Source organism: Barbus barbus, assembly GCF_936440315.1.
Source record: "Barbus barbus genome assembly, chromosome: 14".
NCBI classification, from domain to species: domain Eukaryota; kingdom Metazoa; phylum Chordata; class Actinopteri; order Cypriniformes; family Cyprinidae; genus Barbus; species Barbus barbus.
Window position 1 is genome coordinate 23,052,606 of NC_136742.1, and position 71,942 is coordinate 23,124,547.

The 71,942-nt window shown below is 35.6% G+C and overlaps 6 protein-coding genes across 10 annotated transcripts; 2 read left to right on the forward strand and 4 right to left on the reverse strand.

Annotated features, from left to right (window-relative positions):
• Positions 1–595: 595 nt before the first annotated feature.
• Positions 596–2,166, forward strand: LOC306880198 (splicing factor 3B subunit 6). Its single transcript, XM_079433556.1, has 4 exons — positions 596–777; positions 1,313–1,431; positions 1,553–1,691; positions 1,961–2,166. Exons 1-4 carry the CDS (start codon positions 748–750, stop codon positions 2,048–2,050), a joined length of 378 nt encoding a protein of 125 aa, XP_079289682.1. The 5' UTR covers positions 596–747; the 3' UTR covers positions 2,051–2,166.
• A 561-nt stretch (positions 2,167–2,727) lies between these two features.
• Positions 2,728–14,381, forward strand: LOC306880192 (tudor domain-containing 6-like). 2 transcript variants are annotated; one of them, XM_079433544.1, is made up of 16 exons: positions 2,728–3,009; positions 4,025–9,465; positions 9,559–9,680; positions 9,828–9,908; positions 9,982–10,012; positions 10,195–10,244; positions 10,335–10,389; positions 10,549–10,601; positions 10,700–10,748; positions 11,732–11,781; positions 11,863–11,926; positions 12,005–12,075; positions 12,169–12,220; positions 12,313–12,380; positions 12,468–12,522; positions 12,635–13,354. In XM_079433544.1, exons 2-16 carry the CDS (start codon positions 4,071–4,073, stop codon positions 12,808–12,810), a joined length of 6,372 nt encoding a protein of 2,123 aa, XP_079289670.1. In that variant the 5' UTR covers positions 2,728–3,009; positions 4,025–4,070; the 3' UTR covers positions 12,811–13,354. The 2 variants fall into 2 exon arrangements, with proteins under 2 accessions (XP_079289670.1, XP_079289671.1); XM_079433545.1 differs by having other exon boundaries at positions 2,749–3,009; positions 12,008–12,075; positions 12,635–14,381.
• LOC306880195 (platelet-activating factor acetylhydrolase-like) lies at positions 13,309–18,494 on the reverse strand. Of its 4 annotated transcripts, none has more exons than XM_079433549.1 (11): positions 18,187–18,494; positions 17,604–17,749; positions 17,370–17,520; positions 17,123–17,216; positions 16,959–17,027; positions 15,874–16,045; positions 15,593–15,706; positions 15,396–15,487; positions 14,789–14,959; positions 14,556–14,704; positions 13,309–14,126 (listed from the first exon to the last, which is right to left on the reverse strand). In XM_079433549.1, exons 1-11 carry the CDS (start codon positions 18,257–18,259, stop codon positions 14,026–14,028), a joined length of 1,332 nt encoding a protein of 443 aa, XP_079289675.1. In that variant the 5' UTR covers positions 18,260–18,494; the 3' UTR covers positions 13,309–14,025. The 4 variants fall into 4 exon arrangements, with proteins under 4 accessions (XP_079289675.1, XP_079289677.1, XP_079289674.1 ...); XM_079433551.1 differs by having other exon boundaries at positions 18,283–18,477; XM_079433548.1 differs by having other exon boundaries at positions 15,396–15,706.
• Positions 18,495–23,716: 5,222 nt separating this feature from the next.
• On the reverse strand, positions 23,717–32,007 carry LOC306880381 (adhesion G-protein coupled receptor F2-like; the record flags this gene model as incomplete). The annotated part of the gene is made up of 17 exons (XM_079433874.1): positions 23,717–24,358; positions 24,837–24,905; positions 25,020–25,052; positions 25,149–25,190; positions 25,283–26,599; positions 26,845–27,024; positions 27,141–27,340; positions 27,452–27,598; positions 27,921–28,151; positions 28,243–28,461; positions 28,566–28,702; positions 28,863–28,921; positions 30,094–30,143; positions 30,240–30,395; positions 30,593–30,733; positions 30,849–30,861; positions 31,993–32,007. 16 exons carry the CDS (start codon positions 32,005–32,007, stop codon positions 24,864–24,866), a joined length of 2,982 nt encoding a protein of 993 aa, XP_079290000.1. The 3' UTR covers positions 23,717–24,358; positions 24,837–24,863.
• A 3,242-nt stretch (positions 32,008–35,249) lies between these two features.
• On the reverse strand, positions 35,250–39,360 carry LOC306880382 (adhesion G-protein coupled receptor F1-like; the record flags this gene model as incomplete). Its single annotated transcript, XM_079433875.1, has 7 exons — positions 35,250–35,273; positions 35,370–35,432; positions 35,530–35,571; positions 35,880–37,238; positions 37,387–37,542; positions 37,637–37,812; positions 39,210–39,360. The coding sequence occupies 7 exons, from the start codon at positions 39,358–39,360 to the stop codon at positions 35,250–35,252; spliced, it is 1,971 nt and encodes a 656-aa protein (XP_079290001.1).
• Positions 39,361–46,777: 7,417 nt separating this feature from the next.
• Positions 46,778–56,915, reverse strand: LOC306880193 (adhesion G-protein coupled receptor F1-like). The gene is made up of 9 exons (XM_079433546.1): positions 56,716–56,915; positions 56,472–56,612; positions 56,189–56,364; positions 55,912–56,082; positions 48,360–49,682; positions 48,166–48,207; positions 47,974–48,036; positions 47,820–47,877; positions 46,778–47,702 (listed from the first exon to the last, which is right to left on the reverse strand). Exons 1-9 carry the CDS (start codon positions 56,891–56,893, stop codon positions 47,617–47,619), a joined length of 2,238 nt encoding a protein of 745 aa, XP_079289672.1. The 5' UTR covers positions 56,894–56,915; the 3' UTR covers positions 46,778–47,616.
• Positions 56,916–71,942: the final 15,027 nt, after the last annotated feature.

Consider the following 71,942-nt stretch of genomic DNA (forward strand, 5'->3'; position numbering starts at 1 on the left):
ACTGAATTTACTGCGATTAATATGAGATTTGGCAAGGAGCAATAAAACATTAATAATAAAGTATCCCTATTCATTTCATGTTTTATTCACGTTGTAGAAACCAAATAACATTAAAAAAAAAAAAAAAAAAAAAATCTATCTAGAATAATTGCTTATACGGACTAAAAAATATATATTGCGTAAATAGTATGCCCCGTTTTACTAGGGGCACCAAAAAAGAGCAACTTTTTTTTATTTTGTCTTAAACTTTTTTTATTTTTTTTTATTGCATAACAGGAACAGTAACACAACATACACATATAGAGGATCACATTGTTTTCAACTATTATCACTTACATTCATGATAGCATCAAAAGAACAAAAAGAAAAGAAAAAACTACCACAGGAGATAACTTACAAAACATTTCCATAGGAAAATTATTCAATAATTCTATATATCCTTTTTTAATTTTTAGATCTTTTAAATCTTCAATGTAATGTTTTAGTTCAATTTTAAATAATGCAATGTTAGGTTTATTGTTAGACCATTTTTGTTTGTGTATGTGGTAAAAAGAAAAAAAAGAGCAACTTTCGTTTAATGAAACGAGTACCGCTTGACGTCATCTCAAAGTAACCTTCCCGGAAGGACGTCATCGCACTGCGCCATCAAACATTGTGAAGTGCGCAGCTACTTAGCTTGTGCTAGCTGCTACTTATTTTTTGTTGTTGTTGTAAAGTTTGAGTTGTTACCTTTAAAAAGATCCAGCCATGGCGATGCAAGCAGCTAAACGAGCGAATGTAAGTCTAGATTTGTTTCAAACGTTCAAATGATCGTGATGTTGGGCTCGAAATGGCTAATCGGTACATTGAAGATCGATATTTATTGTTGTTCTGGTATAAACGTGATCAATTACATCTAAGACAGACAAGTAGCTGTATGTTAAAAATATACATCTCCTGCTTTTGTATTTATATAAATTTAGGACTCGAATGAATTCTCGAATCCTCTTTCATAATCATTCGAAGCGCTCGAGAACGTGGCTTGTGTTTTAATAATCTGAATCTATAACTTTAATTTAATGTAATGAGTTCATGTAATTTTCATCTAATTTTATTTTATCTATGTCTTTTTATTAAAAAATAAATAAATAAAAAGTGAATAATAATAATATTTATCTGTACTGCGTTAAGGCTAACTGAGACTTGTAATAGCACTTGCACGTTGTCGCTCTTTTGTTGGTTTTGATTGCTTCTTATGTCCTCATTTGTAAGTCGCTTTGGATAAAAGCGTCTGCTGAATGACTAAATAAATAAATGTATGTGTATGTTTCAGATTCGTTTACCTCCAGAGGTGAACAGGATATTGTATATTCGTAACCTTCCATACAAGATCACCGCAGAGGAGATGTATGACATCTTTGGGAAGTATGGGCCAATTCGTCAAATCAGAGTGTGAGTATCAGTGTATTTCTCATATTTACATACTACGATCCATAACGGACTGAAGTACTGATTATGTGCTATTAATCACGTTTCTTATTGTAAGCTGACTGCGAGTAATTGATTGTTTTAGTGGGAACACACCAGAAACAAGAGGAACAGCCTATGTTATATATGAAGACATCTTTGATGCCAAAAATGCCTGTGATCACCTTTCTGGATTCAACGTCTGCAACAGATACTTAGTTGTATTGTACTATAATCCAAACAGGGTGAGTATAACTGTTTTTGCCTTTGATTCAGACATGGAATGTGAAATTAAAATGTTTCATTGTATGTTTAAGGAGTAGTTAACAAAATTAAGATTCTGTCATTTACTGCATTTCTGTTTCAAACACATGCAATTTGATTTCTTCTGGGGAGGACAAAAGGAGATATTACGCAGAATGTCCAAAACATTCTTTTTAATACAAGGAAAACAGTGACTATTGAGTGAGATACAAAACTCTGTTAACTCCAATTTATTAATTTTTTTTCCAAGGCTTTCCAAAAAATGGACACAAAGAAAAAGGAGGAGCAGCTGAAACTTCTCAAAGAGAAGTACGGGATAAACACAGACCCACCAAAATAGTCAATTTTTCAAAAATTATTTCTGTTCTATTATTCCGTCTTGCACCCATTGTTCTTCTCACTTTACCCCATTAAGTAATGATTGTTTTAGAAAAATAAAATAACTCTTGAACAGTGTTTATTACTTGGCCTGATGTCTTATGTTTTTTTCAATGAGTTTTCTGTTAATGAATAAAATGGCATTTGTTCATCAGCATTTGTTTTATTAAATCAGTGATTTTCTTTTTTTAATATAACTGCCTGGTGTCTTATTTGCACATTTTATTATACATGCAAACTAGTTATAATCAGATAGGTTTTATAAATTAAAATACATGATGAACAATGATTTGACTGGAAACATTTTATTTTGGATTCACATTTCATTGGTAATTAATATTATATTGCATGTAAGTTCATATATTGTATGTTACTTTTTTTTTTTTTAAAGATAGACCTTTCGCAATTTTTTTCAGTAACTGCATTTATATGATTTTGGTTGTTCAAGTGCATAGAAGTTGTTTTAGAGATTAGTAAAAAAAAACAGCCTGATTAATGCAGCCCCATATTTTTCACCTGAAATTAATTTGATTACAGCATCTCCATTTTATAGTAATGCACTACTTTAATAGTTAATAATTAAATATCTTGAATTGAACTTAGTCTTTTAATGAACTTCCGTGACGTCTGACCATAAATGAGCCAATCAGCTGAACGCGCGAGAACGAGGCGCGAAATAACATATGAGTGGCATCTTGACTGATCTCTTAATTTCTTCGTTTAATTATTGGATACAGAAGTTGGTCGTTTTCTCGATTTTTTTTGTATAACAGTAACTTAGTTGTTCTCTAAAATTACTTTAAGTATCACGGGGTGAAAATCCATTTTCGGTTCTTCGCCATTGATCCTCCTCGACGGCTGACAAGAAGCCAAGATGTCGTTGGTCCTCACTGAAATAAAAGCGGAATATACCCTGAAGTGGTGAGTGCTTGTCATAAATGTTTGTTTCATGCAGGCTTTCTCTATTAAATGTGTGCTGTGGAAAATGAAGTGGTGGCGTTTTAGGCGTTTGCAAATTGCTAAAAGAAAGCTACAACTTTGAAACCATTAACGTAACGTTAATGGTTTACTGTTGAGTTTATTAAATCCAATGGTCTTTTTGAGGAAGTAAGCTGTATCATGTATAAATCCAGTTACTTACTGCGTTTTATTCTCTCTGTGCTGGCATCATGACTGATCTGACGCTAACATTAAGTTACTTTATCTGAAGTGATTTTCGGGAATTGTCTAAGGTCTGTTCAAATTGACAGCTGACGCAAAATGCGAAGTTAAAAGTTACTGTACTAATTTAATTTGATGTGAAGTGTACTTGAATTATAAGACCGTACATAAATAGGGTAAGTATATAATGCACTCAGAGGCTGCAGCTGTTGCCTGTAAACTCCCAGATCTCACATGTGAGAAGTCGATTGAAGGACTCTCCAACACATCTTCTAATTTCTATTTAACTTACACTTGGGTAGATTTATACTGTTAACTTTTTATACTGTAGATGGTACCTTGAGGTAAACTACAGGGTTAGGCTAATGTTCATACTGTATTGTCTCATGTTAAATGCTCCATAAATAAAAATTGTACAGTATAAAGTGTATTTCCAGAGTGCATTGTCCTGTCCCTTAGTGTTATGTTTAATGCATCCTTGAAAAACCTAGAACATAGGCCTACTTTCTTTTGTACATTTAAATTGTAGCCTAAAATCTTGACATTGGTTGTATAGCACTTGGATGTTTCCTGTCTACTTCTGTACAATTTACAGGTAAAAAAAAAAAAAAAGTAACATTTGGTTGGAGAATTTGTGTACTGAGTACGTAGCTATAGGGTAATGTGAAACTGTCTGGTTTTCACTTCTGATTGGATATATATGTGGACTGAGGGTTTTTTTTTAGACATTGATTATGGACCAGTATTAATTTTCACTCCTCTCCTTTATTTCTAGATACACCTGGACACTGGAGTGAGTGAGTCACGGAAAAAAAATCACAATGTGTTCTATTCCGGGACTCCCATCTACGGGTTCAGATATACCCGTCCTCATTACTAGAGTAAACCTGAACCCGGCTTGTGTTCTGGTAGAGTTTTGGGGGAATTTTGATCAAGACCGAAAATTAGCTTATCAGCAACTGAAAAAGGAGATTCAATACCCCAGAGAGGGATTTTGTGAATCGGATGGAAACCCTGGTGACTTGTGCCTCGTACAAGTGTATGAAACATGGTACAGAGCCCGTATAGTGTCCAGAGATACTGATGACTACAGCGTGTTTTTAATCGATGAAGGCAGAACGCTGCGTGCCACTGTAAACACTTTAGCATGGGGCAAAAGTGACTTTTTCTATCTTCCCCCTGAAGTTGAATTCTGTGTTCTTGCCAATGTCCTGCCACTGTCTCCTGGAAACAAATGGTCAGCAATGGCCTTAGAGTTCATGAAGACTTTCTGTGGTCGAAGAGTCAATGCCACTGTTCAAGATGTTCTTGTGCCCCATCGAACATTCCTGCTGGACATTGCTTGCCTGTCCAGACAGATGTTTGAAATGGGCTTTGCCAAGAAGTTGTACAGTGATCGGTTCAAGGAGTTTGTTGCCAGATCTTTGCAGGCCAACACTGGAACTGGAGAACCTCAGAGAGTTTCTTCAATTAGGACCAAACCAATTGAGGTCATTGAACAAATAGAGAAGCAGCAGGCCTACATGTACCCCGAGCTGCAAACTGATACTGTTGAGACTGTTGTGGTCACAGAAGTAACAAGTCCATTCCGAATATTCTGTCAACTTAAGGTTTTCTCTCAGGAGCTGAAAAAGTTAACTGAACAGATAACTCAGCATTACGAGGGAAAAGTTGGATGTAATTTTGCAAGACCTGAGAATTTAGGCAGCCCGTGTGCATCAAGAGGAAGTGACAGCAAGTGGTATCGTTCTGTGCTGCAGCAGGTCATGTCTGCCAACAATGTGGTTGAAATTTTGCAGGTGGATTATGGGAAGAAACAGTTTGTTCAAGTTGAGAACGTCCGACCACTAGCCCCAGAATTCTTCAGGATGCCTGTCGTAACGTACGTGTGCTCCCTTCATGGAATAGCCGACACAGGTATTGGTTGGACCGCTTCACAGATTGATTACCTGAAATCGCTCCTGCTCAACCGCACAGTGATAGCCAAGTTTCAATATCAAAGCCTTTCTGAAGGTTTCCACTATGTCACGCTTTATGGAGAGGAGAACACAAACATCAACAAACTGTTTGAACTGAAACAGAAATGTTCACTGGATTCTGATATGACCCTTACAGACTTTGCTGTTCAGAAGAGCCCATCGTCTCAAAAGAGCAAGATGTTGGAGACAACCTTGGCTACACACATTGATGAAACCTACTCTGACCTTAAAGGGAACAAACCGGTCTTTTTCACAGAAAGTCTCACACTTAACACGTCACATGTGGCCGTTGTACAGCATGTTGAGAGCCCTGGAAAGTTTTGGATTCAAGCACAGCAATACGCTGATGAATTCAATCAGCTAATGAATGGCCTCGGAAATCTGTACAGTGATCCAACAAGCACTGACGGATTGATAAGAAAGCCTGTTGTTGGTCTCCTCTGTGCAGCTAAATCCCAAGATGGTGCGTTCTATAGAGCAGCTATCTATAAGGTAGTTGACAAGAAAGCAGAAGTTTACTTCCTCGACTATGGCAACACAGAACTTGTAGATTGTTTCGATCTCCGACAGTTGCCTCTGAGATTTCAGCAGCTGCCTGCTGTGGCAGTAAAGTGCTCCCTCTATGGCATTAAATCCAGACTGAAGCATTGGGATGAGAGGGCTACATTGTTCTTTTCGAAACTCATCGAAGACCGAGTACTTGATTTGCATGTTAAAGAAAAGCATCAAGACACTCACATGGTTCAGTTAGTGGATCCGAGTTTAGGTGGAGAAAATGATGTGAGCAAGTTGTTGTGCAATGCAGATTTTGCAGACAGTGAAAAGAGCTTTGTGGATAATTCTGCCACAAGATCCTGTGGTTTAAAAACCACACACACCTCTGGTGTGTTCTTGACAGGAGCTTGGCCTCAAACGCCTTCCAGTTCTTCTGCCATAACAGAAAGTGCATCATCTTTCAAGGAATACTTGTTTCCCATTGGAAGCTCACTGGAGGTAACCGTATCGTACATTGAGAGTCCAAATGACTTCTGGTGTCAAAAAGCCAGAAATGCAGCGTGTTTAGAAGTGCTAATGCAAGACATTCAGCGTTTCTATGCTCATAGTGAATTTCAGCCACCTTTGGAAGCCGCTTGTGTCGCCCGTCATCCTGAAACTGGGATATGGTACAGAGCCTTGGTCATTCAAAAGCACCAAACGCCTCATGCTGATGTCTTGTTCATTGACTACGGACAGACAAAGAAGGTTGCTGTTGAAGATCTTCGAAAGATCACTCCAGCATTCTTGAAGATGAAAGGACAAGCCTTTCGATGCAGTTTGTATAACCTGATCCACCCAGTATCTCAGTCAGCTTTAGACTGGAGCCCTGAAGCTACATTGCAGTTTCAAGAGTTTGTTGACACAGCAGCGTCCATGAATGTGCCCCTAAAATGCACCATATTTGCTGTAATGTATGACTCCCAGAAAGTTGTGTTCAATGTGGTAGACTTGGAGACCCCATTCCAAAGCGTTTGCAATCTCCTTGTCCAAAGACGTCTAGCTGATCGTGCACCCTCTAAGAAAGCTCCTCTTCCACCCTTTCGCCTGGACACCTACTATTACTCCACACATGGAGTCAAGACTGGATGTGAAGAGGAAGCAAGTATCACCTGTGTGAAAAGTGTCACTCAGTTCTTTTGCCATCTTGCCAGGAATTCAAAGGAGATTGAGAAACTTTCAAACAAGGTCAACACCCTATGCCGTCAGCTAGAGGTAACCAAATGTCCTCAGACTTTTGGAACCGTTTGCTTTGCAAAATACACGGATGGACTTTGGTACAGAGGCCAAATAAAGTCTACAAAACCATCAGTTGTGGTCAATTTTGTGGATTATGGCGACACATTGGAAGTTGACAAGTCAGACTTGCTTCCAGTTCCAATTGAAGCAGGAGAGATTATGTCCGTCCCAGTGCAGGCAATTGAATGTGGGCTCTCAGATATGCCTGAAGATGTGCCATGTGAAGTGGGAAATTGGTTTCGGAATTTTGCAGACAGTCATTGTTTCACTGCTTTGATTGTGGCAAAAGACCCAGGAGGAAAGCTTTTGGTGGAACTATATGAGGGAAAAACTCAAGTGAATGCACTGATCAGACAGAAGTTTCACAATGAAATCCATAGAAATGAACCAAGTACATTCAAAGGGTATGGTTCAAAGAACAGAAGTGCACAAATTGGGGCAACCCATATGAAGGAAAGTTCCAGTGGTCTAAAGCGAGATTTCGTGGATCAAGTTCCACAGTCCCGTGAAAGTTATGCAGCACAACAAGGTAATGTTGAATCAAAACAGCCACGGAGCAAGTGGGGATTCCATACAAATGGAAGACTAGAACCAACAAGAGATTCTGGGACATTGCATAATTCCCAGAAACCGCTTGAACCACAAAGAAAGTCTAGTGATGGAGCTGATGTGCATCACCCTTGTACATCTGACAAAACTGATGGTGTTAAGCCCAAGTCCCAGGCTCTTCTTAACGAATCGTCACTCCCAGTGAAAGTAATAAAAGCCGGTCTAGAAGCTGAGGTATTCATCTCTCATTGCAATAGCCCTTGTAGCTTCTTTGTTCAGGTTGCAACTGATGAAGATGAAATTTATTCCCTTGTGGAGAAATTGAATGCTGACCAGTTAAGGTGTGCCAACATTGATCCCAGTGATATTCATGAGGGAGACGTGGTTTGTGCAGTGTTTCCTGAAGATAACTCCTGGTACCGTGCAGCAGTAAGAAAAAACCTTGGTGACACAATTGACGTAGAATTTGTTGACTTTGGAAACACGGCTACAATTTCTGCTTCAAAAATATGTCATCTTGACCAATCATTTGCTTCATGTCCTAGGTACAGCATCCACTGCTCTGTACATAAACTGAATGTTGAGAGTGAAGACCAAGAACTTGCACCCAACTTCAAACGGGTAATTGAACAAAACATGGAAAAGGTCATGTGCACATTTGTGAAAATGTCAGGCGCCGTTTGGGAAGTGAAACTTGATGTTAATGGTGTAGTGTTGGGATCTACCTGCAGGGATGATGCTACGACAGCAGCTGAGCTTATGAGCCCAGGTGTCAAGCAGACATCTGAAATCAAGGTCTGTACCCATTATAAGAACCCTGACACATCAGCTGGTCAAATAATCACTGGATACACCTCATTCATCAAGGGTCCTCAGCTCTTCTGGTGCCAGTGTGCGGCAGCGGACAAACTTGAAGAGATTTCAGACGTGTTACAGAATGCTGGTAATGCATCAGAAGAATCTTTGACTGAGGAATCTCTGCCAGTCGGAAGTGCTTGCATTGCTCTTTTCACTGAAGATAATTTGTGGTATCGAGCTAAAGTTACATCTAGGGACCTTGACACACTTTCCATAACCTTTGTAGACTATGGAAATGAAGCAAAAGTCAATATCGGTGATGCTAAAGCACTTCCACCCGAGCTATCAGACGTGCCTCCTCAGGCATTCGACTGCCAGCTTGAAGGTTTTGATCTTTCCAAGGGTTTCTGGGCTGAAGAGGCAGAAGATGTGTTCTTTGAGCTAGTTAATGACAAGCTTTTAAATATCACTGTTGAGAAAATGGGGAACTCTGAAATGCCACACTTCATCAAGCTGGATTGTGATGGTGTTGTCATCAATGATACCATGAGAAGCTATTGGAAAAGTCCAAGTCTTGAAACTCCATCTGTTGAACTTTTTAGTGGAGCAAATGTGGTGTCCACCGATGCTTCTGTGGCTGCTGAAGGTAATATTGAATTGGTAGTTATCCATGATTCGGACACTTACCATGCTGACAATGAAACCTGCACCTCACTTCTCGAAATGCAGCACTCTGAACAAGAGCAGCTTGATTCACTGACAAGTACAAAAGTTGGAAATGAAACTCAGGATGAGCCACTCGAGATGATTACTGAAGATGTTGCCTCACCTGAGGCAGTGAGTATAGTACCCTCTGATGCACAAGAGGACCTTGAAACCATATGCGTCACGGAAGGTGCTTCAGCTTTCACAAGTCCATCAGACACAACAAACCAGCATGCTTCTGCTAAAGAGACAGACCCAACGCCTTTTCCTGTACTTTTGCCACAGCATTCTGAGGGAGCTACAGCTAGTAATTCCTCAGAGAACATGGATACCTTCTTGATGAATAACACCGATTCTCAATTATGCATTATTGAAGGACCAGAGTCACCATCATTGGAGATCATTCAATCAGGTAAGCCTGAATGTGACGTACAGCTTTCAGATTTTTTTTCCTCTATACAAGAGGTCTCCTTTTATTTTTAATTATTCATTTTTTTTTTTTTAGACTTGGGCTATTTAAGGCGAGCAACAGAGAAGCCTGCTGGGTCAGATTGTGTGATATGGTCTCAAGTAAGAAGAAATTGGTGCAGAGCACGAATTTTAAAAAGCTCTGAAGATGCTGCATTGGTGAGTATTTATTTATCTTCTCATTGACACATTTTAAGAGCTGCCTTTGTTGTTTTATGGTAAAGAAACTTTTTGTTTTGTCTAAATTCATATTCATCTTCAAACTTATGCTTTTTTTTTATTATTATAAATTTTTTGATTCTTCAGGTGTTGCTTGTGGAACATGATTCTGAGGTGGTAGTAGATCCTCTCAACATCTTTGAAATTCTGCCTGACAAGCCATTGCAGGTGTGGAATGCTGAAATCAATTTGTGTTTATAATCAGAAAGCATTTTTTACTAATCCAGTGTTTTAATTGCAGACTTCATGCACGGAAGCTGTAGTTCAAATTGGTAAGTATTATATTTTGTTATATTTTAAAGAAAAATGTCAGTGATGCAGTCCTACTTGTTGTTATTTTACCCCACCAGTGCCTTGGAATGTAACGGCTTTTTTCACAATTTTTTTTGTTTCTGATCACCTTTTCACCTGAAATAACCATTTAAGATCCTTAAACCTATAAAATGTTTTGTAGATGAAGTAACCGAGGAGAAACACACTGCATTGAAGAATAGTCCTTCAAAGGTAAATGGATGTTTAACTGTGGTACGCAGAATGTTTTCAGCAGTTGAGAATATAGCATGTAACAATCAAATCTACCTCTGATTGCATCAGGCGGAAGACACAGAATATGGAACTGTTGTCACCTCAGAGTCAGAAGAATCAAATGGTAAGTGTTTGTATACATTTACAAAATTACTGCATCACGTACTGCCAATGTAGAGGACATAATGTATACACTTTATACACATTAAAATATACTATGGTGTTATTAATTGGTGGCATAGTATAAATCATAAGTTAAAAATTGCATTTTTAATATGTTAAGGTGAAGAGAAACAAATTGACCAAATGGATCCAGGTGATGAACATGCAGACCAGGTACAGTTTGATGCTGTACCAATCAAAAGCAAATACAAATACAGTTGACCGATAGCAATCGCATAGCCCACAGTGTCTCAACATGTGCTTACTTGCAGCCTCAAGTCACAGGGTTTGTGTCCTGCTCCACTGTTGAAGACTCTGAGGGTAAGCGAGCTTAGTTGATTGACCTACTTTTTAAAAATGTATTGGGGAGGGGGGGTTCACGGCCTTAATGGAGATATTGAAAATATCTGAAGACCGTTATGAAAATGAACACATGATTAGATTTTAGATTATGATGCAACAATTCTATTAAAAAAGCATCTAAAAAAGAATAGCTGCCCGAGGTGAAGCTGACTTTATGCCAATAAACTGTAACCCGTTCTATGACACTTCCTATGATATTAATCAGATAACATAAACGTAACATTACAACTTGTATCTACACAAAAGGATGCATATGCCAGTGAACTTTTAAGTTACGCGCTATAGCGAGAGAGAGAGCTCCCGCCGTGATGCGCTTTAAACAACGCGCTGAAACACGGGCAAAGACAGAATTCACTACAGATTTCACATTCTATAAAGTTCTCATTATAATACTTGTCATTTATGTTTATGGCAGATTTGTGCTATATTTTCATCTAGTTATCAAGTGATTCCTAAAATTGCCTGCATGTTTTCGAAGCCGTACGAAAACAATTTTAATTGAAGTATACTGTTGAACAAATGTGACGAAAAACGTCACTGTTGCATTATAGGATCGGTATTTTTTTTTTTTAAAAGAAACCTCTAAAAGCAATATGACCATCTCAAATAACTCAGTCAATATCAGGCATTGCATTTGAGCATGAAACTAATGTGCAGCGCATTCAGCTGCATGTAAATACATGTTAACATCCCAACGCATCCTATATTAGATTAATCAGATATGTATGTAGCTAACCCAGACATCACTGTGACTTCAAAGCCAAGCTTCTCTCTCTTCTCACGTCTATACTTTGAACACACATGCTGTTGCAAGCTAAACAATCAGAGCTCAGGGTGCTGTCCAAAGTGCTGCTATAACCAATCAGAATTTTTAAATAAAAAAACTAATATTGTCCTGCTTGACCTCAATGCAAATGACGGCTGTATTTTTTTTGTTGTAGATGCGCTTGGGGAAGGTGCGCAAGTGCAAGATCTTGTTCAAGTACTGAGTGTAAGTACACGAGACTGTTGAGATGAGATTTACAACTATTTAATCTCATTAACACACTCCTTCAATTTATTTGTACTTCAGCCTGAACAGGTGGAAAGCAAGGAGCCACAAGAGAATTTAAATACTTCAGCTGGAGAGCAAAAAGGTTATACTTCATGGAGATAAAAACTCCAATAAACTTGAACTAGTTGACTGTTGTAATTTGTAAAATGTGACTGTTTAGAAGATCCTGCCAACATGAGCACTGGAGTGGATTTACTGATGGATTTCCTCGATGTGACTCCCACTGATAAGGTGTTTTGTGATTTCTCTCATTTATCTTGTTAAAGACCTACACCACCTAGTGGCTAAAAATATTCCTTTCATATCATGTTTTTGAAAACACAGGGGGGTGGCGAGACTGAGCTTGAAACCGATGACTTGCTTGAGGAGTTTAATAGTATGTTATGTTTGCATTCCATATTCAAATGAAAGTCTTTAAATATTAACAAATATAGTGTAGATGTTTAGCATCTGTTTTATTTTTTATAGATTTTACTGAAGATCTTATTGTCCTTACCAGTGATGGAACAGAGTCTGACACTGCATCTGATGGCACGGTATTATAAGCTTGCTGTTAAATTACTTTATTCATTAACCACAAATGTGAGGTGTTTATTGATATTCCTTACTTTTGAAAACTTCAGCTTCTGGGAGATCCATTTACTCCAGAAATCCATGCTGATGCTGAAGAATCTTCGTGTAAGTCATTTGAGTGCAAATAGAACTGGGAAAGTCATTAACAGTTCCACTGTTTTTATTTGAAATCTTAATTTCTGGTTGAAGTGAGAACTGATGGCAGTGTACTTCACAGGTTTACAAGAAAAGTCGGATGCATCTGATTGCACCAGTGCCGAGGATTCACATGTTACTCATCTGACCCTGAAGGTCGAGGACGCATCTGATGATGTCATTTTTGTTGGTGTTTTGCAAGAATCCCAGGCAGTATATGAGCCAGAGAGAGAAAATGAAAAACAGAAAATTGACTAATGTAAACAGTAAAAACCCCTCAGATGTATCCTAGGCAGCAAGTTACTTATGTAATGTGTTTTTTTGTTTGTTTTGGTTAATCACATTTAAATTGCCAACAGCTTGATGTATTAAGTGTTTTTGTCTAATACCATAAACCGCATAGCAACAATAAGCACTTCTGCTTGTTCATAGAGTAGAGCTGTAGTTTTTTTCTCTCCTTCCATTACCGTTTAGTGATTTGTCTTTGCAGATGAAGGCGTTTTTTTTTTTTTATTACACCGCCTTTCATTGTTTCAAAATGCAATAAGGAATACAATGTTTCTAAATTGTACTTTATCCAGGGATTTTGTTGCTTGTTCAAATGCTCTTAAATGTTTACATTTGTGGTGAAAAAGCAATTTGCTGCATTTAGTGGGAATTTGTTGAAATTCTTTAATAAATATGCAACTTGTGTGTAGCGCTTATGTTCCTTAAGTGTTATTCAGATTTTTATACGGGGGAAAAAATGTCAAGTACCAAAGTTCAGATATTCTGTTTAATAAACAAAATTCCATATACATATAAACAACTTAGCATTTTTGTGGCTTTACTGGTAACCATAGAAATACTGAAATTTCAGTAAGTTTTTCATTTTCACTGACCAGAAATTAGTGTAAAACTGATTCTATTGACTTATAAGTCAGGAAGTTACAGTTTAGGTTTTAGTTACAGATTCAGTGAAAACGGGTTACTTTCCAGCTGTTAAAATTGTTAGGGTGAAACAAGCAGGCTGTGATGAATATTTCACAGCATGGCATTTCATATTTCCAAATGGTTGTCTGCTTACTGTCCCCTTGTAAAATCAGTCACCAATTTATTGAAAACATTTCATTGATATAAAAACCCACTGGACAACAATGGCACAACAATGGACGGTGAATTGTAAAAAAAAAAAAGTTAAAGTCTATTGCACTGTTTTGCAAATATGTGGCTCTTGTAAAGATTGTGTAGTTTTATCCGGTTTAAAAAAAATACTAAATGTAATTTACATCAGCACCGTCTAGTCCATAGTGCATATTCAATCATACTCATACACAGCAGTCAAAAATGGTCTCTTATGAAATTTCAAAAACAAATTTTGCATAATGATAGATTGGCCCTTTCTCAAACATGTAACCTTCTGACTATGTTTGTTACATGTGCATTTTCAAGATTACAAAATCATTTTACTAATACACATTTCATAATACTTGATTAAAGAGATGACTGTGGTATAGTAATGTTGGTTCCTGGAATCAAGTTGTCATCTTTTCCATCAATCAAAGGATCCCACTGATTAAAGTCTCTGTCCATATCTAGAAAATAAAGAGATATATTAGATATTGCAAAAAACAAGTTTACAGTATTATGTAAATTACTGATGTCATTTTTGGGGGGAAAAAGGTCTGAAGTTTAACAAGGCTGCATTGATTTGATAAAAATATAAAATTCTAATATGCTGATTTGGTGCTCAAGAAACACATTGTCAATGTTGAAAATGTTCAATTCAATGTTGTGCTGCCTAATATTTTTGTGGAAACGGATACATTTTTTTTTTTTCAGGATTCTTTAATAAAAATTTAAAAGAACAGCATTTGCTTTGAAATGGAACTTTCTGTAACATTACTGTCTTTAATGTTTGATTAATTAGATTCATCCTCGCTGAACAAACGTATTAAAAAACAAAACAAAATTCCATAGAAAGTGATCTGGGGCACACAAACCCAAAAAGGTAAATAACTCACTTAAATGGCGTTGGAGAAAAGCCAAAGTTGCTTTGTTGGAAAGATCCAAGGCTATGTGTGGATCAATCTCTCCTTTTAGCTTCATGAGCCTTCCAATCCAGTTCCCAGTAAGAAATGTGAAATCTGGGAAGCTCTGATGGACCGTCCCTCTGCCAAAAATAGTACAGCACAATTAAATAAAGCACATTTTTCAGACCGAATTATAACTTGACTTGGGGAAAAAAAAAACTGACTTGATGGTTATCATTTTTCTAGGAAAGATAGCAGAGTCCAGCTTCTTCATACGGATGATATTACCAATCCATTGGAATTTTTCAGAGTTTATGAAAAAGATTGGCTGCTTCACTCCTGGGAAGATCTCCTCGTCCAGAGGAAACATCCAGGCATCCAATGCCACACCACACCTAGGAAGCAACATTGATGCCAGGATGATTATTTTGCTTCTTATTTTTACTTCTTGCAAACTACATGGTGCTACCAACATGCTACTGTAATTAGTTTACCAAGTGAATGTGTCTTTCTTGGATAGTTTAATTTATTCCTGAAAAATCATGCTAAAAATATAATGCTAAGGTTTTTCTTAAATAACTCTCCCTATGTGTGAGAGTGCATGACAAGATTTCAAGTAGCATGCCAGTATGTATGAAAATGCATCTAAAAAAAACAGGAAACTTGCAGAGGTTTTCACAGACACCAGTGTGAAGGATAAAGTAAAGGCCAACCGCACTGAGAACATTGTTTCTCAGACAGCTTGATAAATGTTTATTATCTACCCACAAGATCTCGCAACTCATAGTTGTCATGATATGTTTGAGACAGCCTTATCAGCTCAAAACGTACTTGAATTTGACATCCTTGCACAAACATTCGATCACCGTCGCACCTCCGAAGGAATGTCCCATAATCGCTATTCTACACAAGTCCATGGAGTTCTGAAATGCAGAGAGGGTCATTGTCATCAGCACTCCACAGAATAGGATTGACCAGTTCTCAATTTTAACTAAACTAATCGAGTTTAAACTTAATGTAATATTCACATCCATTGTTGACAAATCAAAGTCACACTGCAAGACGTTCTCCACAGCCTTTCCTGAATTGATGTCAAAGAGAATATCTAAGGCTCTGATGCATTCATCTGCTCTTTGCTTTACCTGAAACATAAAGGAAATTTGATTCATTTGCATGGAGCACAGATAGACAGTTCCCTCAATGGTGCATTAGCCAGGAAGCAAATATCAGAAAAGGTCCTGGGAGTGACTAGCATAGGAAGACTATGCTTTGGATATCAGATGAGTAACAAGTAAGGTGATTTTCTCACTTGCTTGTTTCTTAGAGGAAACTCATTCTCGCCTGGTTTCAATGGCCTGTAGTACATCCAGACCTCCTCCAGATTATCAGCCACAGGCTTGGCTGTGTCATATGACGGTTGCTTTTTTGTTCCTGGCTCAGTATGCTCTCTGAAGTAAAAAGTTGCAGAAGAAGATTCATCCCTGAAATTAAAAAGACATTTTAATGAAAGAAGAATACACCAGACAAGTGATCTTGAGATTTTTAACAAGAGTGAGGATGTATAATGTTTTACAGATGAAAAATCTAATTTCTAGTTAATGGACACTTTCCACAGACCGTGATAGCACATTTCCAAAGTTTTTTTTTATATTTTCATGTACATTTATAACACTATACTCTGTTTTCTTGCCTTGGCATTACATTACATAAAACTACTTGAAGTTAACACTGCAAGAGTGTTTTAAATACAAAGACTGAGGGAGTAACTGCAAATTTGAAATTTTTCTCTATATTTTTTTTCCTTTTTTGGGAAATAATGAAAACGCTACTGTTTCGTTTTGGGGTTTTTTGTCATTGGGACAAATGAGATAACAAAAAATATATTTGTAGTTTCCGTTCACCACTACTCAAGTTTACTCAACTATGACAACTTCTGAGAACCCCGGAAATAAGAAATAGTTCCATAGTAATTACTGCAGTTATAAAAAAATGAGTTACCTTATTACTTAGAAACTTCTAAAAAAACACAATGAATTAAGTATTTCCAATGTTCCATTTTGAATTAATTTTAACGCCAGTTGAATTGAGATCCTAGTTTTATAATCTGAAAAGCTGTATTTCACCAATCCTGCTGTCCTGTGTTATGTGTCAGTCCACCAGTAAACACTGTTAAGAATGTGATGACCCAGTTCATACTATTGTTTGCATTCTTCTCACACACTTCGACTATTACAACATACAAAACCATTCACTGGCGTGGGGGCAAGGAGAGTTACTCAGCAGTTGTAATTGTGTCAGTTTGCGGTTAGTGGCTATCTCTTATCTGAATGTACTAGTCCAGTTGCAAAGAAAAAAAGTTTTTACAGGTAATAAGTTCCAACTGAAAGCAAGCACCTGTGCTCCACGGCTGCAACAATGAAGCCCTGTGACGCCAATTCAACACATATGGCCGAATACAATGTCCTGAAAATACAACATACAAAAACACAGTGGCATTGTAAAACACTGAATCAAGGATTGATATCACGTTTACTCCTATAACTTCAAATCAACCACACCTGAAAGCTCCCAGTCCATGAGAGAAAATAATAACAGGATATTTCCCATCCGGTTTAAACGACGCATTCCAGGCTGCTGGGATTTTACAAGACCCTAATGCAAACAAACATACAGAAATGTCCATAGCATGACAACAACGGCAACCAATGTTTTAACCACATCTCAAAGTGACAGATGTTCTGAGGAAGTGGCATGGTTGGGTGACATTTTCAAAGAGCTCAGCGCTCAATAACCAAAAATGCTTACCAAAGAGGTAGTTAAAAATTCTTTCACCGAGTGCTCTATTTATCTTCACAAAGTCTGCGAGGCCATTAAAATACTCCCTGCACGGGACCCAGTCTGGCAGCTGAGGATTCTCGGATGCTTGGCACGGATAGTAGAGTCTCAAGAACGTACCCTTGAAGAAATATAAATACATTTTTTAAATCTGCTGATAACACACAGACAATTTGAGTACACACAATTCAAGTGCACACTTACATGGTCTGTGTGGCCCACCATCAGGTCTGTGCATCCCACCTGGTGGGGTCCTTTTCCTGGCGGGATACTCATAGTGTTGTTGTGCCCGCTTGAATTACCCATTGTGAAAACAGCCAACCAGTTCCACTTAGGAATAAACTTTAAACCTGAAAAACAAGATAGCCACGTTATCATATCTGAGCATGACATGACATGACTTTTTCAAACAAGTTTGCTGACGCTCTCAGCTGCCACGGTTCGTCCTTTTAGTTAACTCAGTGTTTGTTAATAGCCACATTTTGGTTATTAGTCATATGAATACAGCTTATTAGAGAAGTAGCTCATGTTAGCACATAGTGCTTGTCTGTGTAATAATAACTGCCCACACTGTTATGGTTCACATAAATACAACACAAAGGCAGGTAAAGCAATGGTCTGACACAGAAAAACATGCTAAATCTGTATGAAAATCAGTGACGAGATAAGAAATGATTGTCAATAGAGAAACCAGTGACAACGATCAACTTGTTTACAACTAGCAGACTAGCCACTGCTATGGCAAGGTGTCGAACAACTTTTTAAAAACTCATTTCTCATGACTTACCCGACGTTGACTTAGACCATTCATTTATCTTCTTGACCAGAGTCAGCTGAACGAGTCTGCCGACATAATACATCGACGGTAGCAGGACTAACTTACATAAAGTATCAGCTGAAGACCCCGCTGAGCCTCATCCTGACCGCGACTCCATATGTGTCACTCTCACAGATCCTGCTCAATTGTCGCCAAAAATGTGTTGACTTTCCTTGTGAAAGTCTTTTGGTGAAACCAATCTCCTAAATGAATGATTCGTCGAAAGAACGATTCTTATTGAAAAAACACCCCTGCTTTCGTGCCTTTAATGACGGACTGTAGCGCGAGCCAATAGCATTCGAGAGCGGGCTGTGAAGCAGCATCTCATTTGTTGGATTTCTGAACGAACACGCCCCCTTCACTGAACAAATTACTTCGGTTCAGTTATGAATCTTCATTCGATGAATTACCAAAACAAACGTGATCTAGTGAGATCCAAGGCCAGGCAGAAGAGTAATGACAGAGAGATCAATTTTTAAACAAGGAATAATAAATGTATTACATAAAACAATAAAGTAAATATGAAAATTATAGTAGGAAGTAAGTTTAAACAAAATTAAGATCTTATTCAATCGTTTGTACTAAAGCAGTACAATTTGCACTACTCCAAATGATCTAAGGGACGAAGTAGTGAATATCAGATGAAAAGCTCAAAAGTAGCTATACGCAGAATGCGAGGAGAGGGGAGAAGCAGAAGAAAGAGTAAAAGAGTAAAGAATCAGAGTAAGCACAAGTGCAGGAAACCTACATCCTCCAAAACTGCTGTTTATGGTCAAATCCATTATGTCACTCAACCATTGTGTCACATGTTGTCCTAATGACTATAGGTCAGCTTAGGCTAAGTCATTTTGACCAGTCAAATGTTGTGGTTAAAAATAGACATGGTTTTCACATCTTTAGAACAAATAGGCTACAGCAAAACAACAGTTTCTGGAAAAGATCATCTAGTAGGTACTGTTAATGACTAATTCTGAGAAACATTATTATTCAGGCAGTAGGCCTATAGTTGAAAGATGTCCAGTATCTAACAAAACACCAGTAAAAAAAAAAAAAAGATATATCTTTCATACATATAAAATGAGTATAACATATTTTTGGATGCTACAAATATTACATATGAACACAAACAAAATATAGACATAAGTAACAGTAATGAGTAAATACTTGAATATGAATATATGATGATTAAGAAGCATACTCAAGTAGTAATAAATCCTAAATTAAATGAATACATGGATATGAAAATCAAGGAAAAATATAGCAACACTGATTATTTGGATACACCAAAACGAGAAGATTTTCGCAAACAATTAAAATATTTTATGACTCTCTGAATTCAATTAGGCTACTATAAGAAGTGTATAAAAACATTTATTTTAATGAAAGAAATAATTCATAGAATTGAACATGTTTTTCATGTAGTAAGATCTGACGTCTATGCATATGTTCTTTGAAAGTTTAATAATAATAATAAAGGACTTGAATTAATATAAAGGACTTAGGCTATGAACGACTCTTTGTTTTGTATTGATTCAGTTGAGTCAATCAGGGCAAGTTAACAAATCTGAATGAATCTCGTCTTACCTGAATTTGAACAAAACTGATTCAAAAGATTTGAGTCGCTTTTGATTAATCAAAAGACATACAACTCCATTTATGAAACTACTGTATACATCATGTGTTAATTTAAATACACCCATTTTGCTTTTAACAATGTTGTCTTCACAAAGTTTTGCTGCAATTTTAGAATTGGCTTTCATCTTGATTTATATAACATGATTTCTGTTTTCTGCACTTTCTAAATAGCCCAATTTTCTTTGTTTTCATTCAGTACATCCTAATTGGAAACATTTACTAGAATATGGATTGCTTGAGCTGTTATTTAACATGTCGGGCTGCATTGGGTTGCATAAGTGCTGTGAACCGCACATCATTTACTAACAATGCATTATGGGAGGCATGTGTTCCTTGGGTTATAACAATGCTGTCAGTAGTGAGACACGTCAAAGCCATTCCTCCAATAAACATGGTCAAAGGTTAAAGTTCTCTTTATATCATTTAAGCGATGACAATTTCTTATACCCCACATATTGACAGGATGCTTTTACCGAGGCTACTCATTTTTACAGTGCTGACTGCAGCACTTCATGCTGTGAGTGAATGATTTGCTGTATTTATAATTTAGTCTTGATAATATGATACTTACACAGGCTTTGGTACCTACTGACTGATATCTTTAAATGAATTTAACCCTATTCTGAAAAAAGTACTGTTTACTATTGTCCTTTTGCATTATCAGCAGTGTTGGGGGTAACGCATTACAAGTAACGTGATTTATGTAATAATATTACTTTTTTCAAGTAACTAGTAAAGTAACGCATTACTTTTTAATTTACAAGAAAATATCTGAGTTACTTTTTCAAAAAAGTAATGCCAGTTACTTTTTTCCCATTTATTGACTGACAGTGCGCTGTCATTCTGTTACTTTTAGACTAAATGTGAATGTGCATTAATTCATCCCACTCACAAAAAAATTATTTAGTATTCATCAGAATTAATTAAAACAGTGAAATGCAAACTCAGAATATGAGGCAAAAAGAATATGCATCAGAATATGATCCAGTTCAACCATACTAAGCAGCAAAAATGACTTTAGATAAACTAACAATTGTACTTCGTTGTTTTTTTATTGCTGAAGAGTGTTGAACCTTCTCCTGCGTTCTACTGCACAGACGTGAATTTACTCTTCCTTCAGCCTGAGGTCTATTCATTACACTTTTTGGTGTGAAAGGGCTTTTACATTTGCTATGATTAGAACTTTCTTGTATTAAAAACAAGCCCTGTTCATATTTAAAAAGTAATGCAAAAGTAACGTAACGCATTACTTTCCATAAAAAGTAATTAAGTAACGTAATTAGTTACTTTTTTAGGGAGTAACGCAATATTGTAATGCATTACTTTTAAAAGTAACTTTCCCCAACACTGATTATCAGTACATGTTTTTCCTGTTTAACACAGTAAAGCTGCTTTGACACAGTCTGTATTGTATAAAGCGCTAAATAAAAGTGACTTGACTTTACTATTCCTTCCATGACTTTCAGATTCCAGTTTCAACTTGCATTCATGGTAAGATTTACGATTTTAATGAATTACGGTAAATAATACATTTTTATTAAATTTATCTAAATAGATAACACTGTTTCTTCTACAGAGGTTGAAGATGAACCCAATTTCAACCCTTTCATCAATCTTGGTAATCTAAAGCAAATTTTATGCTTTACATTACAAAACATAGGCAACAAAATTCATTTTAACAATAAGAATTACGGGAGGACATTCTTGAAATCAATTTAGGTCAGTAATAATGTATTTTTATACTAAAATTAGCAAAGCTAACAGTTTACAGTATGAGTATACTGTATGCATTAAAATCCATATTATACATTGTATTTGTCAGTTCAGTAAGATAAGATGTAAGTTTCATTTATACATTCAGATTCCCAGAGAGATTTGTTTGAAGGAGATATTGCTGGAGATGTAAGTCTTTCCTTTTAAAGCAAAAATCTATTGTTCATATCTCTACTGTATTTTGTTTTAATTTGATCGTATTTACTAAGCAATCTCATCATCACTTTTTTGTTCATTCCTTGAATAAATTCTTATCTGCCATCTACGAAGAAATGCAATATTAGATGAAAAAGCAAGATGGGAGTTTCCCATTCCATACATCCTCACAGATACTTTGGGTGAGATTATTTTCTATTTCAGCAAATGTAAAATCAACAAACTTATTTCCAAGATGGGAAAATTCATTAACTGTCACTTGTTTAGATCTTAACGCCAAAGGAGTGATCCTTCAAGCATTTGAAATGTATCGTCTTAAGTCTTGTGTAGACTTCAAGCCCTATGAAGGAGAAAGCACCTTTATTTCTTTCACAAAGCTGGATGGGTAAGCAACATTTAGCCTGTCTGATATGTCAGGAAAGTTAGAATGTCACATTTTTAATATTACATATATCTTTGTTTTGTCATGGTTGATTATTTACTCACTCCCATGCCATCCAAGATGTTCATGTCTTTCTTTCTTCAGTCTAAAAGAAATTAAAGTTTTTGAGGAAATAATTCCAGGATTTCTTCTCCATATAATGGACTTCATCAGGGACCAACGGGTTGAAGGTCCAAATTGCAGTTTTAATGCTGCTTTAAAGGGGCCGAACTCCATTGGACTTTCCACTCCACCTTCAAAACTGTCAGACATCGTTGTGTTACCTTTTTTGTAAAGGGAGTTTGATTTAATCTTTGAACATTCACTTTGAAAACATTGGGCCAGTACTTCTGCCTATGTCACATATGACCTTGCCAACATGACTACGTAATGTGTGAAGTTGTGGAAGGGCATCGCAGGGCTAGTTGGACCTTCAAACCGTTGGTCCCTGTTGAAGTCCACTATATGGAGAAAAATCCTGGATTGTTTTCCTCAAAACCCTTAATTTATTTTTGACTGAAAAAGAAAGACACAAACATCCTGGATGGCATGAGGGTGAGTAAATTATCAGGAAAATTTTATTCTGACTGAATTAACGGGACCTATTGAATCATTCACCTAGATGCTGACTCGCGGTGGAATAAACCATCTACATTTGAAGAATGGGACGAAAGTTGCTTTTGCTTCAGAGGTCCAGAGATTGGTTGGGGCACATTCATCTCACACGAGCAGCTCCGCAGGAAGGACTTCCTCAAGAACGATGACCTGATCATCACTGTTAATTTTAATGGTGAGAATCTTTTTGAAAGGAGATGCCAGAAAATCTGAATATCATGTGAAACTGTTTCACCCATCCCCATAATTAGCAATGTATACAGCTATTGCAATAAATGTATTTGTTAATTGTTAAAAGTGTGTTCTTTTACAACCAGATTTGGCACATCTTTTAAAATCAGAAGTTCCAATCAAAGATGACTTCTCAAGAGACCCTCAAACTGAAGAAAGCTATTACAGACCAAAAGTCCGGCAGCCACGAGCGATCAGCGACCCATGTCAGCCAAACCCCTGTCGTAATGGAGGAGCGTGTGTTGTACATCAGGGGAGAGCAACTTGCAGGTTAGTGCACCTAAATTTGACCATTATCTGAGCTTATTTCAAAATAAAACCACAGTTCGTTGTTTGAGAAGTGTGTCCGAATTGTGTCAAACAATTCCACTGTGGCAACAGGAGCAGCTGAAGGGAAAAGCCAGAGCTTGTTGTTTTAGAATTAAAATTGCTTGTGTTTGTGTGGTTTATATGGTGACAGTTATATGCCTTCTGCATGTGTATCTCTGGACAGGCAATTGTGTACACAGGAGACACCTGTGAGAAACAGCACATTGATGGAGGAATTTTAGGAGTTCTGATCGGTGGTGCTGCAGGAACTATAGCTCTCACTGTGGCCATTATTGCTGTGATCTACAGGCAGAACTAAACCTAGTTCATCATATTTGACATCTGAATAACATCACTCTTCGATAAGCAAAGTATTTTATTAATGAATAATCTTACAATAAACATCTTTATTAACAAATCTCATCTTTCTATTTTCCATATCCCTTTAAAAGAAACAAGGAAATATGTCTAATAAGAGAAAAAAACTAAAAAATGATTTGTCAGGCTCAAGAAGAGTGCTTAAGATGTGTTAAATAAACTTTGGTTCTTTAGATATTTTGTCAGAATTACTAAACAGTACATAGAAATTGATGTCATAGTTCCTTATGTTTTGCAAAATAGAAGCAGAGCTAAAACTAATCAGCTTACAACCAAGGTAGGTGACCACTTTTTACATTTCATGTAGAGACAACAATCAGGGTAGAAAACTACAGATAACTGCTACATATATACAGCCGCACTTATATTGTTCTTTTAAAAACAAAACATGAACATCTATTATATTTTTTTTTGTATCTGTTTCTCACTGTTTGTTCCTAATTTTATGCAGTAAATAAAAAGGGATGACCACAGCCTATACTTTGTTCCAAAGATGTTAAGTCTTTTAAAGTACAAGAAGTACTTTTAGATCTTCATCAAACAGTTGCGCTCCCGCTCCTATTTTTGTTGCTGCTGTGGGTTCAGAGGTGGATCAATGTTCTGTATTTTTTTTACATGTTCCTTCTGCAATACAAATTGAAAGCAGAAAAAATTATTAAAGAAATTCGAATTTTTTTTATTGTCTTCTGTAGTTGTATAAGTTTAATAACTGATGAACTCTTATGGAAGTGAATTGAATAAACATTGACTGACACTATGTTGAATAATGACACTATTCTCTTCTGCAGAGCTGCTTTACAGCTAAACTGAATTTGTTTAATAATTGATTAACTTTTCATCATGGACATTGTTATTGAACTGAACTGAATCAAAATGTGAACTAAACTGGGCTAAATAACAACACTGTTGTCTTTTTTACAGCTGCTTTGCAGTTGGAATGGAAGTGCTATTTTTCTGTTTATTACTATGAAGCTGCTTTGAAACAACCTGCATCGTATCAAGCACTATATAAATAAATGTGGCTTGACTTGAATTTTTCCCTGACATAAACACTTATGGTTATAAATCAATCAAGGAAATGAAGGTATATCCAAATACTTACCTTGTGTGCATTTATTTATATGGATTTTTATTTTGTGGTTGTTACTGTTCCTTGCTCTTTTCCTGATTTCTGATGGAAGGAAACCATAATTTTCTATTTTAAACATGTTTTTTTAGCTTAATTTTTTCAAATTATTTTAACATATTTTGAAATCAAGAATTTTGTGCGTTTCCCAGAACTTACCCCCAGAACTATTTTCAATATTTCATCTCGGACCTGAAAAAAGAAAAAGAAGAAACATGTCAGTGTTCCACAAAACAAAAAAAACAAACAACACCCCGCCCCCCCCCCAGTGACAATATCAGTACATACCCTTTTTTCTGCAAAACATCCTGTCAACAAGATGAAGAAGCCCTGGAAGTATAGATAATACAGATGAATCACGTATACATTATTAAATATATCTATTGTACTATTTAAAGTGTTATAATTAGCATGGTTAATACCTGCAGGGAGTTGACAATGGTGAATGCGTAATGCACTACATATGTAATAAACTGTGTAAAGTCATCCATCAGAAACACAAAAATCCCAAGAATCCAAGTCCCACCAAAAACTGGCGTGAGAAAGAGAACCACTTTGATGATGCTTTTCACAGCATCGCTGTCTCCCTTTTTATTGCTCTCAGCTCCAGATGGCTTTAAAACGGTTGCAATGACCACCACCATGGAAAATATGTTCACCAGAATGATGGTCCCGACTGGGAAGAGAAATGCGTGGATGGACCCCTGCAAGGCTGACTGATAGGTAAGCCAGCACGTTTTAGAGCTGTAGTATGGGATGTCACTTGCTTGGTCGTAGTACACGTATGTAACAGCCACAGTCACTGTAGGACAAACGTAGCCAATGGTGAATCCGAGGATCATGTACACCTTTTTTCCAGTGCGGCTGAAGACGAAAATAAGCTGGTGGACCAACATGATGCTCAGACACAGCATCCAAAAGAACATCGCAAGGAAGAAGTAATGCTTTGCCACCACCAAAACAAGGCACAAGGTTTCATTTAGGATTGATGGGAAGGAGGAAGCTAAGAAGCTGCAATCGGCCAAAAGCAGACACAGAGAGATGTTGATGAGAGCAGTGTGCCGGAAGTGGGAGAGGTTGGATTTGACTACGGCGCTCCAGACCAAACACTCAATGATGATGTAGATGATGAGAGAGCATATGGAGACTCCCAGTCCAACGTACGTGAGCTGATCTAGAAAAGGCATGCTTACTGCATGCTTAGACATGAGCATGGAGAAGGAGGTGAGATGGTTGCATTCACAGTAGGCGAGGTTTCCAGGGCCTTTAACGAACTCGCAGCCCTCATCTGACCATCTTAGCTCAGTGACGTTCCAGAACACGCAGGTCATCGTGGTCTTGCTGTCCGCTTCATTTGGAAAAGCCAGTCTGATGTTCACCGACGACTGAGTGCTGTTCTCAACTGTGCTGGATACGACTATGCTTGGAAACGATGCCTTCTCGTAGCCCAGTTTTGGCAGGCGGTTGGCCAAGCTCTGCAATCCTACTGTTTTCACCATATCTGCTGTGGCATTCAGCTCAACGTCCACGTTGAAAACGGTTTTGTTGCAAGTGCTGCCACTTCGGCAGATCTGAAGCTGAATGTTTGAGGAGTTGTAGCCCTCACTAGCATTTATTCGGATACTTTTCACGAGGCCTTCTACGGATGACAGATATTGTGTAGCCAGTGAACTGCTCTCTTCCACGTCTCCCACTTCCCAGGTTGCGTTCAACATGCTGCTAGCTGAGTCGATGAAATCCTATAATAGAACAGATTTTTTCCTGTAACTGATAACTGCAAATATGATAAGTATACGACCATTTTTGATAATGTTGGATCCTGAGTTGTATTTTCAGATGGTAACATGGTGAAATTATATTGCTGTAAAATACTGTGTGCATATAAACTTATATTAAAAAAAATATTTGAACAAAATGTGTGTGTGTGTATGTGTGTGTGTATATATATATATATATAAGCGAGTGAAGTAGTTGAAATGCTTACTGGAAGAAGGTTCTCGCCTAGTGCCATGTTTACTGATGCCTTGTTCATTGTTTCGAAAACAGAAACTGCAATCTTGACGTCACCAAAACTGTTATCACTCTCGTCAGATGTGTTATTTTTCAAGCTCTGAAAGATAAACATAGCAACTTCTTGTGTTGCTCCAAGTCCTTTTTCAAAATCCTGGAGAGAGATAAAAATTAGACATTTCCACATTGAAGGCACAGTTCAGATGCCATAGTTATATCTTCAAGTTTTTAAGTCACTCAGCATCAGTCACCTCTTCTACATTTGCATACCTTTGCTTGCAAAGCTACACTATTCAGGACTACTTTAACACACAGAGAGATTTCTTCCCCCCAGGTTTTTCCAATGCATTTGCGTTTCATTAAGCCCTGTCTCCCTTCTGCAGTGCAATCTATAATGGCTGTTTCATTATTCTTTGTTTTTGGCCATTTTCCCCCTACAGTTTCATCCTCTGCACAAAACAGGTCACTGGCTATAAAAACAAACAAACAAACAAATGAATCATCCAAACATTAGTTTTTAACAAGGGGTTTTGTACAATGGTATCCTTTTGCATTAGTAGAGCGTGATTTTCAGTACTTACGGTAAATGATTGGTACTCTTATTGTGCGATTTCGCAGCTGATTCAAAGAGTTCTCTAAAGTGCAGCTGGCCTCAAGTGAACTTGGTTTGCCTTCTGCCAGACAATCAACAGAGAATTCTGCTGTGTACTTGATTATTCCATTAATCTCTGCAAAAAAAAGGATTTTTAACATTTTTTATCGGTTTTAACTTCCAGTTATGAATAAGAGCAATGCCCAGGTAACATACTCTAAGTAACACAAGTATTTTCTTTAGTGCCAAAACATACTTTAATAATGCTTGACTTGGAACATGTTTACATTTGCAATACTTGGTAAATTGCTTGATTACAAAAACTGTCAATTATACATGTTAATATAACAATAGTATAATGTTGCGTGACTTGCAGACTCAATGGATTATTTGCTCTATAAAGATAATAAAGCATCAGCTTCACGTTCCATCGACTGAGACATTTATAATCTAATTACCTTCTTTAATGGGTGCAAATTCAACAGTTCCGAGTTTTAGCATGACTTTGTAGGTTTCAGTGCTGTTTTCGATGGAACATAAGATGCTAACTTTGGTGGGTGATGATGCAGAACAATCTGCAGTTTGTGGATTGCTTGTCACATTAATAACCTCTGGCAGAAGTGCAATTTGTATAGGTGCCATGGCCATGTGAGCTATGTTTCCAGTGACAAAAAGGCAGCTGTACATTCCTGGCATAACAAGAAAATGAGAATTGAGAACAAAAGGTCACAGTGTCATAAATGGCATCTTGCTTCACTCATATGATTGCATTCAACACACCTGACCAGAATCCATTTGTCTTTAGAAGTGTGACTGCTGAGAGTTCTGTACAAGTATCTGACAGCTGTACTTCACTCCCTGGTCCCAGAGTCAGTGTCGCTTCCTTATCTCTGGACATCTGCCACACGCACTTGCTCATAACCTCGATACTGGTACAGTTCAGCTGTTGTTTTGAATTGTAACACAGTTTTCCTGTAGGTGCCTCCATGTATACCATGCCTGCAAATGAAAATACATTACTTTATTAATAAAAAAGATGGGTAGGAATGGCTGGATAGATCGAACAAGTGACCAAAAATATCGATATGGTTGCAGTGTTTTACCTAGTGACTTAACACTGAGACTGTAAATGGTTGGATCTGTCAACAGCGTAGCAATTATGTTTTGAACTTTGGGGGTTGCAAACACAGAACTAAGAGAGACTGTGAAATTGTGTGCATACGTATTTAACCCTGTGTAACTGTGTGACAAAAGAGAAGAAACAAGTTACAAATTATTGTAGATGTTATCAAATGAGTAAACAATGAAAAAGTATTTCAAGTCTTTATTATTACTTTATTTATGTTCAGATAATCAAATAAAAATGTAAGATGAAAATGATGAGAAGAAGAATATCTTACAGGCTGCCTTGTATAGTCAATGAGTTGAAGGCATTTAGCACATTAAAAGCACTCAGTAGCTGAAAAGAAAATGTGTTAAGATGATGAGTGAGAGTTTTGTTATAACTGAATACATAACTGCTCTGTAATTTTAGTTACACATTTTTTTCAGCTCTCAATTCAATTCAATTCAAGTTTATTTGTATAGCGCTTTTTACGATAGCTCTCTCGAATAAGTTATTCTGCTTAGTTAATAGCGCCACCTAGCAGTCTGCTCATCACTTAAGACACGTCTTTCATATCACACAGCGAACTTACTCTTAGTTACTCTTACTACTTTTTTTTTAACTTACTTTTTTTTCTTTCAAATGCTGCTAGTGCCACCTTGCGTCTCAGTCATCGATTGTATTGAAAATGGCCTCCAAAAAAGTTAGCTACTACTGTTATATTTAAGCAATATGAGAAACAAAGCTTTACGAATCTTCGAAATTGATCCAATCGCTTCGCAAAGTAAATCAACATCAAACAACGCAGACTGGCGCCACCTTCTGGTCAACAGTGTAAATACAATGAAAACTCAGCTCAAACATGTGTAACGACTTCTTTTACAAACCAATTGCAAATGTTTTCACGAAAGAGTATCTTTTAAATATTATCAGTTAGAATAGAATTGAAATGTTATTGTCATTATAATAATACAATGAAATTTGTATACAAATAATGAAACACTATTAAAAATAAAATGTGTTATTCTATTTTCACGCGCTTATGTAGTACTAGTTTGTGTTGTTGAGCAGAGCTAGGCAGGGGCGCAGTAAGTGGGGGGGTTAGAAGAATGATTCCAAGGGCCCAACGAGAGAGGGGGGCCCCTAACGCAATGTCTCCATTCAAAACTGTATGACATAACCAAGCCTTTTTTGCTGAAATCACATAATGCTACAAACTCAGAGCCACTGATTCAAAATAAAATATTTGTAGAATTATAAACTAATTTAATCACAAATTAATATTTAATGCATATGTCTTTATTTATTTGGTGAGTGGCTGTGCAATAAGCGTTATAACACAGTCAGTGTGTCGGTCATTATCGCAAAATGTTTTTTTGTTGTTGTTTTTTTTGGCTATAATCACCGAATGACTGTACATGATCCCTTATAGTTAATATTATACTATGCATTTAGATAGGCTTACAGATAGGCTACTGCATTTCAGAACAAGTAATCATTTATCAAATAAGGAGATGCAAACCTACCACGCTTTGGACTGCTGGGGAGCTCCCAGTGAGTACACCAATAAGTGAAACTATAAGGTTCACAGAGGGAAACAATCATAAATGTTGTCCAGATTTGCACAGGTGATGTCTGACTTTTACTTCAATTTGATATTTTGACAACTTACCGTTCACTTTTGGCAGACACAGAGGTGTGTAGTCTGATATATTTGCCACACATTTTTCCACATTGCAGCATTTATTTACATTGTCACATACAAAATTGCTCCAAACATAGTCTGGTCCACACCAGCATGTTGAATTTTGGCCAATTATCTCACACTCTATAACAACATACATAATCAATTACTTAACATCATATTTATGCTGTTTTAAAATGAAATCTGGCATTATTTTTTTATGTTTATTAATGTCAAAACTATTTTTTTTTAATATATATGAATAGAACTGTGAATTAAAACAATTAAATCAACATTAGAAAGAATAACCTATTACTCGAATGATGGTAGGTTTAACTCACCTGCTGCTATTTCAGCGTTTGTGATAGTTACCCCTGCTGTATCCAGAACAGTCCCTATAAGTCCAGGCAGATGGACTGCAACATTTAATGTTTTATTCCCCTCAATCATGATCTCTGCCCAGTGGGTCACCTCTGTGGACCCTGAAAACATATGCATTGAAAAATTACAAATTTGCTGCATGTTTTATTTGTGTGTGATATAACTCTATATAGTGGATTTTTGGAAAGGACTCTGTCTAGTCAAATGAAAACTTACCCACATATGAAGTCTGTTAGATAACAGAAGAAAACAGTCAGTACTTTTGCTTTCTAGTTATAAACAAATGATTTTGTCTAACAAAGAGAATGGGATTCTTACAGTATGGATTAGAAAGCATACATAAAATACTGTAAATATTAACATTTAAATGAATTTGAAGCATATAGGTGATGACGAAAAATTAATTTAATGGCATGATCATCAGTCAGAGCAGTATGTAGTATAGTATGTGGCAGTCATGATTCATATTATTCAGGATAATCTTTTTTGTATATATATTGTATATTTGTATACTGTATATTTGTTATGAACTTACGTGGCTAAAAATGAACAGCGCAGCAAAAAGCAGCATTCCTGCACCAGACAGTGTCTTGATCCTAAGGAGATTGCATTGAATTTTTAAAAAGACAGTCACAAACGTAGACCTCTAAGTGAAACCTTTTCTCAAGTGAACTTGTTTGCCAAATTTCTATTGACAGAAAATTGAACTATTTTTATATTATAATACTATAAACTGGGGTACGCATCTCTCACTTATTAAACCTCGTCAAACCACAAAACTACAAAAAACTTTGCCAAAGCTAGATACTGCCTTTCAAAACACCGACTAAATAAATTCATATGGAAACATGTTTGTCATAAAGAGATCACATATTAAGAAACAAAATTATGATACATTGTTTGAAGATCAAATATAAAACTACTAAATTCATAAAAAATGATTTGTTGAATTTGAATGACACAAGGATTAAAATGGTTTGGTGAACATATTCTGTGAACACCAAAATTATATATATATATATATATATATATATATATATATATAGTAAGATAAGAATAGCCTATATATGTATTGTAAGATGAAACTTTTAAGATTTCTTTTAAATAAGAACCTTAATAATCTTATTTAACCCCTTTTCTACAAAAATATAAACCAAAGATAAAAATACTGACCTTACAATCTGCATTTTAAAAGAGAGGATCAGCAAGTTTTAGGCAATGTTATCTGTCATAACATGTTCCCTGTAAACCAGTTTCCAGAGTGAAAGGTGCTGCTGAATGAAAATTAAGGAAAGTTGACGAATGCAGTGGGTCAGGCAAAAGCTAATTTACAAAGCTCTCTCTCACATTTGCATTTTACCTTCCCCAAGTCCATAGGCCACCTGGATAAGTTAGCGCACAATAGTCATGGCTTCAGACTTTCCATTGAGATTTGGCTAACAAATTTAGCTCAGAGCTGCATGCTTTGTCCAACTAGGTTTGGTTAGATTGTCATTTGTTGATTTAGATAAATAATTTTCATGTTTAATCCTGGCTGTACTTTTAGAAATAACACTTTTAGACTTACAAATTAATGACGAATACCAGGTGGCCTGTGTACGAATTTCATTTCGAGCTTCTAAATTGTGTTAAAGATAAAGCTAGACACAATTCAAATTAACTTTCAGTTTACTGACAATAAATTCAAATTTCCCATTTCAGCCCACTGAAGTAAAATCCTACTTCCGATTTGAAAGATTATATTTGCTCTCAGATCAATGGGAAATAACATTCTCATATATTAACCTTATTATATCTTGTTTCATTTGTTGTTTTAAACCTCGAGTGATGTGGTTATGTTTCCCCGTATGGTGACCACTACCGCATCCAGCTCATCTAACTCACATACAACAATGGAAATATGTGGTAACACACAGGATCTCCACTGACCATGTTTATTCAGCATGAGGTGAAATCACTGAGCCTCATTATTTGGCTGTTGTGGAGAACATGAATATGGACAGTTGGTAATGTTATGAAAAAAAACAGAATAAAAGTGTGTAATGATTATAACGCACCACTGAGTGTATGGTTTTTATTACACACAATACAAATTTCAATCTAACTGCGGTATTATTTACGTCATACATTCTGAGTCAAAGTACAACTATACAGATTCAAAAAACAATTCTCATCAGAAAATGACTGTACTGTTTACACTACTGTATACATACATTTAGCAGAACATTTAATCACAGTAAAGGTTTTAAAAGAAGATTTATTGTTAGGGAACACACATGCAAATTAGTGTCTTGTTTTCTTCAAATGTATTTGTTTGTTAAATAAGCATCCATGGAAATATATCTGTTTTGCATGCTCATTCAAAATGACAAAACATGCCCATGAAGGTTAATAATTTCATTCAAGAAACCAAGTAAAATGTAAGATGGTATTTTGTTCTGTCATTTGTTTATTTCCTATTATTTTATCCTATTCTATTTATAATATTCAAAGGTGAGGTAGCATTCCATTCAAAGCGGCAACATGAGATGAAGCTTTATTTATTAATTTTAATATGGGCCATTTTTCTGTTTTTATTTTCAGTGTTTAACATAGCAATAGCTTGAATGTTACAGAAAAAGATTAGAAACAGTGCTCATACAGAAATAGTTGATTCTTGTTTCTAATCTAATCTCAGTACTCCGATCATGAGGGAGAGTGTTTAGAAAAGTAGTTTTTTCTGAACTTTTTCATGAAGCGCACCAGAGCAACAATATAAACAAACCCGCAGAACCACAATTTACATCCTTAGCAGTATATTCATAAATTGACGTTAAACCAGTGACTAATCCAATGATGATCATCTAAATGTGTTCTCACCAAAATGAAAGGCACACAGCAGACATATGCAAAATTCAGACATTCAAAAAATTCTAAATAAAGTCTGCCGTGGATTAGGAGTTAATGTAAAGGAAGTAATTAATAGTACCAATAGTAATAAAAAAATACCAGTAGTGCTTAATAGCAATTAATATTAACAATAATAATTAATTCAGTTAAAATAATTATATAATACTTTAAAAGACTTGCACATTTTGTCCTTCAACATAAATTATACACAGTTGTATTAATAATATAGAAATTTGTCTTTACTTCCAGGAATGTGTAATTGTCTATTATGTTAGTGAGGTTGACGTTTAGCAGTGGGAACTAGTGACATTATGACATCATGACATTATGACTCATACTGAGGGAGAAGTAAAATAAAATAAATTATTTTAAAACATTTATTTTACCATTATGGTCTATAATTCTGCAGCTATGAAAATTAATAAAACACTAGAGAGCAATTAATTTAATTATTCATTAAAAAAAAAACAACAACAACAAAAAACAAAAAACAGAAGCATTTCATTATTGGTTAAACAGTTAAATATTATTTTTTATTTGTTTATTTTTTAAACAAATCAGACAGAACAGAACAGTCTATATAATGATACCAACTGGACAGCAAATCATTGCTGTCTAGACCCATCCAATTATGCCATTGTAATAATTATAAATAGTATTCTTTATTAAATATCAAATCTGTACATTTTTTTCCCCAGTGAGGTTTACATAGTTGTAGTTTAGGAAGTACTTTTGGAAAAGCTGTTTAACATTTGTGACCCTGGACCACAAAACCAGTCATAAGGGTCAATTTGAAATTGAGATTTATACATCATCATCAGCTTTTCACTGATGTATGGTTTGTTAGGATAGCACAATATTTGGCCGAGATACAACTATTTGAAAATCTGGAATCTGAGGGTGCAAAAAAATCTAAATATTGAGAAAATCACCTTTAAAGTTGTCCAAATGAAGTTCTTAGCAATGCATATTACTCAGTGTTGGCTATTGCTACAAATATAACCATGCTACTTATGACTGGTTTTGTGGTCCAGGGTCACATTAACAAAGTAGATAGTTAATGAAGCTGATCATGCATAAATAAAAGTATCTGGGCTATGGGAGCTGTTCCAAGATGCAATTGAGAAAACGCTAGCTCGAGATAAGTTGTACTCATCTGCAAAGAGATATTTGTATGTTACTTAAACTATATTAGCACACACACAAACACACACACACACACACACGTTTGTTTTTGTGAATTGTGGGGACATGCCATAGGCGTAATGGTTTTTATACTGTACAAATGGTATGTGCTATTGCTCTACACCAACCCTACACCTAAACTTAGCCCTCACAGGAGACATGCATTTCTACTTTCCCCCTAAAAAACTCACTCTGTATGATTTATAAGCATTTTGAAAAGTGGGGACATGGGATTATATCCACATAAATCATCTTCTCCTTGTAATACCTATGTCATACCCATGTCATTATACAAATCTGTGTCCTCGTGTCACAAACACACACACACACACACACACACACACACATACATACATATATATATATATATATATATATATATATATATATATATATATACACACATATATATATATATATATATATATATATATATATGTATATATATATATATATATATATATATATATATATATATATATATATATATATATATATATAATTTATCAACTTACTTCTACTTAGGAGGAAATCCTGTCTGCTCTAAGTTGATGGTGCATTAGTACTCTGTAATTTAGAGATTTAAGATATGAAATGTAAACTGAGTACATCTATCACAAGGAAGATCTCATGGCTCAGATGCATTGTTTTGCTGTCATTTACCCTGGTACGGTTAGAGCTGGTAAGGTTTCTTAGTGACAGTCTTCCTGCCAGAGCCTCGCGGATCTGCAACCATATATGACAAAATGAGTTAAAGCACTGAAGAAGTACTGAATGACTTGAAAATTGTTTCAATAAAATGATTATGAAAATCAACTCATACCTTGCTGTCTAGAAGCGTTCCAAACACCAAAATAAAGAATCCCTGCACAAATTATAAAAATATATGATGAAAATGTTATGAGTGAATAATACTAATGCTGTTGAATTTCAACATATAGGAAGAAACTTATTTTGCATTACAATATGTTGTTTTGAGGCTTTTTAATGGATTGTTAGAATTATGGAACATAATAATTATTGTATTATTTGCATTACAATTACAGTTTTCATTTTAATCAAGCACACAAAATATAACCTTAATATAAAGTTAAATACAAAGACAGAAAGTTCAATTCAAATCAAGCACACAAATGATAAACAAAGTCAAAATTGAAAAACAGGAAGTAGTACCTGCAGTGAATTGAGGAGTGCAAACACCACATGAATGCCTAAATCTTGTGACACCATAGTTCCAATTCCAAATCCCCACGTTAGACAAAAGATAGGAGCCAAAATGACCGCACATCTGGCAATGACCACCAGGGTATGTTTCTCATCTGGTTGAATTGCAGAACCAACTCCTCTCCTCAACATCTTGTACAGAACAACAATCAAAACCACAAGATTTATGGCTAAAATAGTGAGAACTGGAATCACAAATGCTAACAGGGCCTTTGACTCATCCCAGTTCAGCCAGCATGCGTTTCTTTTGGAAATATAATTTTGAGGTCCAGCTGTTGATGCAACAGTAATGACTACTATGAGCAAAGGTGCACCATAACTGACTATGAAGGCAATGGCCATCATTTTGGCCCTTGACATTTGAGAAAAGACCATGACTGTACGATAAAAGAGTAACAATGCTGACAGTAACATCCAGAAGAAAAGAGCCAGGTAAAAAAAGTGCATGAAGAAAACCGCCGGACTGCAGCGATCCACTGAGGTTGGCTGCTCACTATCTGCGATTGCAGCTCCAATGATAAAACAGATGTTTGCGATCAGCAAGGACACAGCAATGTTGACTATGGAGACATGTCGCATGTAGGATGTGTCATTTCTTGTCATTGACTTCCACACGATGATCTCAATAATGAGGCACAAAATCAAGCTGGCCATCGAAATAGCTAAGCCAGTGTAAGTTATATAGGCTAAGGCTATGTGATCGATAGAAAACGGTGACATTAGGATTGAAAAAGAGTGTGTGTGGTTGCATTCACATGTAATCTTGCTAGTTTCGTTCCCTTTACTTATATAGGGCTTTACTTCACATCCAGTGGAATCCCAAGTGTCAAGATTAAAGTTCCAAAAGACACACTGAGGATTTCCCAAAGACTGATTAGTAATGTCAAATGCAAAAGATATGTTGTTAATCGTTTTGTTGTCAACCTTTACTACAACCACATCTCCATTGATGTGCACATTGCTTCTGCCGTTATTACTAGTATCTCGTGTAGGTAGGATACTGTCAAGAGTTGTGAAGACTATGATGGTTATAGGAGTGGATACAGGAATCTCTGGTATCTGAATCTCAGTAGTTGAGTTTGACAGGCTTGATATTGCACTATATGAGGAGCTGGTTGTTATAAATCTATTCAACTCAATAGATGTTTCAATAATCCTAAAATCGGAATTTGTGAGACGGATACTCATATTCTCAATAGCGCTCAGAAGTACTGTGCTGGTGTTATCTGTCCTGTTGTCATTGTTCAAATTTTCCCATGTATCAATGGCAGATGTTGAAATAAGGATATCCACTGTTTTAAGGAAATTCTGGAAATGACAGAAAATAATGTTAAGCAGAAACAGTTTCACCAGAAGGGAAAACGAAGATAATGTACAAGTATTTTTAAAAGTTTTGATTAGCCACAATTTGACTGATGTCTTTTGTGCACACAGACACACACTGTAATGTACATACCTCCATCACAGGCTGATTGATGATAATGTTTTGTGAAACATCAGCAACTTTTACAAGTATTCCAACAATGGTTTGGACAGTCACAGGAGACTGTACTATTTCTTCATCATTCTTCTCTGTAGCAGTACTAAGATTAGCCACAAATACTGGTATGTCCTGCACATCCAAGACCTTAATTCCAAGTTAAATAAGAAATGTAATTGCCAGAAATATTTTAAAAGGTCAGTTGATTTTTTTTTTTTTTCATTACCTGAACTTTCTTTTCAAGGTCTTTGATAACTTGAAGTACACAGTTTGACTCTTCAGGCTCCCATTCACCTGATCTACATCTATAGTTTATGGTGCCTTCCTTGCTTTTTTCACAGGGTCCTGTCAAAGTATAACCCTCCTTTCCATCTCCAAGCGTTCCATCTTTACAGGTAAACTCTAGAGTAAATATTTGATTGAGTTTCAGTAAAATAGAAAAATATTTTTCTCTTTTAGACAGCTGAAACAGAAAACATGTGGGTACGTCAAAGTTTAACAACTGAAGATTCACCTTCGTTGACTTTGCTAACAGTAACACTTTTATTGCTGTAGGTGAAACCTTGAAGCACCGGGTTCGTGAGTCGACATGTAAAGGGTTTACTCCCACAATTTCCATTTTCGATTGTATGTTTTAATGTGATGCATCCATCCTCTGATCGTAAGTAAATACAACAATTGAAAACATATTAAAACATGGTAAACTGAACAAAGCAATTCACTGCAACTGAAAACTCCAGTCAGTAATTTTTGTCTGTCTGTTTGTACAACCTGAAGTCACTTCATCATCAGAAGTTATCTGGGTCCACTCCACACTGTTCTTTTCTTCACAGCATTTCAGTGAAACAGTCTGGGGTACACACTGGAACGTTCTTTCACTTTCACCCACTATGATATTAGGAAGTGGTTCAATAACTATATCTTGCCATTGGATGTAAGGTATTGTCCTGTCTATGATACATGTGTATCGACCTGCAAATTAAAAAAGAAAAAAGAAAAAAAGAAAAGAATATATATACACAAGTTTATTTATGCAATTATTATTTTCTAAAGAAAAATAAAAGACTGGTTTACCGAACAGTAGCATATTTAAGGAAAGTTATTAAATAAGCAAAGTCAAAAGCAATGTATATAATGTTCAGGCGGCTATAGCATCATTACTAATGGAACACAAAAGGAGAATTTTTTAAGAATGTATTGGTCATGCCACTCTTTTGCATAAAATGAGAGTGAATGAGGGACCAAAATGAAATGAGTAAATCACAAAATAATGAAATTAACTATTCAACCATTACTTGACAAAAAAATGTCTGTTGGGCTTGATACAATTAACACACATTGACAGCTACATAATTTCTATAAATCAAGTAAAAATGACAGAATCCTAATGACTTTACTATCCTCCGGGGATTGAATGCCCTGTCGATGTTTTTGCCTAGCATCAGTAACATTCCTGCTTGGCCAGAGAGGGGGAAAAAAACGAATAATAGCCTACAAACAAATATTCTTTTACTGTACAGTACATTTGAAGGCAGATACCAATAGCTTAAAGAGTAGGGTGACTGGCAAAAAGCTTAGATTTTTTATAATCCAATAAATCTGTGCACACTGGTAATTGCTTTTTTTATAAATAGAGATGAAGTAATGCTAATTCTACACAACAAGCATCAATATTAATATTATATTGCAGCCAGCTGGATACACAGACTGTTCCAGCTTTCCCAAACAGCTTTAATCTTGGCCTTACATGGACAGTCAATATGTAAGATGTTGATAGGACAAAGATATGTGTGACTCACCTTTGTCACGCTCATTGACGTTGTTCACAGTGAGAGTGCTTCTGTCATCTGAAATGACGTATTTAACCGGGTTTAGTGTAGGATCTTGGTCATTCACTGTCCATCTCATTTCACCCGCAACAGACGCTGGGCGTTCGCATTCCAGCACCATATTTTTCTCAGGATACCATTTTTCTGCAGTAGACAGGTTCTTTTGTTCTGAAAGTAAAGTCCACAAACCATATTTTACCCTTTAAATTTTTTACATGCAATATTCATGCTTATAACAAACCAGCATTTTGCAAGCAACAGATTGTAATCGAATAAAAATGAATATAAATATTTGTAAGATTAGATATTGACTACTCTTACCACTTTGAGCAAAAGGATTTGGAGCTACACTGATTCCTTTATCTTTGAGAGCGCTGATGAGCTATGTGTTTGCGTATGCAAATGCAGGGCTGTTGGGGTTGCTGGTTGTTGATTCAAACTGATAGTCTGCTATAATGCTACCAGGCCTATGAAGCAACACACACACCACAACGTCAATACACTTTTTTGTAAAAACCCAAGATAAAAACCAAAATGGACCTTTGCATTGAAAGCCTAGATTGTAGACCTTACCTAAATCGAATGACTCTTACTGAACCTTTTATGTAGACATTTTTGTAACTTTCTTCAACCTGTACAAAGAGTAACATCATCTGTACATTAGGAAGTGAACCTTACCTATGATAACTGAAATATTACTGAAGTATGTTGTTTTCAAGATTCAATTATTCAATGGCAAGAACCAGTAATATCTGAGGATACAGAAAATGATGTTTCTCTGAGCTGCTTTACTCTATATCTTTATTGATGGTTAATTATTTATCTAATGTGATTTAGAATGACAATAAGTCAAATATCATCAAGAAAAGGCTCTATTCTGGCCAACACTCGGTACAGTTTTATTAATGAGAAATGGAAGAAAGTTTAGGTAAAATAACTCAACATATTTGCCAAAAAAGTACTGAAAAGGTACAATCTGTATTACAAACCTTGTATCATTTGCACAGTATTTTTTCTTTCAAATTAAGCATAAACAATCAGTATATTTTATTTACAAAATATGAAACTACTCACTGCTGACTCAATTTTACTGGCATAGAGTATGAACTTCTCATTATCTGGGTCGCCGAGACTGGTATCAAATGTGTCTTCTATTCTCATTGACATTTGAAGAACTGTAAGAAACAAACAAATGAAGAAAACAAAGCAAACAAGAACATTTGTTAATCTGTTTCAGTCAAATGTTTTTTGTTTTTTTATTCATCTGCCATATTTATGACCATCAGTGGGGCAAAGTAGATACCAAGAATAATTCTTTGCATCTATGTATATATGTTTTTGTATTTACTGGCATTGTTTTGTTTATAAATATGTCAGCTGAACAGAAAAAAGAAAATTAATACAAGTGTTGTACCAACAACTGTTATAGAACAATTAATAATAACACAGCAATAATAATAATAAAATTAAAACATATATTTTTTAACAGTGTGTTAATAGAATGAGCAGAAACACAATCTCTCCCTATCACACACATTATTTGTATGATCCGTTAAATCTCCACAGCTTACATTAACTTCAGTCATGAACTCCAATTACTCCAATAAATTATACATTTTAACAATCATGCAGCCATCAGGAGGTCAAGGACAAAACCAATGAGAGACAAAATCACACGCCCACACACACACACACACACAAATATATAAATAAATAAATACAAATAAAATATAAATAACAAAACATATTAGTTTTTTCAACTGCTTACAAAATCTTACTTGTCACACAATTTCTGAAACCTGACACTCAAACACCAGAACCACACTATAAACCTGCAAAACCGTACACTAATTCCCAGTCTTTCACTCAGTTTTCAATTTCATAAAACACTTTTTGCAAAACACAACACACAATTCTCTATGATACACACACAAATCAAACAAGAAGAAATATTATGGCAAATGTGTTTGCAAATGTTTGCTTTTGCTTGACATGTTTTATGATATTTTAAATGCAGTGCTTCATTTTGCAAGAGATGTGAGGCATTTTGCATTTTTGGCTGAAGTTTTGAAAAAAAGAAGCAAAGTTTTGAAATTGTGTGTAAGCAGTTGAAAAAAAAACTAAGTTAATGTATCAAACTATTATTAGGACATTGTGCATGAATAGTTGGAGAACAAAACTGTGACTCATACCCGTGCTTCTTGGTCTTCTATGATGCAGGTGCACATTTATGTTGCTAAACTGAAATAAATTAACACAAAAATGCATTCATTTATTTTTGTTAGTTGTTTATGTGATCAAGGCTACATACTATAACATTGTTTTATTACTATAAACTTAAAGCCTGTTAAATATGCTATTTAAACATGCTTTTACCTATTCAATTCTTAAAAATAAAAATATTGGAACTTAAATAAAAAAAGACAGGAATTATGGGTTGTTATATGCTCCTGCAGTATAAATAAACCTTCAACTACCTTTAAATCGATATTTGTTTCTGGGGAATCAAGTGTTTCCAAAACACATGCATGGGTCAGCAGGACAATCATGATGATTCCAATGTAGTAATTTAATATTTGTTCCGTATCTAAGAAAATGAGAAATTAAAGATAGGCCTATACATATAAACATATAATATAAACAGATATCAGGAAAGTCACACATTTATTAGCAATAAATTAAAGGTCTCAGAAAAAAGAAACAAATTTATTGTTTAAATATAGGTATATAGGTAGACTATTGTAAACAAAGGCAGAAAATATTTGTCACTGTTTTGGAACTAAAACCTTTTTCAGGGCTTAAGTGGTTTGAAATGAATGAGTACAATGTCTTGCATTTTTGTGATAAAAGTAGTTATAGTGAATCAATAATCATTTAGTTTATTTTACCTTGACCAGCCATGTTTCTCACTGGTTTATGTCAATCAAAATCACTTCAACAAATTTCTTCAGAACAAAAGGCAACTATATGGCTTCTCCAAACCTTACATTTAGAAAAACAGTAAATTCTGTTACAACAATGATAAAGGAAAAAAAGCATTACAATAAATCGCGCTAACAATGGTGATTATACCTAAAGATCAGTTAGCTCATATCACATCAAACTGTGCAAAGTATTATCACTAATATCTAATCGTCATACCATTCAAATTTCATATTAAGAAATTATTTTAATCCAAAAAGCAAATTAATCTTCCTTCAAACTGGTTCTATTTAAAATACAAAAACTTGTGTAATTTCATAAACACGTAATACTTTCTGGATTACAATCTGCCATCAAAATGATAAATGTAATTATTCTAGCTGCTGTGAGAAAAGGCTATAAATGAGCCGCCACCTGCAGGATCCTCACATGCGATCATCATCACATGCCTAGTAGGGACAACTTCTTTATGTGACGTGACGTAATGACGCAGTGCCATGCTCGAATTTCCCGCGAAAACCTACCCATACCACTCAAATGAGAAAACATTATTATAAGATAAACGTTGTGAATCGGGCTAAAGTAAGGTGATAGTTTTGAATACTGGCTGGTTATGTAATTGCTCAAATATTGATTTCGGATAATTTTTAACCAAAAAAAGTTAAGGACTGCAGCTTTAACACAAAAGCATCATGCAACTAGCTAACTGTGTAAAGATAATCCCTAAAGAAGCAGCCGTCGCCGTCAGACCGTTTCGAGTGTCTGGAACGCAGCAAATAGTGTGGAGCTACTGCCTCATGTCAAACTTAAAACATTAAGTTTATAAAATGATAGCATAATTATTGCTTTTCGACGGCTGTTTTCAAAATGAACGGCAGCAGTCTGTTTTTCCCTGTTTTTACCATAATTGACACAAATGGCGACATCATGTGGCCAATATGACTGGAACTGACTGAAGTCGAAAGTGGGACATTTCAACTCGGATGTTCCCACTTTCGACCTTGTCTCGACCAGCACATAACACACACACACACACACACAATCACAATGGCAATAGTGCATAATAATTGTTAGTTTATTTTGTGCTTGATAACTTTTCTGTTTAGCTGTTATGTTGCTGTTGAATTAGCCTACAACAAATGAAACATGTTCGGACCTTCCATCCACCCATATATCCACCCATCATTTATCATTTGTCTATAATACGTTATCATTTGTCTATAATACATTTGAACACTACAACCATTAACTTTTAACAACAAATATATTCAGTACATTAGGGTCAATAAAATAAAATAGGATTATATCATAATAAATTACAATGCCACAAAGGGCAAGACGAAATAAGAATATCACACTAGTCAACTGCAACCATTTAGGTCAAATTTTTCACTTCAGCATGTCAAGAAAGGTAAAATTTTAAAATACAGAAATTGAACAGCACATTTCAAAGACTGCAAGAAGTCAGTTAGCCACTGATTCATATTTAAAAGAATAAACATTTTTACCTTCTCCTTTACCATTCTGGAAATAACCACGAAGAGATGCCTTGTTTTTCAGTGTTTGAGATTTTGTTTTCATTGTCAGGTGATCTACAAAATCTTCCTGGAATTAACATGTCTTTGTGCAGTTCACCACAATTATGTGACTGCGTGTGGTTCACCTGCTAGACAAGTTTGATTGCCTCTATTATTTCCTTGTTCTCTCGTATGACGAGAACAGAGAAGATGGCAGTATTTCAAAAGAAATAGTGTAAGGCCTTGTGTTCTTTATTATCAGGATTAAGTTACATATTATGTATATTTAAATATCCAAAATAAAAATAAGAATCACTCATTGGTAGCCTATATGGAGCAGGGCTGTTATAATTATCAGGCATGTCTCAGTCAGAGCAAAAAGCAAAACAGTACCATATCTGAACTGCTGATTAATAAATAAACACCCAAAATGAAAATTTGCTTCAAAGATATACGTGACTTTTTTGGAGCTGAGCTAAAAATCATCTTTAGTGTTCTAGAAAAATTCACCTACATCTTGGATGGCCAGAGGGTGAGTAAAATAACAGCATATTTTCAGTTTTGGGTGCTATTTGTTTATAGTTTAAGAAAATACATTCAATACAGTTTTTCTTGATTGCTAACATTTTCACACAACTATAAACATATACTATAGCAGTTTTCTGACAAAAGACTTTCTCTACCTCCCCTAGACCATCGTTCTACAAAAATACAGTGCATGTAAGAAGTTCATCAGCGATTATGAGCTTGAGGATGTACAATATGTGCGACGATACATAGAGTAATGAAAGTGCTCTCATCTCATCAAAGCACTGTGTACTGTAATTATACTGTATGCAAGTATTATAAAAACCCTGTTAGACCATGTAGGCCAGCTTTCTTCATGGTAATTCCATGCAACATGGTCAACTATAGTGCTTTATATTTCATCAGGAACAAATGTCCTTTGGTCCTCTCCCCTTCATTTTTCTTCCCCCCTCCTCTTCTGCTTTGTCTCCCACCACTAGGATTCATATTTCACAGCACATAATCACCTGTGTTCCTGTTTATATTATCCAAAGAATGGTGTGTCATCAGTTTTGCTGCTTCCTGTTTACACATGGATACATTAGTGCTATTTGTGTTCATATTGTGATGCTTAATTATTTGTGTGGGCTTCTTGATTTGCTGAAAGAGAACATAGTTGAACGTGTAAAACGAGGGCATTTTGTGTAGTTTTGCAGAAAATATTGAGCAAATTGGACCGTGTGAAAACAGGTCAAATGTAGTAAAAGTTTGGAAAATGAATGGGTTAGGGTTTTAAGAACTGAATGAATGGTTTGGGAAATTGGGCCAGATGAATCAGTTACAGTGTGTTAGCAATACAGAAAAACACTTGATAATAAGTGACTTACATTTTAGACATAATTTTCAACACCTTTTTGTTCTATTTCACCGAAGAAATTAGCTCCAAACCAATCCATATTAGAACTGTTCTGCGTTCACCGGTAACACACAGTTGTGTTCGTTACTAAGTGAATCCGCTGTATTTAAACAAATCGCTTGAATAAATGGTTCTGGGACTCACTCATTCTCTTTGCCGCCACCTACTGGCGTTTGTAGTTTCATATTGGATTTTTTTCCCCATCATATATCTTTGTTTAAAATGTTATATTTAAGACATCAATCTCATAACAGTTTGTCCAGAGGTCCAGGTTCAGATGTATGCAGATGATACAGTTATATACTAAGACAAAAGAAAAAGCTGCTATTAAACTTACTGATGCATTGAACAAAGTCTCAGATTGGCATGTCATTCTTGCCTTACTCTTAATGTGAGTAAATCTGTGGGAATGTATTTTTCGATCAAGAAAGTTGATGAGCGTTGTCCAGATATTTTAGTTAAAGGAGAGGTAATAAATATTGTTGAATATTGTTGAATGATGTTCTTAAAATACTAGAGCAAGCTTGATCTTCAGGAATATTAGGCACCAATTACCTGTGGCTGCTGCTAAACTCTTTATGCATACAATGATCCTCCATTATTTATCTTACTGTGCTACAAGTTGGTCCCATATAACTATGTTAAAACCATTATATACTTATAAACAAGCTTTGAAATTTTTTAGATAAAAAGCCAACGAGTTTCACTGCAATATTATTAAAAATTATAAATTATTGACGTTTGACAATTTTTTATTTTTTGCTGATGTGTGTTTGATGTAGCCTAGATAATCTTGCACCACCACCTCTTAAATAATGTGTGACTTTCTGTAAGGACAATATCAGGCAGATTAGGTCATCAGTTAGGGGTGACTGTTCAAATAAATTTAAGAAAACTGTTTTTGGACAAAGTGTTTATAGCAGTACACTTTTGATGTTGCTTTAATGCAGAAGGCAGTTTGTTTTATTTCTTTATTTCTTTTGAGAGCTAAATAAAAAGGCAGTACAACAGGAGAGCATCTATTGGTTTAGAGCAAGAAAATTCGAACTCAAATCAAATGCTGTGCAAAAATACGCAGCGATTAATTTGCAAGAAAACACATCCTAGTAAATTCATTCAAACTTTTAAAGTACATCAGCTCATTCGTGAGAAATTATCTATGAAAGTGATTCAAAGAGCTGTTCAGAAATTAAATTAAATGGGTGGCTTTTTTTTCGTAAAGGGACGTTCATTTTTGAAGATTACCTTGATGAACAATGTGTAATTCTGTTAAACTTTTGTTGGTCACAGAGCTTATTTTCTACAATAATCCAAAAGCCTTTAAAAAAAGTCTTACTGGGTTTTGTCAATGGAAACAGAGTGATTTAGAGCTTCACAACCAATTAACACATTGATTATTGGATAATGTTCCTGAATTCAAAGCAACATTTCTGTGCTAGTTGTTTATGAAGATCCAATCTCAAAGTTGTAAAAGTACTTATTTATCATTAAGGTTTCTGTAAGGTATGAAGAGTGTCTGTAACTGTAAACTCATCAAATGGTATCAAAGTGTTAGTTTTGATTTAAGGAAACAGTTAGGTTGCTGAATAAAAACAGGAATTCAAAGAGTTAAAGTCCTCACAAATACTTGTGTAATGTGTAATATGCGGTTGACCGAGCCCAAAAAGCATTGTTTTAACCTTAATAATAAAACTTTATTTATATAGCATGTAAACATTTATATAAACATAAAATGCTACTCCAAAGTGCTTTCCATAATCATGAATTACACAGTTAAATAAGCAACAGCATTACATCCAATAAAACAAATACATCAAGCTTAAAGATAAAAAAAGACTAAAATACATTACATTCAATAGAAAATAAACAAATGATCAGCTACAAGACATTCAGGGGAAAAATAAGAAATAATAAAACATAAATTTACAAAGTAAACTAACTGAAAGCCAAGTTTAAAAACAAGTTTTTAACTTCCTTTTAAAAATACTGAGTGTACTAACTCCTTAAAATAAATTATTGGAAAACATGATCTATTTTATCATTATTGTTAAATTCTGCAGCTATGAAAATGAATAAAAAAAGAAGCTACTATACCATGCTTTACATAAATGTAAAATAAAGAGGCATTCCATATTTGGTGAAGCTGTAACATTATTATTATTATTAAATAATCACAGAAGATTATAATAAATGCAATGCCAGCTACTTGACAACAAATCTGATGATTTAAAAAGGCAAAGAAAAACACATAAAGCTTCTCTCCACCTGTATTATTAATATAATTTTTCTGTTATAGTGCATGCAATCATGCTAATTGTAGCATTTATGTAAAATGCAGACCTAATTAAATATTAGATCTGTAAACAATAAGCCATTTTTTTTTTAACTTAAGAATACAGAAACACATCTTCCCAGAAACTGGTAACTGATGTGCAGTTTAGTTGCAGTGTAGAAAACGTGTTTGGTAAAGGCCGTTAAACATTTAATAAAATAGACTAGTTAATGAAGTAGCTGATCATGCATTCATAAAAGTATCTGAGCCACTGGAGCTGTGTGAAGATGAAGTTGAGAAAACGCTACCTCTAGATAAGTTGTAAACATCTGCAAATAGTTATCTGTATGTTACTTCAAATATATATTCACACATTTAATATTAAGACTAGTTTAATAGCTAACTAAAATAAATATAAATAAATAATTTATAATTGATCCACTTACTTCTTCTCCTTAGAAAGATACCCAGTCCGCTTGAAAATGATGGTCCTGCATTAGTACTCTGTAATTTAGAGATTTAAGATATCAGCTGTAAATTGACTACATCTATCATAAGGAAGATCACATTTATTAGACCCATTGTTTTGTTGTCATTTACCCCGGTACGGTATGAGCTGGAACGGTTACTTGGTGACAGCCTTCCTGCCAGAGCCTCACGGATCTGCAACCATACATAACAAAATATGTTAAAGCACTGAAGAAGTACTGAATGATTCAAAAAATAATTGTAATAAAATGATTCTGACAAACTCATTTGTCAAATTGTCAAGCAACAAAAATCAATTCATACCTTGCTGTCTAAAAGTGTTCCAAACACCAAAATAAAGAATCCCTGCACAAACGATACAAATATATGAGGAAAATGTAACGAGTAAATAATACTAATACTGTTGAATTTCAAATTCATGCATTAAAATTCCTGCATTCAAATCAAGCACACAAATTATAAACTTAAAGTCAAAATTGAAAAACAGGAAGCAGTACCTGCAGTGAATTGAGGAGTGCAAACACCACATGAATCCCAAAGTCATGTGACACCATGGTTCCAATTCCAAATCCCCACGTTAGACAAAAGATAGGAGTCAAAAAGGCCACACATCTGGCAATAACCACCAGGGCATGTTTCTCATCTGGTTGAGTTGCGGCACCAACTCCTCTCCCCAACATCTTGTACAGAACAACAATCAAAACCACAAGGTTTATGGCTAAAATAGTTAGAGCTGGAATCACAAATGCCAGCAGGGCCTTTGATTCATTCCAGTTCAGCCAGCATGCGTTTCTTTTGGAAATATAATTTTGAGGTCCAGCTGTTGATGCAACAGTAATGACCGCTATGAGCAAAGGTGCACCATAACCGACCATGAAGGCAATGGCCATCATTTTAGCCCTTGGCATTTGAGACAAGACCATGACTGTACGGTAAATGAGTAACAGTGCTAACAGTAACATCCAGAAGAAAAGAGCCAGGTAAAAAAAGTGCATGAAGAAAACCGCTGGACTGCAGCGACCCACTGATGTTGGCTGTTCTTGTTCTGCGACTGCAGCTCCAATGATAAAACAGATGTTTGCGATCAGCAGGGACACAGCAATATTGACTATTGAGACATGTCGCATGTAGGATGTGTCATGTCTTGTCACTGACTTCCATACGATAGTCTCAATAATTAGGCATATAATCAAGCTGGCCATCGAAATAGCTACACCAATATAAGTTATATATGCTAAGGCCATGTGATTGATAGAAAACGGTGACATTAGGATTGAAAAAGAGGTTGTGTGGTTGCATTCACATGTAATCTTGCCAGTTTCATTCCTTGAGGGCTTTACTTCACATCCAGTGGAATCCCATGTGTTGAGGCTAAAGTTCCAAAAGACACACTGAGGATTTCCCAAAGACTGATTAGTAATGTCAAATGTAAAAGATATGTTGTTAAGCGTTTCATTAATCTTAACAACAACCACATCTCCATTGATGTAGGAACCTAGATTCCCATTATTACGTGTAGGTAGGACTTTGCCAAGATTTGTGAAGACAATAATGGTTAAGGAGGTGGTTTTAAGAACCTGTGGTATCAGGATCTCCGTAGTTGAGTTTGGCAAGTTTGATTTTCCACTATATGAGTTCTTTATTACAGTTCTATTCAACTCAATGGATGTTTCAGTAATCGCAAAATTAGCATCCGAGAGACGGGCTGTAACATTCTCAATAGCGCTCAGAAGAGAAATGCTGGTGTTTTCTTTTGTCAAACTTTGCCATGATGCAGCGGCTTTATCTGAAACAAGGATGTCCACTGTTTTAAGGAAATCCTGGAAATACAATAGAAAAGCATTTTAGTAAAAATAAAATGTATTAGATAATGCACAAATTCACAACATTGCTGGGTAGATTACTTACAAATTGTAGTCTTTTACTGATTCCAAATTCAAATGACAAAAACTGTAGTTATAGTAACATAATCCATTACTATGAAGCGCCACGTAGGATTTAAATCAAACTTCGCTTATAAATACACACATAAAACATGTGCATATACACCTATAAATTACATATTATGTTAGTAATGAATGCATATATACACTTGTGAATAACTTGCGTATACATAAACTTGACGCATGCATACACCTATAGACACTCGCTTATACATATAAACTCGATCCATGCATATACACCCATAAAAACACACGCACATACATATAAACTCGCTGTATACAGACACACCTATACATACTCGCATATACATATAAACCTGATCCATGCACCTATAAACACTCGCACATACATATAAACTCGATGCGCGCATACACACCCATAAAACACTCACGCAAACATACAAAATAAAATTCACAAACGAGTCTATACAAGACAGACGCGTGCTTTAGTTGTGTATACAGTGCCCTCCAAAAGTATTGGAACAGTAAGGCCAATTCCTTTATTTTTGCTGTAGAATGTAAATATTTGGGTTTGACATCAAAAGATGAATATGAGATGAGAGATTAACATTTCAGCTTTTATTTACAGGTATACTATTTTCATCTGGATCTGATACACAACTTAGAAGATAGCACCTTTTGTTTGAACCCACCCATTTTTCATGTTACCAAAAGTATTGGAACATGTGACTGACAGGTGTGTTTTGTTGCCCTGGTGTGTCCTATTAATTGATTATTCAAACAATAAATAGCACTGAATGTCTGCGCTCAGTTTCAGATCCGTGCAGACTGCATTTATAGTTAGTTAGACGTGTAACCAACATGAAAACCAGAGAGGTGTCTATGGGTGAAAAATGAGCAATTGTGAAGCTGAGAGAAGATGAAAAATCAATCAAACCATTGCACAAACACTGGCAATAGCAACTACAACCATTTGGAATCTCCCGAGGAAGAAAGACGCCACTGGTGTACTAAGTAACACACCTCAAACGGGTAGATCAAGGAAAACATCTGCAGTTGATGACAGAAATATTGTGACAGCTGTAAAGAAAGACCCTAAAACAACTGTTAGTGACATCAGCAACAACCTCCAGAGGGCAGGAGTGAAGGTATCACAATCTACTGTTCGCAGAAGACTTCATGAACAAAAGTACAGAGGCTACACCAGAAGATGCAAACCACTCATTAGCAAGAAGAATAGGAGACTCAAAAATTCTGGGACAAGGTTTTATGGACTGATTTTATGGACCAAAGTGATGGAAAGGCTAAAGTTTGGAGAAAGAAAGGATCTGCTCATGATCCCAAACATACAAGCTCATCTGAAACACAGTGTACACAGGTGTACATTATAGTACACATTACACAAGTAACGTAATGGCTTGGGCTTTCATCGCTTCTTCTGGGACAGGCTCATTAATCTTCATTAATGATGTAACGCGTGATGGCAGCAGCTAAATTAACTCAGAAGTCTACAGAAATATTTTGTCTGACAATTTACAGAAAGATGCACCCAAACTGAACGGGAGATCCTTCATCATGCAGCAAGATAATGACCCAAAACATAGTGCCAAAACAACAAAGGAGTTCATCAGGGGCAAGAAGTGGAAGGTTTTAGACTGGCCAAGTCAATCTTCACACTTAAACCCTGTAGAGTATGCACTTTACCTGCTAAAGAAGAGACTGAAGGGAGTAACCCCCCAAAACTGAAAGAAAACCGGTGAAAACCTGGAAAAGCATCACAAAAGAAGAATGCAAAAGTTTGGTGATGTCAATGGGTCACAGACTTGATGCAGTTATTGAAAGCAAAGGATTTGCAACTAAATATTAAGTCTTTTTCACTTTAATCTGTTAATTCTATCTGTTTCAATACTTTAGGTAACATGAAAAATGGGTGGGTTCAAACAAAAGGTGCTATCTTCTAAGTTGTGTATCAGATCCAGATGAAAATACCTGTAAATAAAAGCTGAAATGTTAATCTCTCATCTCATATTCATCTTTTGATGTCAAACCCAAATATTTTCAGTCTACAGGAAAAATAAAAGGAACTGGCCTTACTGTTCCAATACTTTTGGAGGGCACTGTATATGTATATGCAACTGATTTCATATGTGGATGTGCGTGAACTTTTCACTGCAAACGGAATACATTTCAGTGAAAAAGGAAGCAGTGGCACTTCTGGCGGCATCTCCAGATGTCGGGACATTTGAAAATGCTTAATGTGGCTTAATGCATTAAAACAGTGTTTTTAAAAGACCAAACTCAATAAACACATTATTAATGAAGCATAAGATGTATAGACAAGCAGATGAGTCCAGAATAAGAACGTAACGCGTTTAATTACGCGTAAATCGTTTTCCTCCCATAAGGAATCGGGCTTAACCTGGCTTAATGCCTTAATGCCAAACTCAGTAAATACATTATTAATAAAATCAAACTATGTACAGTATCCACAAGTTTCCTACGTCCCATGAGGCATTGCGTCAAAAGTGGGCGCGACTTCCGGTTCGAAGTAAACAAGCGGGAGTTGACACTCATTCATTCATTAGTTGACCGTCATTCAAGATTTAGTGATCCAAACTTAATGATGTGGGAACACAACCTCAACGAAATTAAAAGGGGTGATATAACAGTACCTTTACCATCCGCGGTAGATGGTTGGGAGGATGACGTGAAGAAGTGGCCTCGTATCACGTATGGTAACATTTTTAGCTATTTTGTAGATTCAGCAGCCTGTGATGGTAAGGCGATGAGCAATTTGAAAAGCTCAGAGGTATATCAATATCTACACAGTGATAAAGTCGGTCGAGTGTTGTTTAAGGACGTCGGAAACGACCTTGCGTATCTAAAAGCTGACATTGAGCCGAGCCAGAGCCTGCACGTAACACATCATAAGGCTTGGGTGCTAGTTTCAGTGACAGGTGAAGTACAGACAGCGGGTTGTTCATGTATTGCAGGGCCAGGACGCTCTTGTAGTCATGCAGCAGCACTTTTGTGGAAGGTCAGTAAAGTGAGGACAATTAAGGGCACAAAATGTATTATTGTATTGTGTATTATTGTATATTTTTAATTAATTAATAAATGTACTAAACTGAAATGTTTACTGTGTGTCATTCATGTTCTGTATATGTTGCTTCACAGTAGCCTTGACTTAAAATATTTATTTTAATATTGTCGGCGTCTCTTCTCCGGTTGCTTCTCGTAACCCAGAAAGAGCGTTGGGTACGGGTTATCCACTGTTGGCTTCTTGTCCACGAAGTGAAACGAGCACACAAACAGGTGTTTTGGGGGTGTTTTTAAGTTTAAGTTCTTCCTCCATATTCTATTTGATTCGTCGTCTTTTGGGAGGGGATGGAAACTGTATAATCGTTCACAGGAACACTCAGATTTAGTTTTAGGCTTATGTTCAAAACACTCAGGTTTAAGCCAATGAATTAGTTTAGTGCGGTTATATGTACAACCACGAACAGCACAGGTTGTCCCTGAGCTCCGTAACGACATCTCTCATTAATGTTTGCGACTTTAAATAGCAGAAAAATGTACTCGAAAAATACCTAACCTCTTTGCTATCTAACACAAAATACCGTTGATTTAATATTTCCGCCACCTAACCGGAAGTTTCTCCCACGTTCTATTTTACAGTAGCGCCCCCCGGAAACAGGTGGATAGTATAATTTATTAATAATGTGTTTATTGAGTTTGGCGGTTTTGAAAAAAAAAAAAAAAATGACGATATAAAGTGGTTGCATATTGCATAAGTGGTTTGAAGCGCTTTTGACCTCCGTGAAGTTGGCACCCCGTAAAAATAAATAATCACCAAAACTATGCCATTCCTTTGTGCTGGTTTGGTGTTTGAGATATTAAACATTCTTTTTTTGACCGTGTGACGTCACTCTCCAGCCCGTGTTGCTAAGTGTTCGTGCTGCCTTGAAATTTTAGGTTTAGTCAGCTCCAAGTTTTCACTAACTTCATATTTCAAGTTGACTTAAGTTTCAAGGCAGCATTAAGTTGAAACGGTAAGACATTTTTTTAAATTTTTTTTACAGTTAGTCTAAATTGTTCTAACTCGTTTGTGCTCGATTTGTGCCGTTATAATATTAAACATCTAGGCCTATTCCCCACGAATATTCGTTAACATAAATATTAATATTAATTAGGTCATATAGCCTAAATTCCAGGCGGTCTCCGTACCAAGTTCCTCGTTTATTTGTGCTCGATTTTTTTTGGGGGGGGGGGGGCAGAAGCACTTAATATTCCATTATCTATATGTAACTGTAACTGCATGTATTTTAACAGCTAATATTATTATTTTATTAAGTTTTTCGGTCCCCTTTACAAACGATTATTTATCGCACAGCATAAGAAAGCAAAAAGGACATAACAGAATGTAGACAAAGTGCTCATAGATAAATTAGCCTTAAGCTATACTGAATGTGTGCATACCAGGAAAATTAATAATAATAAAAAAAAGTTATAGATACTGTAGCTACATATCAATGAGGTAAAACTTTTTATTAATATTTTGCAATCAAAAAAAATCACATAAGCATGTGGTATGCAATTTTAACACATTAAGTTATGATATGCAAGTGTATGCAGACATTTAGTTTTATTTAATTCAAAAGATATTTTAAACAAACATTAGCTGTCCTTCACGCATAGCCTATTCCTCAAAGGAGGCGCTTCAGGAGCCTCCGAACAAAGACCAGCAGACTCAGGAACAGCTTTTTCCCTACAGCTGTCTCCCTACTGAACTCTGCCCGATGATACCCCCTCACACACCACTACAAACTCTTCACCCCTCCCCATCACTAAATCGGTTAAAAAAACAAACAAACATCTACACACTGAGTACTATGTACTGGAATTTTGTTTTTCTATGCACTTTCAGTGTTTATTGCACTAGTGATTATATATCTTAATGTATAGCTTATTCATATCCATTTGTAATTATGTTCATAGTTTTTGCTCATAGTGTACATACATTTACTGCATAATCCATCTGTATAGTATGTTCATATCACCCATCTGTATATCATACTGATAGTATTTAAAAATTTGGAAATGATGTCCATTGTACTGCCTTATCTGTATATTTCTGTACACATGTAACATTGTAGGCATTGCTTATTGCACTTCTGGTTAGATGCTAACGGCATTTCGTTGCCCTGTACCTTACATGTGCAATAACAATAAAGTTGAATCTAATCTAATATGTATATGCGAGTGTTTATAGGTGTATATGCATGGATCAAGCTTATATGTATATGCGAGTATAGGTGTGTCTGCATACAGCGAGTTTATATGTATAAGCGAGTGTCTATAGGTGTATGCATGCATCAAGTTTATGTATACGCAAGTTATTCACAAGTGTATATGCATTCATTACTAACATAATATGTATTGGTATGGATTTCATGTTAGTGTGCACGTGTATTTCATATATATATTTTGAAGATCCAATAGTATACATGTATACGTGAGTAATTTATAGGTGTATATGCACGTGTTTTATTTATGTATTGATAAGCGAAGTTTGATTTAAATCCTACGTGGCACCTCATACATTACAGTACATTACGCATTTAGATAATATAATCAGACGGTTTTTGATTACTCTAACTCATTGATCACACTGATTTAAATATCTTACCATATTGATATAAAATACAAGGAGAAAGAAAATATATTCCACTTGCTGTTATTGACATGAAGTTCAAAATTATGTGTATATTAATAATTAATTAAATCATAAAACCAGCAATCATAAATCACTTACTAAAAAATTATACTTTATTTGTTTTTATTTTGGCAAATGCTGTGTGGCCTCTCAATTTCCTGTAATATAATCTAGTCGAATGTAATATAACTACAAATACTTAATTTGTGTAATCTAAATATGAAACAGATTACATGAACAGCACAGTTACAACCCAGCACTGACGCAGAAAGACTTTCTCTCATGTAAAACTGAAAAAATTGCGATTTTCTTTTTGCTATCAAGTAATAACTGCTTATGCTATAGGCTGTACGTATTAAATTCAGTGGCTACAACAATAAGGTTTATAGAACACACATTACATTTACACAAAACCTTAAATACACATACCTTCATCACAGGCTTATTGATGATAATGTTTTGTGAGATACTAGCAATGTTTATGAGTATCCCTACAATTGTTTGGATAGTCAGAGGAGACTGTGTTATTATCTGATTATTCTGTACTGTAGCATTACTGAGCTCAGACACAAAATCTGGTATCTGCTCCACAATCAAGAACTAAAAAGACAAATTGAAAAAAGAGAAGATGAAGAAGATCATTTTTTTTAATTTTATGGACAGCTTATTATTCTGTCAGTATTCACTAAATAGATGATCAGCTTACCTCAACTTTCCTTTTAAGGTCGCTGATAACTTGAAGAATACAGTCTCTTCTGACCTCCGTCCAGATACCTGATGTACACTGATAAGTTATACTGCCATCCCAGTGTTTTTCACAGGGTCCTGTCACAAATTGATTTTCATTTCCAACTCCAAGTGTGTCATTTTTACAGCTAAATTCTTTTGTTGGAAAATATTTGATATTTGAAAAAGAAAAAAATAGGTTATTGTTAACTGAAATTTTTATGGTGCTGCACCACAAAAATGATGAGAAGGTAAATGTTCACCTCCTTTTTCTTTCTGAATTGTGATGCTTTTCCAGCCATAACTGAAATCTTTTAGTACTGGGTCCTTGAGTCGGCAAGTAAAGGTTTTATTCTCACAATTTCCATTCATTATTTTATGTTTTAGTGTGATGCATCTATTAACTGATTGCATAAAACAAATGAATACCATCATTGAATACAATCATTGTTTTCTACTGCAACTGATAACTGCACTCAGTAACTTTGTAATAAAACACTGTACAACCTGAAGGTGTAATTTCATCATCATTCAAAGTAAATCCACTCCACTCCACATCATAATTTGCTTCACAGCATGTCAGCGAGACAAGCTTGTCCACACATTGAAATTTCATTTCATTTTTACCCACTATAATATTGGGACGTTCTTCAAGAATTACAGTTTGCCACTGTATGTAAGGCATGGTGGACCTTTCTATTATACACGAGTATCTACCTAAAAAAAAAAAAGAAAAAAAAAAAAAAACTTATTTCAACACTGAAATGACGATTATGAATTACTGTACATGGCACACAAGGTATGATATGACACATTTTTGTGATGGAGCTCTTTCTTTTTCTCTTGTCATTATGGAGTTTGACAGCCTGGATCAGGGGCGTAGCGACGGGTGTGCCGGTGCCACCCACAGTGGCAGCTGACACACCTATAAATAGATGCAGAATTATTTTTTTATAATTGTAATAAACATGCGGCGCTAGGGAGGGTCTAGCAGGTGCTCCAGCACCCCTAAGAAAGACCAAAGCACCCCCATATCAACCCCACACATAAAAAATTTAATAAATTAAAAACATTTGACTTATGCATGCATAACTCGTGCATTGCAATATAACATGACATGATTAGTAGGCACACTTTTTGAAATGTCACAGCATTTTATTTTAAAAACGGATCGGTTCCTTGTGCCAAGTAGGCCTGCCCCCGGCTAAAGATTTTTCTAGTCAACTAGTCACACGTTTATATTAAATTGATTAATATAATAATAACCATCCTTTAATATATAGGCGTAGGCTATAGCCTATTCGGCGCTCAAGCGCGCACTTAAAGATTACACCGGCAAAAGTAACGATTACAAATTTGTTGGGGGGGGGGGGGGGGGGGACATTTTAATTATTTGTTAATAAATTAGTGCTTTCTTCTCAGTCAGTGTCGGTTGAAAAGATGAAGTTGCCGAATGCCGACGCTGCACTCGCCATCTCCACATGAACGTGTCTTGAATAGAGAAATGCACCTTTTCATTCCAGCTACATAATTAGAGTATTTTTTTTTTTTATTGATTATGGAGTCAATTTAATGCCACATATATATGCAAAAGAATAAAGTTTTGCAAAATAAAATAAAGTTTCAAAAGAAAAATTAATTACTGCAAAAGAAAAATGAATTTGAGCAAAAAAAATAAAGTATTGAGAGAAAAAAATAAGTTTTGCAAACAGTTTTGCAAAAATTTAAATATAATTCATGATCCAAAAATCAATGACTGTTGAAAAAGAAGCTTATGATCTTTGACTCTATTTTATCTCTGCAACACATATTTTCCATGCTCAAACCTACTAATTAATTTGCAATGCTCCATTTATTTTGTGTTTCAGTCAAGCAATAGCTCGCGATACTGTTGTCCCTTTGCGCTTCACTTTTATGTGCGTTTCACTTTATGGCACTGTTTTGACATGGGGGGCAGAGTCAAGAAACTGGGGCGTGTTCACCGGGCCTGGGCACACCCCACCCACGGAGCCACGTCATTAGCTGGAGATGCAGATCGCAACGGGTTCGAAAGTCAGCATGGAAGAGCGGAGGCCTGCGGGTGGATTGCAGGTATCTAAAGTTGATTGTTTCCTTTTATTTAACTAACATTAAAATGTGTGTTGTTTTGTTAACTAAATGCAATTACTATTAACGCCATGTGCCAAAGTTTAAGAAGTTAGAGATAAGTTTAAGCGGTAGTTTTATGAGTTATAGGCCTACTCATGCGTACAACATAATGTAGACACAATCAGCCTGTCCTTCACTGGATAATCATTGATGGGGAACATTAAAGGGAAAATGGTATTGCGAGCTCTCGCTTGACTGAAAAGCAAAATAAATGCCATAGATTCCATAAATTAATTAGTAGGTGTGAGCATGGAAAATATGTGTTTCAGAGATAAAATAGTCAAAGTTCATAAGATTGTTTTACAACAGTCATTCATTTTTGCTATTAATTATATCTTAATTTTTGCAATTCTTTATTTCTGTTTGCAAAGGTTTTTTTTTTTTTTGCTCAATACTTAATTTTTCTTTTGCAATACTTTATTTTTCTTTTACAAAACTTTATTCTTTCGCATATATTTGTGGCATTGAATTGACTCCATAATTGATTAGTTTAATAGACATTTCAAGCTTTCTATTGATTTCTTTGTGAGGCAAGTATGTGACGCGCTCTATTTCACGGAGACTGCATGAGACGGAAGAAAGCGCATCTTATTTTCTCTATTTTACAAAACCACAACCTTTTGGTGTTATTGGGAGTGTACACAAATAAATCAGAAAATTTCTGCAGAAAAAAAAAATGCAAGGGATTGCACGAGCGCCTCCATGTCATGCAGTAAGCGTGATATAGGCTTATAATCAAGTTGATGTGTGCACACACTGACATACAGTGCATATTCATCTAAAAGAAGCAGCTGTGGCAATGCCCGAAACAGCAGCAGTGTGGAAAAATGGCAAATTCTCGCTCTTTATTTTTATTTTTCTTCTTTCTTTCTTGTTTGATTGTTTACAAAAACACTAGCTTTTTTTACTTCGTAGGCTATACATGAACAAGTACTTAGAGATAGGCTAATAAATCCTCAAAACTTATATTACATACGACGACATGTTTACAGGAGAATTGCCTTTATTTTCGTTAAATACAGTTCTTAATACAACATATCTGACCGTTTAAACAACAAGTGTAGCTATGTAAACTTTTAAACTGCTTAATTTGTGTCTAAACGCCTATGTGAAAAAACTTATTCTGGCCAGTAGAAATGCAACATGCAATTTAAAATATATTTTTTCTCTTTTCTTTTCCCCCCCGGCTACTATTAATATCTTGCAGATTTTGCAAGTTGTATGTAAACTTATGACTTAAAAAATTGCGGAGCGTGTGTCGCGAATAAAGTGAAAATTAAATAAAAAGTCAAGTCTATTGCGGCATTAAATTTAGATCTGTGCATGGTGCATTTCTTTTCAAGTGTTTTTACAGCGTTTCGCATTATAACCAATCACATGATTCTGTTGATTTTGGCAAGTCAGGGGCGTTCAGAAGAGTCAACTCATCGCTGGAACGCTGGAGTGTTGGTCATAGCGCGCTCTCAATGACTGAATTCTGCACTCTGGCGAATTCAAAAACAAGAAAGTGTTTTTTTACATTGCAGACAGCATCACTGATTATAACTGGAGCTTTTTTAGAGTGCTTACACTCACGCAAGACTGATTATTCTTTGATAATGTAAATGTTCTTTTTTTGCTTGCTATATAATTTGTTCGTTCTTTGAATAACCGTGGCGGTGTTACAATTAGAAACTTAAATGTATTTTTATTAAACCTGTGATCATCAGGTTAAATACAAATTCAGTCTTATTAAAATATATTGTAACATAAATGGTACTTGACAAAGGAATTTATGACGTGTGTGTAGTTAATGATTAGGCTAGTGGTTTGAGTGTGTACGACCAGAAACTAAAGCGCAGTTAAAGAGCTGTTATATGTGATTGTCGGTGGTTGTCCTGAGGAGCGAGAAAGCTTTGGAAAATGGCTCATAAAAAGGACGAGGACATGAATGCTTTTACAAGTCGGAATCTAAAATGACAGTAATATGGCGAGAACATTTCACATGAAATTCTGTCAGTGACTGGGGAGTTAGGGGCGCGCAAGAAAAATACAACCAAAACTATCTCTGGTCATTGTAATATGCAACTAATTTAATGTTTAGATTTTTTTAGATTGTGTGCAATCACAAAAAAATAAGTATCCTGTGGATGATCGAGGAGCACAAGAAGAATCTGGAGGGGCACGTAGCGAGTTATATCAGCCCAGTCTGTTCTGTAACGTTAGTTACGCAGAGTCTGATTTTTTGCACATTTATCTGGCAATAAATGTGGCACACTCAGTTTTTCTGATACACACCCAGAGTCCCGTTTCTGGCTACGCTACTGGCCTGGATCCATCACATTTGTATGGAAAAGATTGCCCAGTACATTCTTCAGCATTGTCATTATCATTTCAAACTTTTTTGGTTGAACCGATTATTGATAACATACCTAAATAAATTATGATGCAATAACCTGCTGTATAAAACAGGACTAGACAGTCCCTTTACTCGTGATATTATTGATAGGACAAAGATAAATTATATGTGACTCACCATTGTCTTTCTCTGTGGCGTTGTTTACAATGAGAGTACTACCATCAGGTGAAACATAGTACCTAAAAGTGTCTGTGGGATCTTGATCATTCACTGTCCATTTAATTTTACCCTGAACAGATACTGGGTATACACATCTCAGCTCCATCTTTTGAAAGGGATGCAATTTTTCCACACTGGACAGGTTCTTTTGTTCTGAAAGTAAAATTCAAGCAGCTCAATATAACTTTCTTATCATTATTATGTAGGCTGGTGTTGGCTTGTTTTTTTTTTTTTACAAGCAATACAACAAGGCAGTGGCTATTTGCAATAAGTGTAAATAGCTATAGATTCTATTTACACTGTTAAAATAGCAAGATTTTCTGCTATTTATACTACTTATTGCAAATAGTGGCAATTATCTGCACCTCAGTAATGTAGTACATTATAAAACAGTATGCAATAATAACTTATTGAGTGTCAATTTTAATTTTAATTCAGATGATTAAATGGATGCCACCTTATTGGGACAATAAAGCCCTCCCTACACCTACCCTAACCGTACCCGATACTTTTTCAACTTTTTGATTATTTCCTTAATTTTATTGAAGATAAATGCTTTTCTGATGTGATTTGAAATTTGAAAAGGAAGAATACAATTTTGGCAAAAGGCAGATTCGAACCTGGGTCGATCGCGTCAAAATGAGTACGACACACATTTTACCACCTACGCCACTAGACCTGACACTTAATGTAAATAGACACTCCGATACAAAAAACTGGCATCTTATGTAAAGCAACAGAAAGGCCCATGAGCAATAAACACCAAGCGGGGAATAAACTGTGTTTATAACCTTTTAAAATCAGATACTGATAATCCTTACCACTTTCAAAAAAAGCTTTCAGAGCTACAGGGATTCCTGCCTTCCAGAGAGTGTATGAAACCTGTGTGTTTGCTGATCCAAAATCATCACTGTTGGTGCTGCCGAGGGTGTGGTCTGTGACACTAATGTCATAATCTGCTATAATGCTACCAGGCCTATGGAGCAACACACACACACCACAAAAATAAGAACACACTGTTTTAAGAGATAAAGATAAAAAGGAATTTTTAAACCACTTATTCTACACCTTTTAGATGAAAGTTTATATTGTAGATGTTACCTGAATTTTGTGACTTTTACAGAATTTTTAATGTAGATAGACAACGCTTTATAACTGTCTTCAATCTGTAAAAAGCAGGAGCAACCAGTGGACTTAAGTATACCGTGTAATACCCATGATAAAACTGAAAGTATGAAGTTTTTCAAATGAAATTACACACTAAGAAGCATTAACATTTAGGCTGGACCTGAGCATACAGAAAAATCCTCTCGTTTTAGGCTGCTTTACTGTCATTAAACAGAATATAAAATTTAGAAAGTTAAAGTACACTTTGTACAGCATTTCTCATTAATTTCTTTGCCTTCTAGAGGTCAAGAGTTTAAACTGAACTTGAATATTTTTTTTTACTCTATATAATTGTTTTAGTCAAATTCAAGGTATTATTTATTTATTTAGTTATTTATTTTTAAGCATAAACAATATACTTATATAATACTCACTGCTGACTTAATGGTGTTTGCATAAGTTTGGTACATCTCTTCATTGGGGCTGTTGAGACTGGTATCAAAATGTTTATTTACTCTCATTGACATTTTAAGAACTTAAAAAAAGAAAGAAAGAAAAAGAGCCTTTACATGTGTGCTTTATAAACAATCCTAAATAACAATACAATATCAAATATTTGTTTTTGGGCTGTCTCATAATGTTCTACAGCCAAAGGAAAAAAGTGGTATCGGTTTTGCATTTTATGCATTTGCATTTTAGTACATACCTTTTGTTGTTGCTGGAGGTGTCGTTGTAGCTGCAGTAGTAGCTAGAGTAGCAGTTATAGAAGAAGTAGTAGCAGCAAGAGTAGTAGTAGTAGTAGCTAGAGTAGCAGTTATAGAAGAAGTAGTAGCAGTAGTTGAAGTAGTAGCAGTAGTAGTAGTAGAAGGAGTTGTAGTAGTAGCAGCAAGAGTAGTAGTAGTAGTAGCAAGAGTAGTAGTTGGTGGTGTTACTGGTGGCACTGAAGAAGTTAAAAAAAGTAGTAGTAAAAAAAAAAGAAATTATATTACGCAATAAACCATTTTATGAATATTTGTTAAATTTACTTAAAAATGTAAAACATAAATTAAAATGTAAAAATAAGGGCATTAATTAAATTTTTGTTCTCCTCCTAAACATCAGTTATGAAAGCATGATCCTACTGTATATGCTGCCCCCACTCTATTTGAAAGATGCCGGATCTTCCAATCCTGAAAACTGATCTCTGGCTAATTTGGTTCTTCAAACGAATTTGTGGATTTTATTAAAATATCTGGATTACTAAAATTGTCTAAGATTACTGCACGTTCTTGTGTTCCCCGAAAAGGGCAGATGTATCGATATTCGTACTCGAAACCTTGATCAGCAATGCAATAAGAATTACATTTTTATTTCAACGTTGTAATTAGCAATTCATTTAATTTAATCTTTGAAACAGATTTGTTACGTGACAGCTTTAACTGGCTGTGTCTATAGTATTATAGACTACACAACATGATTATATTATTTTCAAATAATTTTTTTTAATTATTACTATTTTAAGTTATTGTCCCTGGACCAGTAGGGTAACTCTTGTAATAAAGTAGCAGTGACTGGAGCAGATTTTAAGTATAAAAAGATGCAATCTAATCCTGTTTACATGAAATACAGTAAGCCTGCTCCCGAGCAGATTTAAGCTTATGGACCTGTTGCTATGACAGCAAGTCCAGGATGAGCTTCAACGAACCAAATGATCCAAAATCAAGTGAAATCAGCTACAATCAAATCCAGCTAACTGAGCTAGTGACGTATGAAGAACAGGCCCCATGCAGCTCTGGAGCATGCTTGGTGTTTTTATGTGATATAGTGCTCAACATAAGTTAATGATCAGTGTTTGATGCAAGTTTGTCTGAAAGTTGTTAATATCAAAATGGTTTAAACTACAATACATGATCATCCAGGGGATGTCAAGTCACCTTTACTTATATAGTGCTTTTAACAATGTGTGACTCAAAAATGACAACAAAATGTGACTTCACTCAAGGATTGGAATGGCAGAAAATTCATTGTGTACTATGGATTTCTGTCACACAAGACTGCTTGGTAATTCTCACCCAACAAAGTCCAAATTATTACTCATTTCATTATATGTAAAAGAAATAAAAAATAAATAAAAGGAGGGTGGAAGCAATAATGGTATTGGTATTATTGTACAGAATTCATCTCTTCACATAAATAAGCAGAAAATACACACTAATCAATTAATGTCTTAGTGTCTGTAATTTCTGTTTTCCTGAACATGCCAATCAAAAAGTCAATTTTAGTGATGTTTAGGTTTATTTTCCAAAATTAGAGTAAACAGATTTCATTGCAGGATTTACCTCTACATGTGTTATTGATGCTGATGGGGAGACTTGAGCTTGTTACAGTGAATCCATCCAGACATGAGCAACTGTAACTTCCCTTTTCATTTGTGCAGTTGGCATTTGGCCCACAGACAGATGGACTGAACAGACATTCATTTATATCTGGAAAAAATAATTAAAGTGATAAATTAAACACCATTTTATAAACACAAACAACTAAATACATGTTATTTCATGGCATTCATATCTCTATAAAATAGGAGTATATACATCAAAAAGGAATGCATATTTAATTTAATATTTAATGCACAATAGACCAGAACAAATTTAAACTTTGAGACTAAACGTCAATTTAAAAAATATTGCTTCTCAAACATGTACAAAGAAAGAATATTTGGTACATATTAGTATGAATCACAAAAGGTTTTATGTATGTCTATTTTTTTTAGAAGAATGAAAAAGAATAAAAAAAACAGCAACAATTATCAAAATATTTCATAAAGACATATTTGAAATTACACAAAATCTAAAGATGACATCTTTTTGAGCAGTTTCTAATATGTGACCCTGGACCACAAAACCAGTCATAAGGGTCAATTTTTATCTATGAAAAAAAATATTAAAGTGATATATTAGTGATCAACAGCTTTCAATAACACATAAACCTAAATACACGAAAGACTTTTGTTATCTCATGGCAGTCAAGTGTCTATAAAAAGGAATATAATGAGAATATATTTAAAGCACAGCTGCTCATTTTTGAGCAGTTTGCAATAAATAGTACCTGAAAATCATGACTGAGATCATTACGCAGAGCAAACTTACCAATGCATGGATTACTTTTGGAAACATCTTTATTTACATCTGAGACATTATATCCTTCCCAACAAATGCATGAGAAGCTTCCGTTGTAATTGTAACAGTGAGAGTTCGGTCCACACACTGATACTGAATCAAGACATTCATGAATATCTGAAATAAAATAATTGATAAACGGACAGGTTACCATTGACAGAAAATTAAGGCAGTATAAACAGTTACTGTTCAAAACCTCAGCTGTCAATCATACCTTTGCATGTGTTATTGCTGTTTATAGGGAGGTTTGGGTCTGTTACATTATATCCACTCATACATGAGCAATTGTGACTCCCAACAGTGTTGCTGCAGATTGAGTTTGGACCACAGACATCTGATATCTCAACACATTCATCCACATCTTAAAAGGAAGTTATATATAAAAAAAGAAAAGAATAGTTTAGGTCACTCATACTACATGTGTTAATAAATAATGAGAATAACGAGAAAGACAACGGAGAATTTTCAACAATTCAACAGTCCATAAGATTAAACCTGCTCGGGAGCAGGCTTACTGTATTTCATGTAAACAGGATTAGATTGCATCTTTTTATACTTAAAATCTGCTCCAGTCACTGCTACTTTATTAGTGGGTGCTTGCCAAAGGCAAGGCACTCACTATTGTTATTGCTCATTGCTCATACTTATTATTAGTGGGTGCTTGCAAAATGCAAGGCACCAACTATTGTTATTCGTCATACTTATTTTTTTCTACTTCTTCTTTATTCCGCCGAAGGTTTGGCGCGTAACTCCTCCCGCAGCTTTTGTCACAGACCCACGAATGAGGCGTCAAATCGTGCGGATTATTCGGGAATGGTGTGCTATGACTTTTATAAGCGATAGGGGTACGGTGTTCGCCCCAGGGGCGAAAAAGCGGCCAAAAATCCCATAGGCTTAACATTGCGACAAACTTTGACGAGTCATAGCTCAGAGCGAGGATTTCACAGAAACTTGTGATTTGCCACATTTGAAGAGGCTGGCAGGCTCCGTAAGAACATACCTCACAATGGGGTAAAAGTTGCACCCCTGGGGGGCAGGAGCTGCCCAAATTTTCCCATTGACTTACTATGGAGCAGGACGGCCCATGAAATGCATGCGTTTAACCTACTATGGTAAATTGCATAGGGATTTTGTATTGAACATAGCTCTGGATCACAGTGTCATAGAGACAAGGGGGCGGGCTCATTTTACTCAGATGACTAATCAATCTCTCAGGATCATTGTGAAGCTATCAAGCCACGCCCTAGAAACCATTTAGAGCACCTTAGCAACAAGTTCCATAGACATACATTGAAAGAGATTAAAGGGATATCTCCGGACTGAATTGCCATAGAAACATGAGGGTGGTCTCATTTGACTCGGGGCAGCAAACAGCAAATCATGAATCACTTCAACACTTCCTGGCCCCTCCCTAGCAACCATTGTAGAGCACCTTAGCAACCAAATCCAAAGAGGGATATCTTCCATTCTGAATGTCACAGAGGCATGGGAGTTGGTTTATATCATTCATAGTGACAAGAAGTCTTTGCATTTTCATCACTGGCAGCTACCAAGCAACTCCATAGCAACCAAACAGAGTACCCTAGCAACCAAAATCAAAAGAGGGATATCTACCATTCTGAATGTCACACAGGCATGGGAGTTGGTTAATATCATTCATACTGACAATCAGCCTTTGGAGTTTCATGATTGGCAGCTGCCAAGCCACTCCCTAGCAACCAAATAGAGTACCATAGCAACCAAAATCCAAAGAGGGATATATTCCATTCTGAATGTCACAGAGGCATGGGAGTTGGTTTATATCATTCATTCTGACAAGAAGTCTTTGCATTTTCATCACTGGCAGCTACCAAGCAACTCCATAGCAACCAAACAGAGTACCCTAGCAACCAAAATCCAAAGAGGGATATCTTCCATTCTGAATGTCACACAGGCATGGGAGTTGATTAATATCATTCATTCTGACAAGAAGCCTTTGGAGTTTCATGATTGGCAGCTGCCAAGCCACTCCCTAGCAACCAAAATCCAAAGAGAGATATCTTCCATTCTAGCACATAGAAATACTACTTACACCCTAGCAACCGAGTGGCGAGTTTTGTCACTGCAAGCACCCAATCACATTTTCTTCAGGAAATGTACATTCTAGTTACAAGAGTTACCCAGATTTCATTGAAGGATTTACCTCTACATGTGTTATTGATGCTGATGGGGAGACTTGAGCTTGTTACATTGAATCCATCCAGACATGAGCAACTGTAACTTCCCTTTTCATTTGTGCAGTTGGCATTTGGCCCACAGACAGATGGACTGAACAGACATTCATTTATATCTGTAAAAAATAATTAAAGTGATAAATTAAACACCATTTTATAAACACAAACAACTAAATACATGTTAGAGAGATGGTAGTATACGTTGTGTCAGGATTATTGATTTATTACCCTCATAAAAATTCCACCCCCCTCCCATAACTGGACACCTGTTTGTACACCCCTAGCCCCCACCGTCTCTAAGCGGCCATTTTATTGACCTTATGGTGAACTTAAGAATTTATGACTGTGTGTGTGTGTGTGTGTGGGGCCAATGTTATGTGCTTTAAACTTTAAATGATGAATTTGTGTTAAATGGGTAAAGGGATATTTTATTAAAGTGTTTTCACATACACATCAAGAAAAAAAACCATCAAACATGTACGTAAAACGTACAAAGACTGTTTATTTCCCTACAAGTGTAGACTTAAAACAGGAAAAACGTAGAAAATAAAACCAAAAAAGCATTAGATACACTATCTTAAAACTAGTTGTTTGACAAAGTTAAATAGAAGTGAGCGCGTTCGTTTAAACCTATTTTGCGGTTTTAAAAAGTTGTGAGTTTATAACAGGTACAAAGTTAGATAATATAGATTCGTTTTTATCTTACGATGGTACGTGTGTTTTTCCCTTACAAGTGGGCAGTAGTCTTGTTAAAACAGTTTTAGGAAAAACTAAAACAAATAAAAAAGCATTAGATACGCTATTTCCTATCATTAGAATTTAAAACTAGATCGTTTGACAAAGTTAAATAAATAGAAGAGTTGCGAGCACGTTCGTTTATCTATAACAAAAAAGAATCGGATGCGTTAGTTAAAACAATAAGATATTTATCAAAAAACTATGTCTTGCTTTAAAAAAATAGTTTGACTTTATAACAGCCATAAAGTTAAATAATATAGAGACGAGTTCTCTTACCGTGAAGTGAAATAAAAAATATCAGATCGTTAAAACACCAGCATAAGATACTTGTCGAAGTCTATCTTGCGGTCTACCATTAGCTGCACTGACAGAAAGTTAGAAAATGAAAAGACCAGACTATTTTACCCAGCCTCCGTGAGATAACCGCTCCCTTCCGTGTCAAAACTGAGAATGAGCTGCGGGCCGCTGTCAGGACACACCCACAGCACCGCCCTCTAATGCTGTAAGGAGAGACCGGTCTGAAGATTTCCATGTTAAAGAAATTAAAGTAATGTTTTAACATTAGAACAAAGTTATTTTATAAATATTTTACATTTCTCAATTAATGAAACCGTTCACCATTCATCATAAAGCTTTTCACTTTTGAAATTAGGTTAATCTATACAACTTTTCTTTTAAACATTCACCTCTAGGACACAGGGGAAAAATGTTGTTTTCAAAAACATTGTTTGAAAAATGTTCTTATTTTATTTAAGCGTCTTAATTCCTATAATAGACCTTTGATATCTGTCAAGCTTCTGCCGTGGTATAACCCAGACTTTTTTTCGTTTTAAAAATGAGGTTACACAAGCTTCTTCTAAACATTCACCTCTAACCCAGGAAAGTGTTGTTTTATTTTATTTTATTTTAGTTATTCATACTTAACACCTTTTATTTATTTACTCTTTGATATTGTCAATCTTAAAACTTCTAGTGTGCTGCATCGGTTAAAATACACGTGCGGGAAGAAACTGAAATGATAGCAAATGTTTTGGATTTTCAGTCGTGATTAGAGGGGTGGTAAACTTTTTTTCTACAACATCTTACGAATGTAAATGTATGTCTCACACAGAGCGACCGAATGAGAAAGTGTGCTGCGCGTCTGGTCGCACGGGCACTGAAACGGTGTTATCTGATCAACGTTGTAAAATAGCTAAAGTTTCTGGGGATTCAACTCATTTGCAATCTAATGAGTTTTGAGGGGATCTGGCGTCGTAAACTTTGTTAGAACGCGGTCCATTGATTAAAACAGACGGTGTTTCTAACATGTTCAGCGATCAAAGCATCTCTATGGCATCTATTTTACGATGTGCACCTATGCGCGTGTGTCTGTGCGTCTCTGTCGAAGGTTTAGACAAAACTTCCCAACCCGGTCAAAGGAAGTGTAGTTGAGAATTGAGTATTTATAATGTATTTATAATCTATTCGAATGGTGGGGTTTAAATTAACGTTCAGGAAGTGATGAGATAGAAAAAGAAGGCGATAACCACAAACTTAAATAAATACAGGTCCCCAAAGATGACGATTTTAATAAGACGGTCTATAGGAAAACATTCTTTAATTTACTTCATTTACCTATTATTTCTTTGTTTCACTCATATATTTTTCAACCGTCAACACAAACACACACACACACACACACACACAAACATTCAACATATCTACACGTAAACATCCACATAAACAACCATACAGTTAAATATTTAAACTTATGATGTCTCATACAAACCTTTTTTAAAGAACGTTTAGAATCACACTGGGTATCTTTACAAGGTGATGAAAAGCAGCATGATTAAACAATGATACAACTTTTGTTTTAACAAATAAGTTTAACCTAAACTTATAACAAACCTAAAATCATGATCCTTTAGACCAGAGCAAGGATTAGAAGCAGTCAAACGATCCTCTGAGTAAAGCAAGACTCTTACAGAGATTTTTCTTTAGGAATTGGACCTATATTAGACTGAAAATTACTTAAGGTTGTCTGCAACAAAAGTATAAGGTCCCACAAATGCTTCACAGGATCTTTACAACAGATTAGACTTTCTTTCTCACCTTAAAAACGGTATTATTAACCGCAGAGTTTAAATGTAGCATTTGTTCACAGTATAATGTTCTATTAAAATAAAAACAACTGGTCTATATAGGTTTATCTGACTAAGATTTGATCAAATAACTGATATAAGAAACATGCAAATATTTGATAAGTCCATCTTATCACACCACAACCTGACGTGTCTGATGGTTTATGATGATATCTTACTGATGCACATGTGTTAAGTGTCTGTAAAATAGTTTAAAAAGTCATATTTTTAGCTTTCACGTAGGATTTGTGTCCACGCTCAAGTGGTTTTGTGTAACAGAATCCTGAGACAAATGAAAACAGAATGCGTGAAAGGGTTTTCTCTTTAAGATATTTGTAATGACAGACTAAAAGCTTTATAAAACAATCGTGTGTATGCATTTCTCTCGTACATGTATACAGTAACCGATGAATACACAAAACAGTATTAATACATAACCTCATAAATTCAGCGTAATTCTATCATATCAATCAATAATAAAAGATTTAATTATATACCGTATCAGACTTTCTCTTCAAAACACAAACTTTCTTAAGACTTTTTTAAATGTGTTGAACAATCGGTTTTGGGGGAAAACAGTATAGTTTTGTGTTTCTATTTTAGGATGCTTGTAGTTAATCCCGTCTTTATCTAAAATATTTTTGTATTCAAACTGTCTCACGCACACACACACATGTTGGTTTTAATGTTTTCTGGGGACTCTCCATAGGCGTAATGGTTTTTATACTGAACAAACTGTGTGCGCTATTGCCCTACACCAACCCTACACCTAAACTTAGCCCTCACAGGAGACTTTGTCCATTTTTAGATTTTCAAAAGAACACCATTTAGTATGTTTTTTTTTTTTTTAAGCCTTTTGAATTACGGGGACATAGGCAGTGTCCTCATAAACCACCTTCATATTGTAATACCTCTGTCATACCCACGTCATTATACAAATTTGTGTCCTCATAAACCACATAAACATGCACACAGGTACACACAGCTTTCCCGGTCAGCCGCAAATTGCCAACAATATTCTTAACTTTGTTTTATCATTCAGCTGTAGCTAAAACCTATAACGGAGTTATACTATAGATGCTGAAAGAGCTCATTAACCTGTTTAACTCTAAAAATGTTAACAATGTCGCTCACGAGTAGTTTAACAAACAAGGGTACGCTCATAAAACAAGTCTGGAAGCGATTTGAAGCATTCTAACAACAAGTACAACCGCTGCAGAAAATAGCACCGCAGTAGGCTAAACTCTGGATGTGATATCGACCGACTTATCAGATGTTCAACATATTATTACAAGGTCTTGCTTATAGTTTATGATGAAGCTAGAAAAATATAAGAACACAACCAAATCCTAACGCTATTTCACGAAATAAGGCAACAACGGGTGCTCCGTTTCAACATATACACGTCAAATCTGTTTTACCCTAAGTATATCCTATTCTTCTTATATATATCTATCTATATATATATATATATAGATATATATATATTTGTTTACGCTAAATAGCTACGTTTTAACAATTCTTTTTGTTTTTACAAAGATGTTATATTGAACGCGTGTAACTAATACCTCCTTCAAACGTTGCGGCCTTTCAGGTCAGCGAACCACAATACCCAGCATACACCTCAGACTACAAACGTGGCCGTCGGGGATCCATATGCCAAAATGCTCGTGCGTGACAGCGCTCTAAA

Bases quoted from the DNA above. Each gene is read 5' to 3' on its own strand.
- LOC306880192 (XM_079433544.1), top strand. From the start codon at position 4,071: ATGTGTTCTATTCCGGGACTCCCATCTACGGGTTCAGATATACCCGTC. The intron at 9,466-9,558 runs GTAAGCCTGAAT...TTTTTTTTTTAG, and splicing joins ATTGGAGATCATTCAATCAG to ACTTGGGCTATTTAAGGCGA. The intron at 11,927-12,004 runs GTTATACTTCAT...GTGACTGTTTAG, and splicing joins TTCAGCTGGAGAGCAAAAAG to AAGATCCTGCCAACATGAGC.
- LOC306880195 (XM_079433548.1), bottom strand. From the start codon at position 18,259: ATGTATTATGTCGGCAGACTCGTTCAGCTGACTCTGGTCAAGAAGATA. The intron at 17,521-17,603 runs GTAAGTGTGCAC...TATTTCTTCAAG, and splicing joins TGGTGGGCCACACAGACCAT to GGTACGTTCTTGAGACTCTA. The intron at 14,705-14,788 runs GTCAGTTTTTTT...TATTTTTGGCAG, and splicing joins AGAAAAATGATAACCATCAA to AGGGACGGTCCATCAGAGCT.
- LOC306880198 (XM_079433556.1), top strand. From the start codon at position 748: ATGGCGATGCAAGCAGCTAAACGAGCGAAT. The intron at 1,432-1,552 runs GTGAGTATCAGT...TGATTGTTTTAG, and splicing joins CCAATTCGTCAAATCAGAGT to TGGGAACACACCAGAAACAA. The intron at 1,692-1,960 runs GTGAGTATAACT...TTTTTTTCCAAG, and splicing joins TGTACTATAATCCAAACAGG to GCTTTCCAAAAAATGGACAC.
- LOC306880193 (XM_079433546.1), bottom strand. From the start codon at position 56,893: ATGCCTTACATACAGTGGCAAACTGTAATTCTTGAAGAACGTCCCAAT. The intron at 56,365-56,471 runs GTGAACATTTAC...TTCCAACAAAAG, and splicing joins AATTCAGAAAGAAAAAGGAG to AATTTAGCTGTAAAAATGAC. The intron at 48,037-48,165 runs GTATGAATTGAT...GTATGGTTGCAG, and splicing joins GAACACTTTTAGACAGCAAG to ATCCGTGAGGCTCTGGCAGG.